The 72,089-nt window shown below is 39.1% G+C and overlaps 3 protein-coding genes across 7 annotated transcripts; 2 read left to right on the plus strand and 1 right to left on the minus strand.

The window, feature by feature from the left end:
- Positions 1-1,649: 1,649 nt before the first annotated feature.
- LOC122770614 lies at positions 1,650-7,399 on the minus strand. The gene is made up of 11 exons (XM_044027570.1): positions 7,330-7,399; positions 7,087-7,241; positions 6,831-6,987; positions 5,758-6,144; positions 5,046-5,327; positions 4,936-4,959; positions 4,319-4,420; positions 4,161-4,191; positions 3,711-3,760; positions 3,496-3,530; positions 1,650-2,268 (listed from the first exon to the last, which is right to left on the minus strand). The coding sequence occupies exons 1-11, from the start codon at positions 7,397-7,399 to the stop codon at positions 2,185-2,187; spliced, it is 1,377 nt and encodes a 458-aa protein (XP_043883505.1). The 3' UTR covers positions 1,650-2,184.
- A 1,032-nt stretch (positions 7,400-8,431) lies between these two features.
- On the plus strand, positions 8,432-52,618 carry rab11fip4b (RAB11 family interacting protein 4 (class II) b). 5 transcript variants are annotated; one of them, XM_044028236.1, is made up of 16 exons: positions 8,432-8,676; positions 11,420-11,507; positions 12,200-12,285; positions 38,394-38,644; positions 38,995-39,180; positions 40,610-40,744; positions 43,146-43,181; positions 44,269-44,368; positions 44,827-44,930; positions 45,198-45,338; positions 46,289-46,370; positions 47,137-47,274; positions 47,481-47,639; positions 49,531-49,611; positions 50,071-50,214; positions 50,504-52,618. In XM_044028236.1, the coding sequence occupies exons 1-16, from the start codon at positions 8,524-8,526 to the stop codon at positions 50,618-50,620; spliced, it is 2,001 nt and encodes a 666-aa protein (XP_043884171.1). In that variant the 5' UTR covers positions 8,432-8,523; the 3' UTR covers positions 50,621-52,618. The 5 variants fall into 5 exon arrangements, with proteins under 5 accessions (XP_043884171.1, XP_043884172.1, XP_043884175.1 ...); XM_044028237.1 differs by lacking the exon at positions 49,531-49,611 and having other exon boundaries at positions 8,434-8,676; XM_044028240.1 differs by lacking the exons at positions 8,432-8,676; positions 11,420-11,507; positions 12,200-12,285 and adding an exon at positions 23,774-23,782.
- Positions 52,619-53,497: 879 nt separating this feature from the next.
- On the plus strand, positions 53,498-56,341 carry LOC122771573. The gene is made up of 4 exons (XM_044029218.1): positions 53,498-53,548; positions 54,530-55,025; positions 55,203-55,309; positions 55,458-56,341. The coding sequence occupies exons 2-4, from the start codon at positions 54,538-54,540 to the stop codon at positions 55,631-55,633; spliced, it is 771 nt and encodes a 256-aa protein (XP_043885153.1). The 5' UTR covers positions 53,498-53,548; positions 54,530-54,537; the 3' UTR covers positions 55,634-56,341.
- Positions 56,342-72,089: the final 15,748 nt, after the last annotated feature.

A 72,089-nucleotide genomic window follows, 5' to 3' on the forward strand; every position in this document is an offset into this window, starting at 1 on the left:
CTTTACACTCTTGTTGTGATCAGGGTTTCCCCTAGGCCTGGTCTTAACAGGTTGCACCAAGGAAAAAGGTACATTTTAAGAACTTTTTACTTCCCATTTACTCTTGTTTAGTTTATTACTATCACTCTGATTTGCCACAGGTTCACATGAAGACACTGGCACACAGAGGTGTGTCAAATTAATATCTTAAATTATCTGAAATGTTATCAACAGCCTACTGGGGATAATTGCATGAAATTACCCTGAATCTCAAGATGGCACCAGCTCTCACTACTTTTCAAGCACTTTCTTTCAAAATGTATTTTTTAAATTTCTTTTTCTACTGTGTTTTTCGTGCACTATTGGCAGCTGGTTGTGGATGTTTTATTTTATTTTTGTCTGTATATGTCCTTGTAGTGGGAATAACAAATTAATATCTGATTTTGTCTTTTGCTCTAATCTGGACTTTCTAAATTTAAAAAGTTCATTGTATCAAATGGCATTTACCAAAAACCCTCAAAAACCCTCAGAGTCACAGCAGGAGGTGGCATTCAAAGGGCAATTATCAGGTGTCATTTACTATGAACCTGACTCATAATTCAGTGTATTCACACACAGAAACACACGGGTGAGTCTGTCACGGTCGGCCTTTGTGCTGAGAGGACAAACTGCGGTGCCACCTCCTTTCAACAGTATCATTGTGCTCCCTCTCATTTCAGCAGATCTGACTAATGCCATTATCTGACCTGCATATCTCCACTCCATGTCCATGTGCAATCACATGGGAAGAGTAAACTATGACTCACATGGAAATATGAGTTTTATTGTCATTGAATTGTGCAGTCTGCAACCCCGAAACTCATCCAAAAGCCTTTCCCTTGTTCCATCCATGAACAAGGAAGTAAAACCAAGTGTGTGCCACTGACAGAAAGCCCTGTGCTGCTGTAGTATCGAGGCCATTAAAATGTAATAAAAACCCTGTGCTGATACGGAGTTAGCTATCTGCTGGATGACCCGCCTCCACTGAATTATTGTCCACTATAAAAAAAATACACAGGGTGTGTATTGCCCATGTGAGTCCACTCACTTTAATTTTACACAGCACTGAAGTCTGAGAAAAATGAAATCAAATGAATAAATACAGACGTAACCTCAGCTGTGGTTCTTTGTAGCTTCTGTTACTTTTCTTCATGTGCAGGAGTAACTTTGTGCCACTGAGCAAACTGTACTGTCATTTGAAAAGTAGGCGATCTTTGGACTTGACACTCTCTAAACTGGGCTGTTCAGCAGGTGAGGTTTTGACTCTTAGATCAAATTCGGATTTGCCCTCACGATAATATTTAGGAGAAATTCAGTCGATTTTCCTGTTGCCTTGGCCCAAAATAATTTGTCCAAACTAATGTACCTTAACAAGAGAAGCAGCTCAGCTCTTGAGTGTATACAAGAATTATTTTGTTCTTTTTAATGTCTAGCAAATTATTATTTTTGCCAAAAAAAGTGGCCCTCATAGTGGAGTACAAAGCAAAAAATTACAACTTATAATTCTAAAGAATATACAAGTTAGTTGCATGTTTTTAATGAATGTTGTCGCTTGTAAGGGCAGTGTAAAGAACTTTGTCAGCACAACAAATGTTATATAAATAAACTTTAATAAAGAAAACAGTGCAACATTGAACATAAATTCACTTTTCAAATAAAATTTTAGCTCACATTAAAACACCCTGATGTCTGGTCAGACCCCACCTGCTGGTGAATATCATGCATTGTAGCTTTCATTAAGCTGCACACAGATTCTCCACAGACCCTGAAGTGAGAAATGCTTTGTCATCGTTTTTTTCCTGGGTCAGCCACTTAAAAGCTTAATGTAAGTTATCCACACAGCACAAACCCCCCCAAACAAACCTATTATTAATAACAGTGTTGTCACTAGTGCTGCTGCTGCTGTTATTATAATAATAATAATATGGATTTTTTTTTTTCCCACTTGCTTATTTACAAGTGACATCAAACAAATGTGATATCCTGTCACATGTGAAACAGGAACTTGGGAAATAGCTCTTCCTGTCCTGCTGTGTAACTCCAAGTGGTGTCACAGTCACCTGATGAGCTACTATAAAACAAACACACACACATATGCACAGAGAGAAATGGATGTGGGGAAAGAAGGAGGGGGAGGAAAAGAGAGAACAAACATAACACATGTCTTCAATGGATTGGTGTTGTGAAGGTGGAGTGTGTGTTCCATAGTGGACTTCTGGAGGCCATCTCAGTTTCCCCCCTGGGCCATTCCTGCAGATAAATAAACACAAACCCACACGGATAACCTATATTTAAAAATGACAGCATGTCATTTCCTGCAACACAGTAGCCAACTTGCATTTTAAAAAAGAAAGGACAACATGCATGTTACTGTTGTGTATTCTGTTGTCCTGCATCATGTTTCCATCAGACCCTTCTCTTACATTTACATCTACAGGTACAGGAGTGTTTTATTTCTCTGCCTCCTTTTCAGTTTCATTTCTCAGTTCTGCTTTCTAATGCTACCATATTCTTGCGCTCTATTTCCTGTCAGCACATCTTCCAAAGCCAATCAGTCCTGGGATGTAATGAATTACATTTACTCATGTTACTGTAGTTAAGTAGTTTTTTGTGTACTTAAAATGTGTAAATTTACTTTTACTTAAGTGTGTTTTTGGAAGTACTGTACTTCCAAAATCACATCCGCTACTGAGTAAAAAAATGTTGGCCTGAACTTAAAAAATAAATAAATTCACACACGAGTGACCTTTGACCCATTTTGACGGATACAATACGTGTTAACATTTCATTTTGTCACCACTTTAACTTGTCCTTTTTGTACGACACAAGAAAGAACCAAGCTACTTTTTTACCTTCCTTTTTTACTAACTTGAGAGCATTTTCAGACCAGTATTTTTACTTGTACTTAAGTAAAATCTTATCATAATAGTGGTACTTTTACTTGAGGAGAATATTTCCACCTCTGACTGTATGTTATCCTGTATCCTATGTCTTTTAGTGGTGATTCACATTGAGTTCTTTCTGTTGGAGGACATTTACGTCCAAAAACAGATGCATGTCTTGATTAAAGTACCTTTCCGTGAGTGGGGCACATCTGAACCTGGTCAGTTTACAGTACAGAGAGAGCGAGACTTCAAAACTAACAAAAGCAATCACAATTAAAGAGAGAAACCTTCACAACAGCACTAATGAGGAAGATGTGTGAGTTTGAGTTGTCTGGCAATGCGGGTGTGCATGCATGTGTGTTTACAGCAGAGAGCTCAAGAGAGTGTTCAGTTGTTTGTCAGAAAGAATCCAAAGGAAAAACATTTAGGCAGCAAAAATGCAAGAAATGCGAGAAATACAAGAAAGGAAAGAGACGGACGAATGTCAGAGAGCTGCAGCTTCGAAAAAGCGGGAGGTTAAAATCAAACAACGATAGTTAATAATTTATCAAAGAATTGCGGAGTGGAGGTCTAGGCTTTGATTAATATTTACCTGAGAGTTGAAGTTTGAACGCCGGAGTGTAAGGTCTGCAACAACAAGAAGGCACAGCAACAGTCAGGCAACTGTTTCGTCTTTCATTACTCATAAAGCAAACGTTTGCAGACATTTCCCCAGAAGAAATTAGAGAAATGTGAATAAAAGGAACCAAAATGGTTTAATTTTGGAGGAAGGAATTGAAAGCGCGACTCTGAAAATAAAAACCTCACCAACGACATGATCCTTAGCGTGGACCTGAGTCCAGAACTGTGCATCCTGTCTGAAACATTTGGAAAACATCACATTTTAATATCACAACAACGGCACTACTGTATTCATTTCATGTACCATATTATAGGAAAATCAGCAACTTAACAAACAAGGTCAATTCATCATGTAAGCTATATTATTAGTTTATTTATTATTATTACTATTTATTATGTTCGCAGTGGAATTAATGGAGAGATACAAATGTTATCTCTGAGCTATAGTACATTCAAAACTCAAGGAGTTAGGAATAAATGCCTGTAAAGGTTCCTCACATACTGTATAATAATTACTCAGTGCCTTTTGATTCATTTAAAAAAATAATAATAATAATAATCTGTATAGAACAAATGTAGTAATAATGTCATGGTCTAATATGAATCCAAGACTAATGAGGAGTTATAACAGAATACCTGTTCTTCTTTTTTTCAGCTGCTGCTTTTACTGCACAGGGAGGGAGAGAGAGAGAGAGAGAGTGAGAGAGAGTGGAAATGATGAGTCTCACACAGGACGACATCGGTGAGACTGTGAAATGTACCAGTGAGAAAGTGGATATTCATTTTTGAAATACCTTTCCTGTGTGTCACTATAACTGCCAGTGCCACAGAGCAGAGGACTAACACCACAGCAGAGAAACACCCAAGAACGAGAGGCCAGTCCACACCTGGCAAACCTGCACACACCACACAGCCATTAATCTAAAATGCTTTTATTCTCGGCCAGTAAAGTACTGGCTGTACTTAACTTACATAACTTACAATTAACAAAGGTCAAATGTTAACCCTTACATATTCAGGCTTTAAAAAAACTGTTTTTTTCTGTCTTGTTATGTGTGATTTTTTTGGATGATTCTTTTTATATCGCATTTTTAGTAGTGATATAAAGTAGCAATAATTGTGCAGATGAAGTGAACTTTGAACAGTGGCGTATTTCCAAAATTCACTAATTCAATCTGATTTTAAACATTTTAAGTACTTTTTGCTCAGGTGTGTTTATACAGCGGGTGAATATGAAAGAAACATTTTATCAGATTGCCTAGGTTGTGCTGAAAAAACGGATATCAGACACATTTTTTTGTAACCTCTGTATAAACTATACTTTTTAACATAGTAATGGGAAAAAAGCAGCCGGAATGCTCTGTGTCCTATAAGGATTAAGTGAAACAATGACATGCTGCTGTTCCCCTACCTGATGATGGAGGAGGAGAACGTTCTGAAAAAGTAAGGAAGCAGCCAGTCACATGTTTGCATCACATTACACTGAAACACGTCTTACACTGTACATGCATACATCTGTACCTCTGGTTACAGCGAGAGGTTGGCTGGGCTCTGATCGGCTCCACTTCTTTCCCAGGAGCACGCTGTACTGACACTGGTACAAAACCTCTGCAGGGTCTTGGACAGGCACTGGGAAAGAGGCCTGATGGTGGATTATTTTGGCGTGGACAGTGTCGATGGGATGCTCACTGTCTGCCAGGCAGAGGGAGAACACGGCACCCGGGTATGAAGGAGAACCCACGCAGAGCAAATGCCAAACGTCCGTCTGCTGGTGGAGAACAAGAGTGGGCGGTGGAAGCATGTCTGGGTACAGAGGAAACCAGAGAACAGAACAACAGCTGCAGTTAAAAAAGTACTCCCAAGTATGTACAAGAAGTAGCTAACACTATAGCTGAAGGAATCGTGTCATTAATTGATAAGGAACAGAAAGCTGTTCTGCAAAAAGTCATTTGTTTGATTTGGTAACTATTTTGACAGTCGACTGTTCTCAGCAGAAATTGTTCACTTTAAGAACTAACATCAAATGTTTTCCTGACATAATACTCACATATACATTTTATATGCATAATGGTAATGAATCCATCATGGGTTGATTATATAATTCCAAAACTATATAGATCCTTTCAATCCTTATATGAGGCTTAAAAACAATAATCATCATCATCAGCTGTAAATTCAGTTTATGGATTTCAATTTGGTGAAAAAGGGAAATCTTAATACTAAACACCCTCACCTTTGACAGTCACTTGAATCACATTGCTGACCGTTGAATTAACCAACTGCCTTTTGTTGGTGATCTGGTACATGCAGGTGTACTCTCCGTCATCTCCTCCTCGCACGGGCCCCACAGTAAAAACTCCAGACGGACGCTCGGGACCTGACACCAGACTGGCCTGAGGCTGCAGGAGAACAGAGGCCGCCCCTGTTTGCTCAGCAGTCCTCAGCAGATGGAAGGTCACTGGTGTGTTTGTAACGCCCGACTGGGACTGAGACTGAGGTATAGGAGTGGGGACGGAGCAGGTGAAGGACAACATGTCCCCACATTTTACCACACCAGTTGACGGCACCACAGATAAGACTGGAGGTGGGAAAAGGGGTGGAGACTGAGTGGGGACAGCTTCTGGGGAAAAAGGAGAACATTTTCTTTAAACTTTTGTTTCCATGTTTCTTTTACAGAACATCCATCTTCTACCGATTTATCCTCCACATGAGGGTCACAGGAAGTTTGCATAAATGATGCAAACCTCCTGTGAGATCATAATGTTACCTTGAATAGAAATACAGATTTAAACAGTGTTGGAAATGTTTATCTAGTTAACAAAATATAAGTCCTCTCATATGTCTTATATGTTATTTATGCAGAAATGTTGCATATCATATCTTGATTATGATGTTCTCATATATTCATTCAAATGTAAAAAAAAAAGCCACTGCGACTAACTGTCAGCATACATTGTGTTTGATGTGTGTGTGTGTGTGTGGTTTCTATATGAAGTGCAGGATGTAACGACTTCTACACACACACACACACACACACCCACAGAGCTGAGGACAATAAGAGACCATAGAGAGCACCTGCGTGCAGCAGTCGGCTTTGGGGGTTAGCCAGGGGCGGATGGGAGTTGTTTATTATACTAAACCACATGTTGAATCACGAGTGAGTACAGATTGAACAGCTCTACACAAACTCACAAAATAATTTTTGTGCTGTGGTTAAAAAGCACAATTTTAGTCATGGTAGCAGTATTATATTATATCTATCATATATTCTATCACTATGGAGGAAAAAAAACAGAAAACACAAACCTTTTTGGTGTTCCAGCCGCAAATATGGACTAAATGCACTGAAGAGACCGTCGTTGTCCTTGTAGAGGCAGCAGTACAGTTCTACGAAATGATCTTCTTTCACCTCGACAGTGAAGTGAACTTCCTCAGCACCAGACTGCAGCTCATGAGAGTCAACCTAAATCCATGAAGCGGGTAAAAAAAAATCTATAACATCACATGATCCCAGTGATAACCCAACACGTATCCTCAAATACATAAATAATGACATAAATACCTTATCTGTGACCCTGTATAACATGAACAGAACCCCATTGTAGCCCTGTGGGACCTTACAAGTCAAGACCACCGAGGCCTCTGACCTGAAGTAGATGCCCAGGGAAGGTGCTGGAAGAGTGGGAGAGGAAGTGGAAGAAGAAGAAGAAAGTCTTCCTGGACAGAAGAAGAAATACTCTGAATAAAGCTGATAACATAATATAGAAATTCTGTGAGTGATACAATTCTATCATTGGATACTTACCCCAGAGTTGTAAAAAGGTGAGCAGAAGAAAGTAAATCCAAAGTAATCTTTGTCGACTTATAACCTGCATCTTTGACAAAAGGAGAAGAAGAGGAAAACTGGCTGAAGTATGAAAGCACCAAAGCATGCACTGCTCTCTCTCTCTCTCTTCCTCTCTCTCTGTTTTCTTAATATGACATCCTCTTAAAGACAGAACGATGGAGGAAGTCAAACCTGTAAAGACATTTCCTTTTTTGGGGCCAGTGGACTGGATGTAGGCTAAAGTATGATGAAAATAAATAGCAGCGCTGCGTCTTCCTAAACCATGTATACAAACACTTAAATCAGGGCCAAGAATGTGAACGAAATCATGTCTTATTGCCATTAAAAGCTCAACTAAAGGGAGCTTTCTCCCCCTTTCTCTAATGTGATTAGGGAAAGGGGGAGAGGCTGCGCATAGACTAACAGACACTGGTGATGGTGTGAGAGATGCTGAAGAGGTGAAAGATGATGATGACTATGCTGGCTTGACCTTTGCACTGGAGACTGGGGATGAAGGAAGGTCGCAGAGTGACCGGTGACTGCAGATGAAAAGGAAAAAATATCTTAAATTTGCAATGATGTGATTGGGATGATTGGGATTGGAAACAGAAATGTTATCCTATCATATTAATGAAATTCTAGGACTTTATTTTCAACAATACAAGCAAAAAAAGGGAGGCACTCACTCTATTATGATTTTGTAAGTCAAGTTTGCACATAATTATGTTAAAAATTACTGGTGAATATAACGGGAATTTATATTTAAGGAAATGGCGTGTGTTTTCTCTGAACACAGTGCATTGAGCAGAAAACTGTACGTCTATGTCTGTTTGTGCATTTTCTTTTTGTTTTGCTCTTTTGAAAGAAAAGCAGCCTTTGTTAGAGTCTGCACAACAGTTTAATTATGTGAAACCATGCATGTGTTATGCAACATGTACATATATATATATATATATATATACATATGTATATATGTATATATATATATACCTCTCTTAAAGTTCTGTCGCATATTTGTTGGGCTCAACATCGTTACCGTAAGTATCCCATCAAACGCGCACTAACAATACAGGTGTTAGCTGGTTCACGATCACGCAAACGCGAATAGACCCGGGCTTGACAGTCGGTTCGGGACAAAAACAGGTTTACGACTAATTCTAAATCTATATTGACATGGACGAAGGCAGGACAATCGAGTCGGAGCATCTGCTGACATCCGTGATGCAACTCAGAGAGGTGTTTGACGTCTGTGACACGGACTCGGACGGTTTTATTGTCCCTGAACACCTGATGCAGCTCGGCTCTCAGTTTGGGAAAGAGGAACAGGTGAGGGCGTGTTAGCTTATTAACGGCTCGATGTTTAACAAGTTATGCTTCGTATCTGACTTCTTTTTTTAAAAACTTCTCAGTTTTGATGAGTAAAAGTGCAAATTACCGTCCTCATTAGGCTTTACAGAGGCTTACGTACTGTGTGTGTGTGTGTGTGTGTGTATGTATAACAGGCTCCATATTGTGTTATACTTCACCATTTGGCCTTGACAGATCAAATTAAATCTTTTAGCACTTAAGTATTTTAGTCTTTGTGCTCGTTTTTATCACTCTGGGATGGAGACTATTTAGCTGGTGGGATATTGAGTGGTTTTCATGTTGCATGTGTTAATAGTAGTGGATTGGGGTTTAATCAGTGACCTTTTGTTGAATATTGGAAGCTATTTATTGTATTGGTGTAAATTGACCTTGTAGTGTGGTCCATTCAGTGGTCCTAATGAAAGTTTTTCAGGTTTTAGCAAAAAGCAAAAACAGGTTTTTGTTCCCGAGCAACACATTCAAGTCCCCCCCAAAAAAATGTATGATGCTCCCTGACCTGTGTGACCCAAGAGCTCACTGTTGAAAAAATTAGAGTAGTAGCAGGTGTCGTATTGTGGCGATATGACATTTTAATCTAATGTGGTTAAGCCGGTCGCAAACAATTACCCAAAACAACAACAAACAGAATCCAGTGTAAGGAGATGACGCTGACATAAAGTGACATTAAACACATGAGTTGTGATTTGGCGCCACAGAGAGCTGTAACTCAACACAAAGAGGATTAGAACTAGACTGATAAATCGTCTTGTGTCGTCTCTGACAAATCATCAGCTGATATATTGGCCTACTGTCAAAACATTTGAAAAAGATAAATATTGATTAATAAGTCATAAAACCACCAAAACTTGAGATGGAGCAAGCTAAGATTAAGTTGCACCGAATTTCTCGATACTTGGTGGGAACTTGCAATAGCCCAAGAGAAGAAAAAGGTCAATTGGGACCACGGCCTCAACTCAACACAATGTAGGCCATTTTGAATTTCTCCCAGCATATTTTTGTATGTTAGATGGTTTTTTTTTCCATCTGTTCACGTGTCACATAGGACGTCCCTGTGGCCTCCGTGTCCCGCTGCATGTCAGCGTGTAGATGAACGCTGTCTCTGACTGGCTCCCCTGTGTTGTGTTGTTCACCAGCAGAAACACTGATGAGCTCCCGAGGGACAGTTTTTTTTACTGACCTTGGAAATCGGTTCAGTTTAATTTATAACTCGACTGCTAAACATTTCACCGTGTATTGCCGCTCTATTTGTTCTTTTGCTCTTAATATGCTTGGTTTGTTGTGACAAAATGAATGGAGCATCTATCGACATCTAGAACATCTAAGTTAGATAAACAGCATTGTTTCCAAAAGGTTTGTATTTGTTTGTTGATGAATTACATGAAACAGTTTCTACTGCATGTGTCACCCACTAATGTCTTTGTCTTGAGAGCAAATTCCTACTGGCTGTTCAGTGTCAACCTGACCTACTAACGAACACACTTGCCACTGACACATTCCCTCTTGTACAGTCACATGCACGCACTCCCATAATCCTTCAGTTTTCTCATCCGACCTCTTTTCACACTGCCCTTCATTTCTTCTTCAAAAATATCTAGGACAAAACATCTAGTCGGTCTATGGCATAAAACCGAATGAACACGCTGAATTATACACATTTGCCAAATAAATGACCTTGAACAAAGTCATTTGGTGACCTAGTTTAAACTAAACTGTACATGTGACCCAGTTTTGTGGATAAAAAGTTTGTATTGCACACTTTTTTTCATGCATCTTAACTTGTTCTCTTTTTTTAAAACTATCCACCTCTGGAAGTGTAAGAGGCCAACTTTAAAATAAAAAAAATATTTGTTTTAACCTGTAAAAATCCTTTGATTGGTTCTACTTTAGTCACCAGCTTTTGCTAAAATGAGTGTTGTTAAAATTTAAATGGCTGTGAGTAGCTTGCAAAGAGAATAATGCATTATTCAGCCATAGTGCTCAGTGGCTGCAGCCCACTGCAGTGATGTGGATATGAGAGGATGGTGAGTGAGGGTGTTCATGTACTTTGCTGCTTTTATTATATACATAATGTGATGTATCCCACTGCTTTCAGTACTGTCTCATGTTGGATCATACAGCGTTTACATGCAGTGTAAATGTAATGGTTTTTTGTTTTGTTATTTTGAAGTAAAGTCCAGGTATTTAATTATCATCATGGTCTGCCAAGGATATTCTAGTGATATTTGATGACCCCCTGCATGTCATCTATCGATCTATAGATCCACACATCCACACATCCACCTTTTTACTTATAATAGAGATAATAAAAATAAGCAAATATTCTGTTCTTGTTGTAGATCAGTGGTAGGGTACTGCATGCATGTGTGAGTGAATGGATGAGTGAGTGGGTGAATCGATGGCAAAACTGTAGTGTAAAGCAGCTTTGAGTGGTCATCAAAACCAGAAAAGTGCTATAAAAATACAGACCATTCACATTCACACTTATCAAAGTTGTTTTTTTTTCTCCTGCAAGAAAACAATGTTTGCTGTTCCAGTATTACTACAGTGACATACTGGTTGTTCTGAATGATTACACTGCATGACATCTGACAGACACTGAGGCGAAAATAAATGACATCATTAATTGTTGTACCTTGCATTGACAAAAAATAAATGTCGTGTGCTCTGCTGGTCTTCATGGTTACTTCTTACTTTCCCACAGGTGAAGAGTTTGGCCAAATGTTTGGAACCCATCGCTCATCGAAGAATCAACTTCAATGACTTCTGCTGTGGTGTCCTCACGATGCAAGGTTAGACTGAGCACAAAAATCACATCTGAGTGACTGCATTTCATTTATACTTCATTGTTCCATTGTATCCCTTGTACCTTCAAGAGGTATTCACCATGTTGTCCTTGGTTTTATTATTAAAACAACAAATATATCAGAGACTAATGTAATATGTATCAAAGAATATTTTGGCTTAATTTCTATTTAACTACTAAGCGTTTATACTGATTAGCGACCCAACTGTCAATAGCCAATGAAAAAGAGTAAAAGAGTAGGTGGGACACAGGAAATGGAACGGGAGGTGGGAATGGCAAAACAACAATTGTGATGAAATTGTCACTCTTGTAGATATGGTTGCTCTCGCAATAATTTGATGCATTCAGTCGGTAAATCAAGATCTGTGACTTTCAGTCGCTTAGTGTGAACTCCGTCTTTTCAAAACTGGTGACGACTGTGAAAGTTGTGTAGTGTGTCCCCAGCTTAAGTGAGAGAGAAACAACCTGGCTTTCTAGTTCTGTATTGTTGAGTAGTCTTGAGTTGCCTGGCTTTAAAATTGGATTGTTTTATTTTGGTTGGTTGAGTTGGTTTGTGATCCATATTAATAATGATTAATATATATTGGAAGAAAAAAAAGGTAGAGTTCAGACCAGAACGTAGCAAACAGAATCTTAGACAGATGGAGATGAGTCATCATGATTTTTTTTCCTTTGCAGGTTATGTTGGGATGCCTGAAAAGGAAAGTGAGGCACAGATCATTATTATTAAATGGCTGCATGAAATGTCTAAGAGTTGCCACCAGGTAAGTGTTTGATGTAAAAACTGTTCAAATAAAAAAATATGGATGGATAATAAATAGTGATGACAGAAATGGCATTGCACTTAATATTTTACATATATAATATATATGTATAGATATATGTGTATATATATATATATGTGTGTGTGTGTATATATATGTATATATATATATATATATATATATATATAACTTTTATGTGTATATATATATATATTACAGTTTTCAAAATAAATATTATTAAAAATATTAATAATTAATTAAGAATAATACATTCTGCCTTAACAAATAAGTGTAAGACCAGTTTCATTGTGTCTTATTGGCAGTTAAACAGTTTACCATTTACTGCAGTAATGATTTTGCTGTAAATAGGAAATGCACACCACGTGTACTGCAGTATTGTGGCCACATGGTGGCAGTACTTAGCTGCAGAAACATATAGTTGAACTCTGTTTAGTTCCATATAAACTATTGGATTTGTGGATTTTTTTCAGTGTTTGATTTTATCTTTTTTAATGATTAAACGATGAAACATTCAAACATAATTTATGTTCCTGTCTCCTGACAGAGAGGCTTTGCCAACACTTGTAATGATTGCAACAGCTTTGAATGTTCTGCCTCATGTAATGATCCTGTGTTGTTTATAATGTTTACGTGACATCCAGGTTCATTGAGATCATTATTAATTACTATTATTATTATTATTATTGTTATTATTGTTCAACTTAGGGGTTGTCCACACAGGAACTAGTCCAGGTGAATCAAAGTTTTTCTTTATCATATTGGCATTTTATCCACACAGAAAATGCTTTTTTTTTTTCTTTGCAACAACCAATATGCTACTTTGAGAAATCTATGATGTCATAATCCCACCCTTCTCTTGTGATGGCATTCAATTTAACTCGATTCAGAAGAGTTTTATTGGCATGGAAAACATGCATTCACATCGCCAAAGCAAGTGTCAAAATCAAATAGCCGCTATCGCTGTCGCTATCTTCCTCTTGTTTTAGGTGATTTTTTGCTTTATGATAACTTTTATTGTCTTTCCTTGATTGGTTCATTCGGTCTCTGTTTCTCTGTGATTGTATACATTGCATTATGTTTTTGGTGTAGCAGCGTTACAGCGCCACATACAGGCCTGGCATGTGTACGACAGTGTTTAGAGTCGTTTTGCATGTTTCGTGCAGATGAAGACATTTCTTGAAACGATAGCATGTTTTACGGGAAACCTTTTAAAGAAAATGAAAAAGAATGGAGAGTGGATACGGCCTCAGTGGAAATGTCCACATGCAGATACACGGGACACAGATTTGATTAATTCTTGGCACGACACTGTCACTTCCTCCAGCCTTAATATGGCTGGTATCTATCTACAAAGCAAGGGAAACAATAATTAAATAATTACTGCAGGACAGAGCTACCTTTCCAGTTGTTTAGTAAAAGTATTTATTTGGCCTTTAACATTTGATGTTGTTTATTTGATGTCTAGCCTGGGATTGTTTGTTACCTTGATGCCACAGGTGTAGGAAAACTACGACTGTCGGCCCAGTGTAACATTTCATTGTATGGAGAAGTGCTTTTAAATATTCACACTCTGTGAAATGCAATACTTTGCTGCGTAATGACAGACCACATGGAACACGCTTCTCCTTTTTTGAAAATGCTGTTTCATTTGTGAAACTGCTGCTTGATGGTATGATTAGAGTCAGACCTGGCTTATAATCCAAGAAGAGGTTTTATCCCTTTAGCCAAGATTTCTTTTGACTTTGTATTATTTTCCACACAGAGTGGCAGGTAGGTTTGATTTGCAGTTGTCTGGTATGGGTTTGCTTGTGTGTTTTGAATAGAAATTTATTTCATCCATGTGGTTTTTTTTTTTGACATTGGAAAAGTTTCTACAACGATTGGGAATGAAAGCAACAAATAGACGGGATGGAAACATGTGTGAGTGTACTTTAGCAGTGTGCACATCACCTATTCTGTGGTTTTATATATAGTTATTCCTCTAAAACCTCTGTGTGTGTGTGGAACAGATACAAACAACACAATATATACTGATTTTGTAATACAATATGAAAGAATCCTTATATAAAACATGCAGGTTTAAGAATCGTACTGATTAGAATGAAGCTGCTGCCAGTGAGAATAACGTCTAAGACTTCTTTTCGAATATACAATGATAAAGATTAGGTAACTGTACATCTTTTATGTATAACACATAGACATATGCGTTATGTTTTAACACCCAAGGCTGTTTGAAGTGTTGGTAGTTGCTCTGTTTACTGCTCAGATATGAGAACAAGTTGGCCTGCCTTATACATAATTGATTTGTTGTAGGCTATGGTTGAGTCGATTGTGCTGATCTCTTCGTTTCGTATTTTTTGAATGTGGGTTAAAAAACAAACAAACTCCCTAGCTCTTCACTGTGGCTGGAGAAAGCAGTGACTGTTGTTTCTTCCAGCGTATCTAGATTTTCCTTAAGGGTGGTGTTTTCCCTCCTGTGGTGGTGGAGATTAAGTGAAAATAATAACAGCTATTTAACCTCCCCACTGATGGCAACCACCTTCCAAACATGTCTTTATCCCATTTTCACATTAGAGCCGCTTCTCTGTGGTTTTGTTGGCTGGAGATGTGAGTGATGCATTGTTTTAAATAATATTATAATATAATAAAATATATTTATGATCCATAGATGCCCAGTTATTTCTGGGCCGTGGTGTGCAGTTGGGGGAAGAAGTAAAGTTGTGTTGCCATAGCACCGTGAGAGGGAGGATTCCCAGAGCTCCCCAGGGAAGGGTGTGTGTGTGTGTGTGTGTGTGTGTGTGTGTGTGTGTGTGTGTGTGTGTGTGTGTGTGTGTGTGTGTGTGTGTGTGTGTGTGTGTGTGTGTGTGTGTGTGTGTGTGTGTGTGTGTGTGTGTGTGTGTGTGTGTGTGTGTGTGTGTGTGTGTGTGTGTGTGTGTGTGTGTGTGTGTGTGTGTGTGTGTGAGTGAGAGAGAGGGAAGTTGAGAAATGCCTCATTATTCCAAGAGATGTGGTTGAGGATTTATTAGCTTCCTTTCTCCTGCTGCTTGGGTTTATACACACACTCACACACACACAGGAAAGACTCGGCATGGCCGTGGCAGGTGCTGAAATGTGTTTTGGCATGTAGCAAAAATAGATTAAACAGGTGCACTAAGCACCTGGGATATTTTTGTGTGCGTGCTTGTGCTTGTACATGCATGTGTTCATTGATTTTTGGTGAGATTACATGCACCTTACCTGAAAATAGCATTTAACCACAAGGTAAATTTATTCATTAATTTATTGTAGAGACTTTTAACAAGTGCACTCCCTCGTAATCTACAACATGTGCAATTTTACAGTTGTGAATTTAATGCTGATCAATGCTCACTGGTCTTTTTCCACCTTTTTATGTCTCCCCTCATTCCCTGAGTGGGTACAGTGAGCACACATGAGCGGCAGGGAACCTCATAGAATCTGACCCTGAAAATATGTGGAAACTGCGGTGACCCAGATTTGCCTCACCACTGCAGCGATGTACTGTAATCAATAATTTAAACCTCATTTGTCCTCTCATGGAATAGACAATGTTGTTGTTCTCCTGAGGTTTTCCAGCAGGTCAGAGGACTCTCGGGAGTTCTCAGCCTCTCGGTCTGCTTTTCCAAACTCGTCTGCACTTTCCCCCGTGTGTTTTCTTCATCTCCATCACTTGTTTTGTTTGATCTCTGTGATCTCGCATCCATTTCTTTGTGCGTGTGTGTGTTACAGTTGGACTTGAAATGACTTCATCATCTGTTTTTTTCATGTTCCCTTCTATTTTTATTCATTTTATATGCTCTTTAAACTATGAGTGCATGTGAGTTTATAGTGCACCTTCGCTGTCTTCCTGCTTTGCATGCTTGTCTGTATCCACACATTAACTTTTCCACTTGCTTGTTGAAGAAAGAAAACCAAAAAAAGTAATGCAAAGGAAACCACAAAGAGGGTAAAAAGAATAGAAAGACGATGTTTTTTCTTTGTGCACAGTTGGCAGGTCAGCCAGTGTAGCTACAGTACAGACAGAGTGTGTAACAGAAACAACATCCCAGTCGGTGTCTGCAACATGAGCACTTCCCCTTGATCACTATACACAAGCCTTCCTCAGAGATGTGTTTCGGTTGTAAGTGAAGTGGCTCTTTTTTTTTTTTGTTTTTACAGCAGAAGTTTGTTTAAAGGTCAGCCACCGTTTGTCTGTATTGGGATTATATTCTTCATACATCATGCATTGAGTCTGTGTTGTCCTTCATAATTACTAGTGAGATAATGCAAACAGCCCTGGGGCTCATCTCATGCAGAACTAAGTAACCCACACCCAAAGACACACTGAATAAGTAATAATCCTAGCTGTATCTTTATGGTACAATGTGGCAATACACTTGATGGTACGTGAGAACGTTTTTCCTTATCAACACTCTCCTGTGTAGAATAACAACACACATTAATATTTGTACTGGTTTCTCTGTGAAGGAAAAGCAAAAATCATGCATTTGTTGTATCGACTGTAAAACGGCGTTTGGCTGTGTGTATAAGGATTTAGTGAGAGAGTGTAAGATACATCTCTATACATTATCATGTGTCTTACTAACAGTCAGGGTTATGTAGTGTTATGTAATCCCCATCATGTCTTAACCTTAACCAATAAATTGACATAGACTAGTGTCCTATTCACTGGGACACCAGGAATGGAAATGTTCACGCGTGCCCTTTTGGCAGGCAATAGATGTTGGGTAACTTGCTCAGGGGTACCCAAGCCTGTAGACCTTGCAGGGTTTCTGAACTGACAACCCTCCAGTTACAAGCTCAGTTCCCTCTCCTCTTGGCCATGGCCCATGACCTGCCCTTATTATTTTATCTTTGATTATTCAGTTTGGTTGGTATGTTTTGATTCTTTCTTTTTCTTTGCGTGGATCTGATCCGAAACTAACATGATGACCTCTCTGGCCACACAGTTGACTGATGGCCTCACTGACAGCCATGGAAACACTTTGATGTGATGTGATATCTCATGATGCGAGGTGATGGCACATTATAATAAGCTGTCTTTTTAGATTTCACAATTGGCTTGTGATTAGAGGACAGTGTGGCAACATGTGAGAAGCTAAAAAATCAAAAAACAGTCAAACCGATTCATTGATTATCAAAATAGGTGGCGATTCATATAGTAGTCGATTAATAAGCGATTAATCGAGTAATTGTTTCAGCCTTAATATTGTTTTTGCATTTTGTGGGGAAAAAAACAGCACTATAATGCTTTACTAAAAGTATCCTAGTATTGGGGTATGTTTCCTATCCCCAGATCCTTGTCATGCATAGCCTTTACTGCACAGCTTCAAAGTGTTTCTGAAGATCAATGGAAATATTTTCTTCTCACAGAATTACAGATCAGTGTATGGGCTTTAAAGTATTGATCTATGCAGAGATGCAGTGGAGCCTCGATACCATTTCCTGAGATTTTGAGATTTTAATGTTTGCATTTGTACGTGAAATACACCATGCCAAATGAAATCAATTAGTTTGCCATCTAATTGTAACCTAAATAGTAAATGAGTTTCATTTGGCTTGAGTTCTGGACAGATTGCTGGTTTAACTGCCAAAGTGTTGTGAAAGAGGCTGTGATAGGATCGTTACGGTTAATATTGGTATTTATTTATACAAGTGCATGTGAACACAATAAATCTGACAGTAATATAAGATGGATATTGTGTGCAACCAGACACAGACAGACATGCTATGACAGTAATGGCAAAGTCATACATAAAATATGACAAGGATCTTTGTGTTTAATAGATACAGTGCACAAAATATGCCATGGTCATAGGAAAATGATGATGTCAGGAATACAAAGGAGGACGCAAGGAAATAAATTGGGGAGAAGAAGAAGGCAGTTAGAGGGAAAGATGAAGTGTGATGGATTGAATGGATGTGAGGGAATGAGAGGTTGGAAAGCATGAAGAGCAGCAGATGGTATGCAGACACCGAGAGAAGTCTGAAGAGATGAAAGGGAAGCAGAACAGTGAAACACCAAAACAATACAGTACAAAGGAAAGATTTGTGGTTGACGAAGCAGAGAGCAGGAGAACAAAACTAAAGTTGCACCTTTTATCTAATTTGAGCCGTCCGTCCTGTCGGTGGATGTGAGTGACACGGTCCATTAGGGCAGGTGACGCTCATCAGGCCATGCTTCCAAATCTGATCAAATGGAAACAGGAGTGAATGATATGGTCAGAGTCTGAGTGTGTGTGTGTGTGGTCAGTGCTACAGTATAAACATGGTCTGTACAGATCTTAAAATAGTAAATCATGCTCTGCAAAATCCTAAAAATAAAAGGCTTCAATGCAGTTCATTTTAGATTACATTAGATTAGATTAGATTACAAAAGTCCTTATTTTCCCTAGAAATTTGTCATTTTCAAAGTTTGTTGTTTAATTCCAGGTGACATGAACCAGTTTGAAGTTCTACATTGTTATATTCATCCATCATTGGCTCCTATGAATGAGAGGTGGAAGGCCGGAAAAGCGAAGCAGCTGCAGGTGCAGCCTCATTGTTCCATACATCAGTAAATCTGCTTGTACGTCCATTGGTTACTCCATCATTCTCTCATGTGGCCCTCAGTACTGTTTTCTTTAGCAGCTCCCTGGTTCAGAACTGCTGTATGGACACATTGATGGTGGCTGTGTCACCTCATTGAACACTTTAATCTTTGCCTTCTCGCTCTTTCTTTTTTCTTTTTTAAGCTGTCTGCAAACAATACTCTGTCTGTACTTCTAGAGTGTGAAAAGAAAACTATCGTCAACACAGCTTTGTGTGTAAAAGAAATGCAGTCATTTTCACTCATCAATCGCAAAGCTGCAGACGTCTGGAAAACACCCTTGAGGAAATCAGTATTGTGGAGTTGCAAAATCTTTCTAACTCTATTCAATCAGAGGTCAATCAGGAGATTGTGTCAATAGAAAAATACAGCAGAGGTGTCCTGCTTAAAATAGATCAGTGCACATTTTGTTGTTGCAGAGTTGAAGTACCATTGTTATATTGTTTTCTCTAATTCTTTCACCAAAATCTTAAAAATACTGAGAGCAGAATGAGGGACTTTATTGTGGTCACTTTTGTCAGATTTTCAGCTATTGAAAAATCTTAAACAAGAGGCAAATTGTACTGAAAAGGATTGATGTTGATTTGGAAGAGCGCAAGCATTTTTGCCTCACCATTTTTGGCAGTGATGTGTGCGTGGGGTAAGTTAAGTTTTGAAAGACTGTCATACTTCAGCGTTATCCCTAACTTTACCCATAACCAGTTCACGCCGAACCTTAACTTCTCCACAATTCAATCTCAGCCCTAGATTTAACCAGTTTCTCAGAAATTAGGTCACTTTTTTAGTCTCCATGAGGACTACTGGTCCTGACAAAGTCAGTATTTATGCTCGAAAAGGTCAAACACAAAAACGCTCAGACTGGAATAGAGACAAGGCCCAGCAGAGACATACCAATGACAGTCAAGGACACACAGCCACCAAGCCAACATGATTATCCTGTAACTATCCAGCTATAGGGGAGGACTGCTAATGAAAATCACTCATCCATGCCAAGATTTTCCCTCTCTCCTTTTTTCCTCTATCTTTCTCTCATGGACACACATGGACATAAACAAACGATTTTCTCTTATAATCTGACTGTGGAGCAGTGGCTGTAACTCATAATATGCTCATTTGGCTCTCAGTAATTACTTATTCTTTAGACACATCATGTTTACTCTCATAGTGCGTTCACTATCCCATCATTATGCTTCTTCTTTTCTTTGGCTTCATTCTCAGATTCTCTTACTCTACTTTGTGAAGCATTAGCACATGCAAGTGGGCCAATTCTCTTTCCACTCTCTGAAAAATGATGCTGCTCAATGGCATTTGATTACTTCAGCCAATCCCATGATTATGTTTTTTTCCTGTGTCTCCCAGAGCTCTTTCTTCTGTGTTATGCAGAGAAAGAATGCTGTGTTAGAGAGTAAAAAAATAACAGTTTATTCCACAAAATGTGTTTTTTTGTTGGTACATTCATATTAATGATAGGAGAATATTGCCTAATTATACATTTCAAATTGTAGGCAGTGTTGTGAGATGAATTGAACAGATGAATGAGAAGTTTTCTGGAAGTTTACACGACCTTTGTGACTTTGAGCAGGTTTTTTAGATGGGAGTTTCAGAGTGTGGGTTGCCACAGGTTCCAACCATCTGTCAGAGGACAGCGGTCACCTCCTGCCAGGGGTCTGCATCTGGGTGCAGAGCATGAAGCATGAGCTTTTTGACACACACATTAAATGTGTGTAAAATGAGTGTGTATATACATATACCTGCACTGATTTCAGTTTGGCTGATGGTCTGTCATGACACACTGTGTAATGTGAAGATGTGGGTCTCTATTTTCACTTTGATTTGCAGAAGCCATCCGAGATGAATCATTTTTTTTCACCTTTATCTTGTCTCTGTGCAGAAACATTTTTTTGAAGCACCTGTACTTTCCACAGCTTTCTCTCTACACTCTTATCATTTTTTGCCAGGTGCATGGAGAGGATGTGGACAGCTCTCAAAAACAGCACAGCAGAATTCTCCCTTTTAAGCTTCTGGCTCGGGTAGTACGTTAGCTTTTTTTTGCAATCCACCTTCATGCTGCTGCTGTAATTTGATAAGGATAATTATGTGCTGAAAGTAACATTTAAACTTTGCACTGAGAAAATCAATCTGCTGCCATGTTTTTTTTTTAAAATATTTTTTAAGCCTTAGAGCAGGTGGATAGAGAGTTGAGCGTGTAGAGTAGAGTATGGCAAATTTGTGATTTTGGACAACAAAACAAAACGTGATTTGTCCACACTAAATGGATCGATGGTAGTCTTCACCAGCTTTCTACTCTTGAACACTGCCAGGTGTTTGATAAGGCCAAGTTGAAAGCACCACTTCAGAGGATTGAATTTTCATGTGTTTTCCCCCTTTGGCAATATAGGTGCTTCAGTGTGTGCTACTGAACTGAACTGTATCCGGCTCTTTAGTTGTGGATGCACTGGAACTTTTCCTTACAACTCGTACAATCTTCTTTAGATCTCATAGGGTTAAAAGGTTTTTCGTGTGTGTATTTGCATTTATGCAGCTACTCTGTCTTTTCTTATAATGATGACAACCACTTTCACACTTTACTTCTCATTCTGTCAGGGTGCTTGTGTCCTTGTCCCCTGAAAAACAGAACTAAGTGCAAAACAAACAACATGTATAGCTGTCGCTCCTCCACTGAATGTAGAAGGAAGAGTCACAGTGTTCAGCATAAGACCGATAAGTACTTGGGCATGCAGGTTGTTTATTACAGCAAATGTAAAACACAGATTTTCAAACGTATTCCCTCAAATAAACATTTATTAAATGGCAAACCACACACCTTGGTAATAATGCCCTGTTACGTTTCTTTATTAAGAATAAATTCCACTTCAAAATGACCCTCTCAGTCACAGCAGATTCACATGTTTCGTTCTCTGCCTTACATAGATAGTGTCACACATCTGAGTCAGAATATAATCTGGCATTGGAAACATGCACAGTTATGTCTCTTTTACTTCCCCAGTTTGTACTGAGAGTGTTGTCATGGCCTCAAAAAAGAAATGAACTCGTTATTGTTGACTATGGTCCATGGTTCAGACCTGGTATTCATGTCCGTCCTGAGAGATGCGATCACAAGTTAACAGCAAGAAATAAGACTGTTCACACGTGTGATCTCTTTTTAAATGATCGTTCTGCTTTTAAATGATCCTTATTTTTTCTGGGTTTGTTTGTTCTTTGTTTCTCTTGTGATTTTAAATGCACCCCCTGGGGTTGTCACAAAAGCACTTTCGTTGTGCTACACAATAACAGTAAAGAGGATGAATTCAGTTGATCTCACTTACTCATGCTGTATGCTAATGCACACTGACATCCTTGTTTTTAACAAGTCTGACTGTGACTCTACTTTTGTGTGTCTGTGTATTCTCATGAGTAGGAGAGCGAGAGAGATCAGTAATCCAGTTCATTCTTCATGAGTTTAGACGTAGGCCACTGGACTTTCTTATTGATGAAGAGAGGGAAGAGTTGGGGGTTAGCAAGTGAATCAATAATTTGCTCATGCAGGTGTAACATGAATTAAAATTTTAACATTTAGAGAACAAAAAATCATGTTGGCAGTCAATGTTAATATTGTGGTGGTGGCTTATAAATAGTTTCACTATAATGCTGATTCTCCTCATTGGACACATTGCACTCACACGTGTGAAAGAATGTAGCGACATGCATTCACTAACAACCTCTGAATGTAGTTTTGTCTGATCCGGTCTGAGGCAAAAAACCTTTTCTTATTTCTAAGCCTTAACCTCCCTCCCTCGTTAATTTGCTGTCTCTCTCCTCTCTGTCTCTGTCCATTGTTATCTCCCCTAACCAGTGCTTGATGTGTGGCCAGAGCGCCGCTGTTCATGTGTCTGTCTTGATTTCCACAGACATTATCTTCTGCTTTTCAAACGGATGAACTGAATTGCTTGCAACAGCACTACTGCCCCTAATATCCTTCTCTGTGCCCCCAAATCTGAGCCAGCATTTCCAAGCAGCATTGCTCAAGGCCGATGTGCAGAACACAGCACTGCCGCTCTTCACCATGCTTGTTACTATTCCTCCATTCCTTTCTTTCTCATCAGCAGTCAGTAGTTTATTTAGGCGGTGGCTGTTTTAATCATTGATTTTCTCCACTAACTCTAAACGTCATCTCATTCCCTCTCTCTCATTGCAGCTTTTTGTTTGTTTGAGGCCCAGTTTTCTCTTTTTCTTCTTCTTTTTGTCCCGACACTCAATCGGTTCATCCCTCTCTTTCTCCCCTCTATTTCTTCCCTCTTTCTTCCCCCCTTTCTCCCTCATTTTCTTTCTGTTTGTTTAATTAGGTCGCTGATTGTCCTGTGATGTGTGGCCTGCATATAAAAGCTGTCACAGGAGCTCAGTTCTGGTTCACTGCCTCCTCCTTTGCAACCTTTCTCGCTCTTGTGCCACTGAAGAGCCAGTGACGTCATTGATATTTAAAACATGATTTGACAACATCATGTAAATGAACACAATGCTTTGCAACTCAGGTATTTGTGTATTGTTGTATACATAAATAAGACAAAGCATAAATGTTACTGTCCTACACCACTATTAATGGTATAAAAAAAAAATCAAACTTGTGTGAGGTTATCAAGATTGTTGCACTGAAGAACTTACAGACGTATAACAGGTTGACAATTGGGGGTTTGTAGAAAGGTCAGAGTCACACATAATGTTGCTTCAGTTAGTGATCTAGAGGAAGACTTTGATTGTACAAACTGTTTCAACAGGTGTTTCAGTAAAATTGTGTCACAACACAATGACACAAAGAAGCGCACACAGTAACCACAGTTTGCTCATAAACCTTTTGACACGTAAACGAGAGCTGTGAGTAAAGGAGAGTCATTTCATTTCAAATGTTACCATGGTGAAGTGCTACTGCTGTGTAATATATTTTCTTTAAACCATTAACAAGTTAAGAAAGAGTATTGACAAAGAAAGAAAAACTATTATTGTCTTATTGCCATTCAGACACGGCAACACGGCTTCACTGCTTGTGAATAAGTGCACTTGTATTCTATGCTCCCGGTCACTAACTCCTTTCATGGTTGAGTGTTTTCTCACCTGTCTGTGAGGATAATTAGCTGCCCTTTTTAAGTCGCACCGTTTCATTTCAGCTCACACAAAGTAGCGCCACTTTACCCACTGTAACCTTTTAATAGAGGAAGATAAACATTGCCATTGAAATGTTGAACATCCTGCTGAAGCTGTGTAGTTCTTCTTCAGCTCCTGTCAAAAACATTGAGTGTTGGGTTTAACTTCTCTCAGACCTTTCTGTCACATCCTCTCCAATCTCAATTTCAATCAAGAGACACACTTGTCTTTATTCTCCTCTGCCTCACCTCCACATTGATTCTTCTGTCATCTGCTCTGCCATTGGTCTGGTGTAGTGATTTGATGGATGAATGGTGTAGTGACGCGTTGATCAATAGGCTTTGATCTGTTGTCAGTCAGAAGTTTGCCAGGCCTGCTCAGCTGCGAAGACAATGTGCTGCTCATGTCTCTTTTTACTAAAGGCCTCTTTTTTTAGAAGGGGAAGTTGGAACGAAATAAACATCAGCTTTCACACAGTGTTGCATTGAGAAGCATAAGTGACCCATAACCTGTGTTAGTTTGCACATAATGGAGATATTACCTCTTTGTATAAGCTGCTTTAAACTACACTACATGGTCTGACCTCGGATCTGTCCATTGAATGATTAGTGTGACCAACGTCCCTTAGTTATATTTGCTACAGCTATTTATCATTATCATTATCATTATCATCATTATTATTATTAGTATTATTATTATTATCATTATTATCATTATTATTATTATTGTTACCTGTACTTTAGAGCTCTCTCAATTTTCTCCTCACACGTGACACTGGCCTGACATTCATAACCATTGTGTCCTTCCATACGCCGATGCAATCTAACCATGGGAGCAGTAATCGAAACCTATAGAATTTTCCCCCTGCAGGCTCGACTAACCCACTGACCTGTTTTCACTCATATCATTGCCATACTGGCACCAACAGGTACATTTGTCACACTGCAGGAAGTGGCTCTTCCTGAACTTAGTTGACGTGAGGAACGTCCTACAAAATAGTCTTTGGTTACTTGGTGCGTTGCTACTTGTATTTACTGTGACTATGTAAGAGCTGATCAAACATTGCTATTCATCATGGACGATAGCAGAGCAGATCTCTTGTGGTCTGATGTGTCTGGCTGTCTGCATGAAGTGGTTTACATTGTTCGCATTGGATTAGGGACAATAATAAGTTAGAGGAAGTACATACAAGCTATTTGTAGCCCCATTTGTTTGCAGTTCACCAGCGAATCTGTGTGTTCTTAGTTCTGTGTCTGTCTGGATAGGGTATGTAGGGCAGCCTGTATTTTCCATTACATAGGTGTAGCACGACTTGGCTCGACTCTGCTCAGTTTGGCATCAGGCACGTTATTTTACTACATTACTATAGTAATAAAACTGGTGACGAGCAAAGCAGTTGTTTTTGGTCTACCGAATCATTAGAATCAGTTAATTAAAAAAAGATTAGTTCAGTACTTCCTGCAGTCACTGAATTAAATACGGCTGAACGGGTTTGTGATTCGGTTCACGATCGCCGGCTTTCAGCAGTGCTGTCGCTAAATACACCAGACTCCTCTGTTAAATACTGAGATTTTACAGATGTCCTTGCTAAATGTTGAATTATTTAGCAAAACAAAAAGAATTTCACCTAAATTTGACCCTCTGGGCCCTTAAGTGCAATGACAGTCTCAAATATTAGTCATTTAGATGCAGTAAGGCATGATGGTACTTTTTTTTTTACTCACGTCTCATAAAACTAAGATAGCAGTGAATATTCTGCAGATTCCGGGCTTTTCATTTCACTTGGCCTCATTCACTCGCTCTGAATTTGACCTTCTCTTTTACAATTTAAAGTTGTGCAGTTAATATATTCAGATATAGATTCTGTAACTTCAAAGGTACAACAGTCCTCCAATCCTTAGTGTTTGGTAATTTGTGTCAGAAGTCTTACACTCACTCATGATGACATGAGTTTTGGAAAAACTACCAGGGGTAGGAACTCCATCAACTGCATCATAAAGTATAAATATTAAATGCAAATGTGTGTTTGCACACATCTCAGTGTATCTAGAAACAGCAGTGTTCTTGGCATTTCCTTTGCTCTGTCCAAAAAAGCTGACTAACAACTCCTGTCCTCTGAAGAGTCTCCCTGCCTCACCTCATGTTAGCTTCCACTGCTCTCCTTTTTCTCGCTCTTCTCTGTCTCTACCCCCACCCTCCTTCTCTCTATCATTTGTTGTGCTGCAGTGCGAACTCCAGCAGCTGGTCGAGATTCCCCACAGAGCTACTTCAACTGAACTGTGCAACATACACATTGGTTAGATTTTTGTTTTTAAATACAGTGTGGACTGAATATTAGTGCATGTGTATGAAGGTGTGTATGTATTTGCCTAGAGCTGTAGAGCATAACATTTAAATATAAAGGAATGTCTGTTATGTTCAAACCGTTGCCAATATTAGTTCACACAATGCTGATTAAGCCTAGCAGCTCCACATGGCTTTCATCTGTATTTCTCAGTATAGCAGTTTTATGTTTTTTATTTCTGTGTCTGTGGCCACTGAGCAGGTAGAAGAAGCACACAGCACAAGTGAGTCAACTTCATTGCGTAGCATTATGGCTGAAAACTACACGAAGCAGCCATAAAAAATTTAAGAAGTGCATTCCACTGCTAACAATATTCCTGGATGTTCAGCAGGACTTTGCACTTGTATTTTAATCACAATCCCGATCACAATCAATCAAGCAATATCGAAAATGTTTTTATTCGCCAACAGCAACCGAGGGCTCCCTGAAGCTGCTGCTGTTTCCTTCACCACACAGCTCCAATTAAGTTTCCTGGATGCAGTAGCGATAAGGTAAAAGACAGATATACACGTACAGTAATCAGAGACAGCATCGCTTCCTTCTCTTCTCTTTCTAACTTTGTGTCTGGGTTTGTGTGTGAGAGAGAGTGTGGGCAGGAGCAGGGAAGAGAAAAGTAGGTCATGGACTGCAGGGTCTTAGACACAACAGAGTGTTTTGGTAATTACTCAAAAATCCACAGGGGGTTGTAGAGGTTCCATACTGAAGCTTCAAGTGTCCATTCGTCTTGTAGAGGGGTGTGTTGCTGATTTTCATCATCTCTTTGTCACTGACCCACATCACTTAAATACTGCACCTACCTTCTGTTATACATCACTATGGGAAGTGATACAACAGTGTCATCCCCCACTAAGAATAGCACCAATTTAACTGCATTGACACTTTGTGAAAGGCCATAACTCTGCCTTGCCATCTGAACGAGGCAGGTAGACATGAATAGAATTGTAAATGGCTTCTGTGAAAAGAAGGAGAGGGGCCAGCCCTCGAACAAATTGCACATAAACAAATAGCCACAGGCCATTGGTTGAGCCACTGCCAACATCTTTGAGAAGTGACGGAGAAAGAAAGCAAAAAGGATAGAGAGAGAGAGAGAGAGTACGGGGATGGTTTGAAGGGTACATTCCATTCCACATTATTAGGTTTTATTTGGCTTCCTGATCTTGGATCACATCTCTCGCCTCCTCTTCATCATTTACACCTCCTCTCTCTTTTTTCCCTTCATCATTATAAAATTCCATACAGCAGAGTTATCACATTAACACTGGAATAACACTCAAACTCAACCAAAAATGAATGGATGCATATAAAAAATAATATATTTCACATCATGCTTTGTCCATGTAGTTGTCATTTCGGTTATTGAGTCATGTGGCGTCAGAGTTGATACTGTACACTCAGAGGTTGACTCTAGGCTCACAGGATACTCTGTCATTGTGAGACCACTGGATTCAATGCAAAATGAAGGACTGTAGAGACTGATTCCAACCCCGAGGAGCTAAACAGCCAAGATCAGACCACTTCTGGAAGAGTTTGAGCCTCTTCAGTCCTTAATCCAAGTTCTGTATTAAGGAGATTGCACTGAGTAAGATGAGTGATGTCTTTATTGGATTAACCAGTGTTTCAGAATATATGTCCCCTGTTTGAGCGGTAACCCAGTTGTGGTGGTGTGACTTAAGAAGTAACCTCTCTCTTTTTTTTCTTTTTTTCTAAATTCAAAAAAGTTTATCCTCTTGACAATTCCAGCAGAATATAAATCTTCGCTGCTCTCTGCACTGTGTGTTTTCTTTTTGACCATTCTTGGGGAATCTGCTGCATCACTGAAGACAAACTGTTTCAGTTTCAGGGACAACAGTCACCTCCCTCCCTTGCTCCCTCTACCCGTCCACAAAAGCCCACACAACACACTGGCCTCTTCTACAGCAGAAGCAGACAGAGGCGGGGCGGAGCGTGATATGCAAATATAGCCTGAGTAGGCGGCAGCTGAGAGCAGAGAGTGCAGCAATGTGAGCACTCTTGCAAGCCCCACCCACAGAAGCCAGTTGCTAGGCGACCACAGAAAGGCAGAGGGAGGGGGGGGAGGCGGTGCCATGAATTCAACAACTGTTGCCTGATCTGGGCTCTGACTGTGTGAATGCGAGTCAGCCGGCAAAACCTGAGCAGTCAGAGACGGACAGTGTGCGGGTGTGAGGTGCAGGGTCTGTGCTTGAGTTTGTGTGTGTGTGTGTGCGTGTGTTTGTGTGGGACACAGAGCAAGTGAGAGAGAGAGGGAGGGACACGGAGAGAGAGAGAGAGAGAGAGAGAGAGAGAGGCACTGTAGGTGAAACCAGGCAGCTGGTGCAGTGTTGTGAAGTGGTGCTCCACTCCTCAGCCTCTCTTTGGACTATTCAACCAACAGAGACTCACCCTTTGGACTATCCTGACGCTTCCTCCTCCTCTACTTACCTTTTTAAAGAACACCTGTGTATGTGTGTGTGTGTGTGTGTGTGCACGCATGCATGCTTATGCGTGGGTGTAGGTGTGTGAGGACAACAGACTTGGCCCTTGGTGAGGTTTAGGCTGGTGGAACACGGGGGCTGCTGACCATGGACTCCCTCTCTAGTTAACGGGTAAGTAGTAACGGACTGCAGCCAGCCTGCTGTAATGGGGGGGATCATGAAAGATTACTTGACAGAAAGGGAACAAAACAGTGTGTTTTGAGCAGGCACTGACTATTTAACGGGAAGGGGGCGGGGGGGCATTCAATCCGGATTCAATGCTGAGTCCACTGACCAGTGTGGAGCTTATTGAATGTGTGGTTGCATCCAGTTGACCCTGCCTCACTCGCTTTAGTGTCCCTTCCTATCATTTTCCTCGTTACTTCTTTCTCATTCACTTTTTGTTTGCTCTGTTGCAGTTTTTTCTTTTTTTTTTAGGGTAATCAGATTAATTGGAAACCAGGGTCACTGCAGGAGAGAGAGAGAATGGAGAGTGTAATCAAAACAAGAGTGCAGGCAATAGGGAAGTCGTACATTGACCATAAAGGTACTGATTACGTGAGACAACATGTTTGCAGTCCAACAGGACACAGGGGCATGGCTTTGGTGTCTGCAAGTTACTTCTCTATTGTGGCCATATTTCTACATTTGTAGTGTTGCAGGAGAAGAAATAGGAGCGCTTTAATGTAACTCATAGACACAGATCAAATGATATATTTATGTAGTGGAGATTTTTTGTTACATTTTGCTGTTAAAAAAGACAAAGCGGCAGTCCCTTCAAATGTTTCCATTTAAATGTAACTGTATTTATTTCAAGTGAGTAATCTAGATTAAGTATTCGTTTCTCCAAAACTGAATTAGGCAACCTAAGTTATATTTGTATTGTGGGGATCTCAATAGCAACATGTGATGTCAGACTCTCTAGTGGTTTTGAATACTCCAGGTCTGTCACTGGACGTTATGTAATGAGATTTACTCTTCGTCTGCTGAGTCTAAATTCTCTGCTGATTGTTCAGGACGCAAAATGTTACTGGAAGACTTTTGTTTTCCTCTGTTATTCTTATTTAGAGTATTTGTGATTCAACTTTATTGCCATTGTACAGGTTACAATGCACAGAGACATTAAATGTTTTGTGTTTATTATCTTGTTTCACATTTGAACAATGTCACTTTATACGTCAAGTTAATTCATTTCAAGTTAATTTTGTTATTGTTAATTGTTTGCCTTACCAAAACTGGCGCTCAGTCAAGTGTCTTCAACAGGGCACAGGTTGTACACCGAGACTAGAATAACTAGATTAACGTGCGGTACTGTGCTGTACTGTGCTGTACTGGATGAATGAGGGATAATCTGCAGCAGTTAAAACAGTCGTTCCTCATAGTGACACAGAGAGAAAGAAAACTGTCGAAATAGAAACACAAAAAAACTAATCTTAACACTAACATAATTGCGTCTTCTGAGTCACTGAGGTAATGTATGATAGATTTGAAAGACAAATAAAACACTGGAATTTTTATCTACAGTTGCTCTTTTATTTCTTATTTGCCTTTTAGGATTAGTTTTTGTGAGAAAATAACAGAAAGGTAGCAAGAGATGGTGGATGGAATTTTTCTTAAATGACTGTACTAATATCTCAGTGGACTGTTTCACCCTGTCTGTGGTCGGACTAAACATGACTTTGACTGTGTTTTTGTGCCAACTTTCTACCTTTGATATGAAGCGGTGCTGTGTGTATGTCAAACATGCTAAGTGTTCAGAACAGCTCCAGGGCAAATGGACTAAAAAACACTCACTCACATGTCTACATTGTGTGACAGCTTCTCTCAATTGTTTTTCCATATGACACTAATTATTGGCTTATATTACTTCTCTCTTGAGGACAGGTACCACATGTACCGAGTCAAGATGAACAACAACCATTATACTGAAATGAAGTGATGACAGAAATATTAAACCTGGATTCAGTCATTTAAATATGGTGCCAACAGTTATATCAGTAGGTCATTTATGATGAGGGTTCCGATACAGGCCAGATTTAGCAGAGGCAGCAGATTGGATAAGAGCAGCGGTGGAAAAGCAGCTCTGTCACTTTCAGATATCGACTGACTGTGAATGAGGAACAGAGAGAAGCAGCTGATCAAAGTATGTGAAGAGTCTAGATGTAGAATTTGGAATGAGGAAAATTGGAGACATAAGATGGCACAAAAGCGTTCAGTAACTGAAAAATAAATCAAAGCATCTTACATTCAACTATACTTATTTAACCCTGAAGAGAATATGGTGGACTATGTATAAAATTGGTCTCTGCGTCTATGAGTCGAGCCCAACGTGGAACACTTCCACACTGTTAGTATTTAAATTTATGAGAAAAACTTGTTTTATAATCTCAGGCAAGATTTATCTAAGGAGTTTACGGTCAATAGTTTGAGGTCCTTGTTGATGTTTATTTAGTAAATGACAGTCTCATTAGATTAAAATAAACTATAAATTACGGAATGTGTCAAGGCATGAACACTGTAATTGACAGCGAGTACCATAGTTCAGGTTCCTGGGTACAGTATGTAGGTGGACGTGCAGTGGAGAAACTGGCTCACTCGTAATAAGTGTGCCCTGTGTACTGTTAACCTCGGTTTTGAATTCTCTGACTAAAATAATACATTAATATTAGAAACAGATAATTAAAATGGGAGTGCACAAACCAATGGGTGACTTCAATTGACATAAGTCAAGAGAGACAAGTAGATGAGAAACGTGGTAATCTGCAGGCGAGCAAGGGATTACCAACACACTTACAAGAGAGTTCAAATAGCCACGACATGCAGCCATTTAAACAAAAGGACATGACCGCTTCATGACCGCTGTAAATGAATACGAGCAATTCAGTCAATGAGCGAATCGGTAAATGATGTTTGTGTGTTTGAATTCTGGCTGCTGTGTTCTGCACGAGTTGGAGACAACCTAGAGATTGTTGGGAAAATCCTGTGTGAAGAGCATTACAATAATCTAACATAGTTAAAAAATGAATGTGTAGTACCAATACAAGAAACGTTTAACTAAAGTAAGAAATACACTGCATTCATATTTAACCCACTTGAATATATGGGCACATTTAGAGTGTTGATGAGTCAGCTGGTTGTGATGACTGTGAATGCAGCCGTTAATACAGTAGAGCTGACTTGGCCTGTCATCTTCCCATGTATTGTTTTTTTTAACCCCCAATTGTTGTAATTAAAGGTGTAGTTCACTCATTACCTCAAATGACACTCACACACAAAGGACATTGCATCACTAGTAATTTATAATGAAGGGAGGTTTTTCAAGTTTAGTGTGCACGTCTACTGTACATGCACACACATAGAAATGTCTGTATGGTTTTAACAATTTATTCTAAACACTTGTTTCATTCTATTTTTTGAGGGTACTGGCACATCATTCTGTCTCACACACACTCCCTGTCTCTCTTTTTGGGGTCTGGTGTGTCTCTAAGCTGCTTCCAGTGAAAATGCCTCCACACAGTGTCTCAGTTGTTACTCCAGTCCCTCCCTACTTTGTCCTTTGTCCAGTGCCACATTCCTGTAATCCAAGCAGCTACCTGTTTCCCTTGAGACTCAGGTGGAAACAAATATGTGTGTGTTTATGATTCATTGAACAGAGGCACTCTCCACCGCTTATTTTCCTTATACATGTGTAGTTCTTCTGTGCCAAGCTGTGCTTAAAGCCCCAGTTTTGACTTAAAGATGAACAAGGAGGATGTATTTTAAAGTCTTGGGTGTTTTCATACAGAACTAATTTCAGTCATTTGTCGAAACCCAAGTTTCTCACAGTGTTGACGTAACCAAATGGTAGTGAGAAATGAGTCATTACTTCCCTTTGTGTAATGTGTGGGGACACTGGTGCTCATCATGGGAGGATATGACATGCAGAGACATGTACAGACTGTTTTTGTTCATCCTCCCGTGTCGTTGTATTTTGCAAAAGTGTTATCCATTTCGATTACTCAGTTATTTATCAACAAACGGTTGTCAAGTACATTGACACACAGTTGCCAGTAATGATTATTTTCCTGACCAACTGAATTGCTCAATGACGTAATTTATATCATATATTTAGATTTTAATTGCCTTATATTATTGTTTCAAAATGTTTATTTTGTCCCTTGAAATAATGGAACATGCTGACAACAAGGTTGCAGTTTTTGATCAATAATAATAATCATTACATATTTAATTCAGTATGTGGAAAACGTTGGAATGGCCATATTGTTTGGCATTTATTTGTTTGAAAAATTGGAGAGATGATTGACAAATCACTGAACTGAGGCTACTCTGTTGTCAAGTGGTGCATAATAAGCTTCTCATGGCCTCCTGTCACCTACAAACTTTAAGGATGATCGAGGCACAGGCAGAAGATGTGTCAAAATGCTGAATATCAAGCAGAGGCTTTAAGGGGATTCACTTTATAGGAAAACATTGTAATGTCAGGCAGCACTTGAGAAGCTCAGAGCTTAGAGAAATCCAGCGATACACAAAGGATGAGGGGAACAGAGAGATGCAGAGAAACGCCTGTTGTCACTGGAGCTCAGTCTGATAAACACAAGCAGAGCGACTGCTGCTGCTCTCTGAAACGACTGCATTCTTTTTCTGCTGCCCATCTTGTTTTGCTCTCCTTAATTCCATTTCCCTCTTTTCTCAGAAGTCTTTCCACGTTTCAATCTGTCCTTTACTTCCAGTCCATTTACCGCTGACTCACTCTTGTGTCAAAGCTTCATCAGTGTCGATGTAGGCTCATGTCTCTTCTGGTCCCACCTTGTGGAGTACTACGCCATCTCTGTCATGTCATCTCATTTGTTTGACTCAATTGTTTAGCAACACGGTGACTGTCTGACTCGTTATACAACTATAAACACCATTTAAATCCTTTAATTCACTCTCAAATGACATTCCTCTAAAGGACACTCCTTAAAAATGATTTACAGTCTTACAAGACACATGTGACCCTTTTGAAAAAGGTGAAGAAACAATTTCATATGAAGAACAAAACATTTTCCTAAAACATCTAATGGAGATCAGCTTGCATCAAAAACCATGCTTATCGTTATACTAATATGTGTTCTGCAGATTTATGATGAACTGTTAGGAAAATTAAACAAAATTTGACACATGGAAATCCCATAGTGATGATTTCTATGTCCGCAAAAAGAGAAATTCATATTAAACCACTCTTGCACAGTCACAGTCTGGCAAGATCAAAGCCATCTCCTCCCCCTTCTTGCATTCAGATCAATAATCAACATAATTTCCCAAAAAGATTAGAGGAGAGGAGAGCTGCAACAATGTTGTTGTTTAAGACGCTGTATGGGTCACTTCTTACTGGGGTTAATGACCACGTTAACTTACACTGTATCTCTAACCTAAAGTTAGATAACTGAACAGACTATTCACTAAATAAATACATGCTAGTTATTACAGCTTCATTTTATTTCCATGGCTCTTTGATTCTGCACAGCGTTGACACGTTTACTCTCTTTTTAAATTCTATCACTGCAGCTCAAAATAACCCAGAGGAGATGCTGAGGTGATAATTGGAAATGTGACGTGTGTATGATAAAAAGGAGGAATCCCGATCATGAGTTTGAATGCCAGAGGGAAGAACATGGTTAGCAGGATTTATCTCTTCTTGCTTTTACCGTACACAACCTTCTTTGTGACCAGTAACTGCAATAAATAGACACGATTTGCATAGCACTTTCATTATTATAGTAGTTATTAATATAACTGTTGGAAGCCAACTATACTAGTCAGTATTTTAAATTGCAGTAATGTGTCAGTATGGCATTATTCATTTTCCATCTCTGTTTCTCTCCACTTGACATGTAGTGGTCTCTCTCCCTCCATCTTTCTCTTCAGCTGTCCAGAGAAAATTGATAAGTGTCCTCTGCTCTTCATTCCATGACTCTATTGCAGCTCCAGTAGAGAAAATAAAACTGGTGTTTCACAAAAGTCGAGCACACTTAGTCCCTTTGTCACGAAAGGCTAAATATAATAACTGTGCCGTTCCTTGGAATTTCTAGACAATATGCTTGACTGGTATTTTAAAGTGGACTGGGTAAACTTGTTTATTCAGTCACACATCAAGATCAAGATTAACTTTATTGTCCCACTAGTGGGAAATTTGTCAATAGTTTGCATACAGACACACTCACATTGTTAAACTCAAATTGACCACAGACACAACCTAAGTGTCCTGAGACTAAGACTCTCTTCACCATCTCTGCATCTATTCTTTCTCTGACTTTCTCTGGTTTCACCTGGGAGAAGAGCAGGAAATGATGATGGGATGTATCTGCGTTTTAACTAGGACAAAGCCTTTGGCAAAACACTTACAGAGAGATCAGATTTTCCTTTTTATCTCTCTTTTAGTCAATTTCAGTATGAAGAAAACAGTGACACATGAGTAACTATATGGCGCTTGGGTTTACGTCTTTAAATTCTTTGAAACTTTGTGAATCTTTTATTGGTTAGACATAAAATTATGATCATAAGACACTGGAATATAGCATGGGCTGTATGCATTTTTTAAAAATACTAGGCCTGCGATTATACTATATGATACAATTAGCTTATAATAACATTTTGAAAAGAACATTAACAGAGTGGGTTTGTCTCAGGCAAACATTTACGAGTGATAAGAAGACTCTTCCTTTCCCCTGAAGTGGATGTGAAGACCCATCAGGCTTCAGGCAACAGCACTGCAGTTAAAAGCACAGCACATCTTGGCATCCTCAGTTCAAAGCCACAGGCTGCTTGGACGATGTTTGGCAGGCTTTGCTGTTTGTGCACTTGCGCATCAAGAAACTCAAAACACTTTGTAGCCTCATGTTTTGGCAGTTACAGCCCTGAGGCTTTTTTGGAGCAGGCGAGTATAGTGAAAGGCAAATTATAAACACACTATACAAACACACACACACACACACACACACACACACACATATACATACCTGGACTCCTGCATGCTGATATTGACCTCTAGTCCAAACCCTAAACCTTAGACCCAAGTATCAACTCTTAAACAACCCTTTGAAGGCATGATGAGAAATGAAACGGGTTGTATAAACTGCACACTCACTGTTCATCAGTTTCGTCAAGTGCTAGTCAACAAATCTTTAATTGGCACCTTCAGTGATGGCACATGTTCCTCTGTTCTCCCGAAATGAGTTCTTTTGTGCTCAGTGTTTTTATCCAAGAGCACTTGAGCGAGTCAAAGGTCACACATTCACCTGAACACAAGCGCTCGACTTTGAAAAGAGGTGTGAAGTCAGGCTGCAATTAGACAACATATTCATTGTAGTGAGTTGCATAAACATAATGTAAGATATGAATAACTCAGCTGGGAGTTTATTTCCACATCTTCAGTTCAGATTGGGTATTGGCTCATTAGTTTAACAGTGTAACATGTTAATAACATGAGGTAATCTTTGCATAAACAAGATTGTTCACGTGTTCAATTCTTAATTACGGCCTTGGCACAGTATTGAAATAAACTGTGACATTTTATTGGTATAATCTATGTGCTAATGGACTCTATAGTAAAAAAAACGTGCTCCACTCACTTCCACAGAATCAGTGCATCATTTGTCAAACTCACTGTGTTAGCTGTTGTTTTTGGAGACATAAGGAGGAGCTGCCTTGCATTTGCTTACAACTCACTATATGTTAGGGAATAAAGAGACTGGCCCAAGAAAGAGCTAAAGAGACCTTAATCATTTTTTCCCCTTGTGAGTCAACCTCAGACCTCATGTTGGCTGTTTATAATAGTGCAGGCTCACTCAATGTGTTGAATTCCTAATGTTTAGTATTTTAGCTACTTAATAAACATCGGTGCAAGTCCAGTGTTCTTGAGTAATGTGCTAAAAACTGCTGAGGTTTTTTGGGGGCCGGGTTTGACCTCCTTTCAAAAGACCTGTCTTGATTTTGCTGCAAGTTGTTTTATATTATATATATCGTTTTTTTATTGTCATTATTTACATCTAATTTGATTTTAATGAGATTATTTTGGAACTTAAGTTCTGATAAGTATAGTTAATAAAGAAAGACTATCGAGGCAGACCTTAAAAGATAAACAAGGATTTTAATAATCTTTATAATGTGCGACACTGACTTGATTGTCTTTCTTTCTTTCGTCTTCACGTCTCTCATATCCACAGTTTGTACTGCTAACTCTTTTTCATTCTCTCTTGTTCCTCAGGCCCGTTATCGTCTCCTTACATGTTCACTGCAGTTCTCTTTTATATACCCTGAGCCTTTTTTGTTCCCTCTCCACTTTTTGCTACTCACACAAACTCACTGTCTCTCTTTACTCTCATCTTCACCTCCCCCCTTCTTTCCGTGTGATTTGTGTTTCAGTTGTTTGTCATGCTGAGATAAGTCGTTGTTCTCTGTTGCATTAGTCGAGGTTTGAGCTGCTAAAGAGTGAAACTAGATGGAACAAGACCCGTGACCTTTGGCCCGTTGCTCTTTCACTCCTGTAGCCCTCCAGACCCCCACTGTGAACTTAAGACCATTCCCACAATGAGAGGATTTAGTAAATTGGAAGTCCACACAACAAAAATTCCACAGGTTTCAGTCACATTACCTTAAGCAACGTTGATATGCGATGTGAACAGTTCTCATGTCTTAGCTTGTTTTCATATTTTCAGGAGAAGGCAAGCTCCTATGTGATGCCATGTTTTCTTTATTTTTATGAAATAAAACATTTAAACATTTAGAGTTTCCTTGGATTATTGGTTGGTATGTGTGGCGGTGGGTAAGGGTTATTTGCTAGATTTAAAGATTCTGCAAAAGAAAATGCACATTTGTGTTTGTTTCCATCCACTGCTGCAAAGTAATTATCAGGAGTTTGTTTGCAGAGATGAGCAGTAGGTGGCGCAAAAGTTGGGAACCACAGAAGGATAAGAAGGCGCAACTTGATGGCACAAATAAATAGTTCCAGTCGACACATGTTGGTGTTTTGCTGATGCTTCCTTCTATTATTTGTACTTACTTATACTTGTACTAAGAAGAGGAACACAAACCTTCTCTTCTCTGCCACATGTGCTGTCTCTAAATCTTTCCCAGTGTAGTAAAATGTGGAAGCTAGGTTTTAGTTACATGATTTCTCAATGTCATTCATTATTTGCTACCTCCATCAAAAGAAAACATTTTTTGTGTGATATTTCAAGGGTTTTTCAAATGTTCTGTGTTTCCATTCCTGTTTTTTTTTTTATGTGCAAATTGGAAATTCGCACAAAAACCCATCTAGTGACACATTTATTAAGATGAATTTAACTATAGTAATGAGAAAAGATCTAATAATGACTACTGTCATGCATGAGCTGAAGTAATAAATTGATTTGTTTTTTGTCTTATAATTTTAAAAGAGTAATTCCTGGTTGTAAGGATTAAACACAGAAAGATCATAACAAAGGTCTTTGTTTTCTACATTTCTTTGTAAAGTCACTCAACTCTTGTCGTTCTTGTCGTCATTCTTCAGGGTGTTAAGAAGGAGCGGGTTTGTCCGGTCATCATGTGCACGCGAGCCTATCCTGACCTCGTCCCTGAGTACCAGCTGTTCCCGGGAGAGGTGGAGGCGCCTGAGGAAGAGGTGGCAGACGAGGGCAGGGAGAGGGAATCAGACAGAGACAGTGCTGTGGAAAGTACCCAAGGTTCAGACTCCTCAGATGGTCTGAGCAGACCAGGGGACAAAGACGACGCACTGGGGGATCTTTTTCTCCCGGGGGATAAGTAAGCACTGCTTAATCCTACTGCTTTTTTTTCCTACTTTCCTGTCTGCCTCGCTGCCTCCACATCTGACTCCAGTCTCCTTTTAGATGATGCTCTGTTTCACAGTCTTAGCTCTGTGTATCTGCTGATCAGATTTATTGTAGCGCGTGCTGCTTTCAAGATGTATCAGGTTGATATTCTGAAGGAAGATTGTCTTCATAAGTAAATGTTAAAACATTTTGACCAATGAATGCAAATGTGTCAATAATTTCACATTATCATTCTGTTCTGCCTTTCAGAAATGTCTACAGATGTGAATACGTAAGTTATATATTACAAATTGATACCAACGTCTCTCTCTTTTTCCTTAGGTGTGGTCAGACTACCATCTCGGTCACCTCTGACCTGTCAACGCGTTCCTCAGCTTCTCTGAACGAGGAGCAGTTTGAGGACTACGGAGAGGGAGAAGAACCAGACTACACTCTCAGCAGCCCCTGTCCAGACGACGAGACTCGTACCAACGGATACTCTGACCTCGGTTCATCGGTTCCCTCTAGGTAAGAGGAAAAAAAATGTTTGAATTTTTGTCATGTTTGAATGCTGAATGAGATATCAAAAAAAAATACACTTTTGGTATCAATACTTAACCTTTACATGGTTAAGAAGGTTTAGTGTATTTAATTAGTAGTTAGATTGCTGCACATGATAATGAGTAGCTTGGTAAATAATAATTACGTATTAAAGATCAAGATAATTAGTTTACAAATCATCCTTATTAGCCCATAAATTGATGTAATTATACGCCTTGCTTAATCGTTTTATACTTCCCTGGACAAATGTTTCAGGTGGTACAAAGTGCATATATATATATATATATATATATATATATATATATATATATACATACACATGTCATTTGTGTTGACGCCTCTGTGCTTTAAGTCCAATCCAATCTAATTCATTTGTAAAGCACATTTAAAAACGACTTTGCTGACCAAAGTGCTGTACACGAACACAGCACAAACTCACAGTCGAATGCCAAAGCGAAGAGATTAGTTTTTAAGAGAGACTTAAAAACAGGAAGTGATGAGGCCTGCCTAATGGGAAGTGGCAAACCGGGCCATTCCATAATTTAGGAGCTGCTACAGCGAAGGCCCAATCGCCCCTGAGCTTCAGCCTTGTTTTGGGGACAACCAAGAGCAACTGATCAGCTGATGTTAGGGACGCGAAGGAGTGATAAGCTGAAGTAGGTCAGTGAGGTAAGATGCAGCACATCCATTAAGAAACAATAATAACTTAAAATTGATCCTGTGGTGTACTGGGAACCAGTGGAGCGGAGTCATGATGAAGCAGAATGTAAAATATGGACCAGATACTGGAACTTCATATCTTTTTAACACATGCTGCTGAATCATTACCTGTTTAATATTATTCAGAGCCTTAAATGTGTAGCTGTAGCCTTGGAGTTCTTCTCCTTGAGCACACATTAATATTTATCAAAGGCCTGTGCTTAATGGAATTGAAGTTCTTGGCTGATAGACCGGCAACACCAGCTTCCATGATCCTTCCACACATACCAAAGAGACAAAAATCTCTCAGTGGAGTGAGCGTGGAGATTTAAATTTTAAAATAGAATATGACCTGGATTTTGATCATCATGTGTTGACTTAAGTAATGTAATTAGGAATCTGGGAGAAAATAATGGCATTTTGGACAGTGAAGTGTGTTGACAGCTGATTTGATAATTAAACAAGATTTAAATGTAGGCTCTTTACCAGCATACTTACTCACAATAGCATACAAATTCCTAAATTTGCTTATTTTAATTAATACTCATTCAAGTTCCCAGCAAAGAATGGAGAAAGGTGAGAAAGGTGTCATGGCACCAGCTGCTTGGTTTTATCGTATATAGTGTGCATACTGTGTCTCTGAGCTTTCACAGTGTTTTCATTGGCAGATAAAAAAAAGGTTTGTCTGTGTTTACAGTGCGGGCCAGACTCCTCGTAAGGTGCGGCACCATTACACTGGTGAAATGATGGATGTCTATTGCTCTCAGTGCAGCAAAAAGGTCAACCTCCTAAATGACCTGGAGGCTCGCCTCAAAAACCTCAAGACTAACAGGTAGGACACCCTCTATCTCTCTCTCACACACACACACACAAATTCATAACACAGTTACAGGGCATCAAAATATAAATAAACAGAAATAAAAGGAGAAATATTGCATCTGCCCTAAAACACATAAAAAGTAAAGAATACATTAAAATGTAGGCAAAACAAAACAAAGTAACACAAGGCATTAAAAACTGTGAATGTGCAATTATTCACTTTCATTTGATTATTAAAAAACTTGGATCAGTTAATGTGTGTATTCCTAAATATGGTTTATATCTGTGGATATCCTCTGTGTGTACTTGTAGTTAGGTTTATGGCTGAGATTTGAGTTATGCTTAGGTTGTTAAGGGTTAGGCATTAGCCCGTTAGGGATTGATTCCGTTTCAAATAAGTGGAAGTTAATGCGATGCTTTAAAAAGATAGCTGCACAAACCTCTGTGTGTGTGTGTGCTTGCTGAGTAAGGTGATGGATGCTGGGATAAAAGAGAGCTTGAGATGTCTGGTTTTACATTTGCTCATCGTACAGCATCTACCAGGAGGTAACAATTTATATTCAGAAAACAAAATGTGTGGTCGGTCATTTAGAATCCCTTTTTGGCTTATACTGTACAGGCAGTCTTTCTATATATGAGTACCCTTCACGACATCCACCAAATGTTTGTCTTTTAACCAGTCAAATCAAATCAAGTAACCAGCAGCACATAACATTTGATGACAAGTGCACTTATTCCCATCTATTTTGTTCAGATTAAACCTGACAATTATTTCATGATATATGCTGAAAAATATTATTACATATTATTATAAAAACCTAAAAAAAAAATCTAAATCTAAAGTGCACTTTGCAGAGTGACTGGGGCCGTCCTCCTGTTTCATGCAAAACAAAACATCATAATCGTTCACATGGATCCAGATGGAAAGACTAATTAATTGTTATATAAGTCTGTCACTCTTTGTGCTGACCTCATCAGCTACTGTAATGGGAAACCTATTATTGGAAACAAAATCCATGGTGATCATTGATAGTGTACAGTCTTCCTAAGACAAAACAGTTCACACACACATGTGCACACACACACACACACACTTGTTTTTGTTTTCGTAGTGAGGACACATCATTGACTTCATGCATTCCCTTGCCCCTTACCCTAACCTTAACCATCACAACTAAGTGCCTTAACCATAAAACCAGGTCTTAACCCCAAAACTTAAAGGTTGTGGGGCCTAGACAAGATGTCCCCACATAGGTTTGTACATTTCTGGGACCTGACAAAGATATGAATACAAGTACACACGTTCACACATACATTTACGGACAATCGATCGTTTAGGATAATGTTTTTTTTGCATGAACTGTGTCCTGAGGAGTCACATTTTCTCTCTGTTGACTCATCACGATTCGTCCTCGGAGAGAAATTGATCTATAATCCAGCATTTTTCTCCTAATGAGGCCGATGCTTTCCCCTTATGAATAATGAAGCAGAGATAGGAATAAAGAATGAGTGAAGTAGAAGAGATATAAATTATACAAATGACAATATATCGACCACAGAAATTACTTTGTGAGCTTATCGGAAATGAATACAGAGAAGAAATGTCTGACGACTAAAACAGGACATCTCAAGGATAACAAGAATGGACAGAGGAAGGAGCATAGTGTATATTCGTTTATGTGTGTGTTCTGATAACTTTATACCATTTATTTAAATGTAGTCATCCTCACTGAAGCACTTGAAAAATTAAATTAGTTTGCTTTAGGCCACAAGGAAAATCTTTCATGTTCAGTGTGGTTCGCTAATGATATTCATATACTAAACGGAGACATTTAAATGTTTCTTCTCATGAATCCAAAACATTAGGTGACATAAATTTAAAGTTTGTTTTATGTATTGGAGCACTTCAAACCTGAGTACATTCACTTTCATACAAAAATGTGAGAACGTCTGCTATGATCCAGTGAAACAATGACATTATATGATCAACTACCAATGGAAAATTTTAAATTTGCTCACCATAGATTATTATCAAATTTGCTGAATGTATTATGCAGTCCTCTGGCTGCCTTATACTTTGAACTTCTCCCTTTTGTGGCAAGTGCTAATGAAGATGTTGTGATTTAGATCAACTTTCATTTAAATGACACATGAACAGTATGTTTTTTGTTTTTTTTTTCATTGTTGTCATTCCAATGTGAAACGCAGACAACTGAGAGACAGACAGTCGTTCACTGAGCCAGGAGATAGACTGTGTTGTCATTGTCATGTCCTTCAGTGTTTCACTCTCTTTCAAATCTCTCTGTCACACTGAAAAGCCTGAATCTTATTTGCCATCAGCAGTTATTTACAGTGTATTGTTGAGCTGATTCATTGCAAAATAAATGACTGCCATTTTGTTTCTGCTTTTCTAGCCCAAACAGGAAAATGTCCAGCACTGCTTTTGGAAGGTATGCTACTCAACTGTGTGTTTACTCCAAGTCACTTTTGTGTACTTGCTTTATTCAACCCTAGCAGCATGTGTGGGCTATATTCATTTGATAACAACATACACTCACACACACTGGTTTCCATGACTTCAGAGGACATTGCATTGACTTACATTCATTTCCTGGAGACTTACTCTAATCTTAACTATAATTAAAACTGATCCAAATCATAACCCTGACCTTAACCTAATTTCACCTTAAGATGTAGTATTTACATGGGGACTTTATTTTTGCCCCCATAAGGAAGACAAGACCCCATAATGTGACTGTGTAAACAGATTTAGGTCCCCACAACATGAGGAATGCCGCACAGTGTGAGTTTCCTAACAACTGCTTGACCATTGTGCAGCCAGTATAATTACTGACTAGTTGTACAGAAAAATCGCTAAACAAAAGTGCTTTAAAATGTTTCATTTTTGTTCTGGGTTGATTAAAAGCTGTTAAGGGACATTAGCGTTTCAGTAGCAGCCACTTCATGGCCTGTTGGCCTGTACTGGCTGAAATGTTTTGTATCAAGGCTTTTTGTCCCTATTTCCACCCACAGTAACTTAATTACAGTGACAGAGTGAAAATGGCCTGTCAGACCTGATCTATGTATTTAATATAAGGCTTGGCTCTCTCGTCTCTGTTCCCACTACTGTCCTCTCTGTCTGGTTTGATGATGTCTTTCACTTTATTGCTCCCTTTATCCGTTCTTCCTTTCTTCCTCTCTCCTCTCTAATGCCGCTCTAATGCAACTTGCTGTTGTCAAATTGTTTTATCGGTAAAACATAGGTCGGCTGCAGTTGTTCACTGACACGCTCAGATAGTGACACAGCGTCATGTGCATCTTTAAGACTAATTCCGGTTTGGTTTGCGCCTGCTTCTCTTCCGTCCTCTTTTTCCTCGATTATTTATCTCACAGGCAGATCACAGTCTCACACACACACACACACACACACACACACACACACCCACACACACAGACACACCAGATGGTCCTCACCTGGCTCTGTTTCTTCAGCTGGTTCTTCCTCTCAAATGTGTTAATCATTGTGTGTTTGAGCAGGCAGCTGCTTCACAACAGCAATCTCAGCAGCAGTAATGGCAGCACAGAAGACCTTTTCAGAGACAGCATCGACTCCTGTGATATCGACATCAACGAGAAGGTATATGAACATGTGTGTGACGCTTGTTCATGTGTATGTTGATCGACAAACATCTGTGTGATGACTGCAACTGAACAAAAAGAATAAATTGTGTGAATTTCACCTTCAGCTTGAGAATACAAATGCATTCTCAGAGTCCCTCTTAAATCTGCTCTGCAAAATGAATACATGTTGTTTTTTGCCCTTATTTATAGACCGACTTACGTTTCCATCTAATGTCATATGTGTTGTTTTACAGTCCACTGTCATTTATGTTATACATAATTGAGAATTGTTCATTTGGTCAATTTACATCTTTGTAGGATACAGAAGATAAAATGGACAAAACAAAATAAAGTTTCATAGTTATCAGTTCAGCCCGAGCCTTTATCATTCTAAATAGATGAATATATTTGTCAAAATGAATTATGTTTACAGTGTAAACTTGGCTCTTAGTAAGCGCTCTGTGTTTCTCTCAGGTGACTTTTCTGGAGAAGAAGGTGTTAGAGCTGGAGAATGAGATTCTGATAAATGGCGATATCAAGTCCAAGCTGAAGCAGGAGAACACACAGCTTGTGCACAGGTACAGTCACAGTGCAGAAATAAATATAATGTGTTATGTAACCTATAACATAAACAGGCTTGCCTCTAAACTTGAAGAATGATCTAATCTTTTGTAAGTCGCTTTGGATAAAAGCGTCTGCTAAATGACATGTAATGTAACATGTAATGTAATCATCAGAGTAAGGCTGTATCATTAGCGGCTTGAAAAAGTAACATTTGGCTCAGTCATGATGCAGTTAGACACTATATATTGATTGAATTTGATGTAATGTGTTCATCGTTGCAGGGTTAATGAGCTGGAGGAGCAGCTGAAAGACCAGGAGACACGAGCAGAGCAAAACATGCAGGAGAAGCTGAGACGACATCGAGAGAGCTACGGCAAGATGGAGAGAGACATGAATACACAGACAGAGCTGCTGAACAACCGGTGAGACACATCCACACAAGCAATCAATAAACACTTAATCTGAGAGAATTCGGTAAAGCATTTAAGTGCTTTAAATCCCCTTGGTATGGACACCAAGGTTTGTGTTTTTAGAGAAAAGATTCAGAATCTAAAACTTAACATGTAACAGCTGAGAAATGTATCCTGGTTCTCAGTCAGTTCTCTTTGGTGTGTGTGTGTGTGTGTGTGTGTGTGTGTGTGCCCGTATTTTGTTACCATTTAAGAACCTTTCCCGGCATAAACATTGACCTTGTCAGAACCAGTAGTCCTCAAAACCAAAGTAGTCCTTAAGACCAAAACCTTGGTTCTAATGAGGCAGAACCTCATATCTGAAGAACTGTAAGTCAAAGCAGTGTCCTATATACTATATATATGCATACAGTGTATATATATGTATATATGTTAGGAGTGGTTCAAAATATCGATTTGGTGATATATCATTGTCCTTTCTTGTGCAACAACTTATGTCACCAAATTAAGGCACCCTTCAATACATAGACTTTATGCACTTTGTTCTATGTTGTGAAAAATAGAGAAATCCTGCACTTCTAACATTTCATGGACATTTCTATCATGTTTCCTTCAGTTAGACAGATTTCACTATGTGATCGTCTTATTGATTCTCACAGAATCGTTGTTTCGTGATATTATTGGTATTGTGGACCATGTATCGTGTATTGTATCACATTGTTGAGATACCCTGTGATTCCCATCCCTAATATATGTATATATAATAATAATATATAAATAATATATATATATATATATATATATATATATATATATATATATATATATATATATATATATATATATATATAATGTATATATATATATATATATATGTATATATATATATATATATATATATATATATATACATATACACATATATATAGTGTTACACTGACTCACAATATGTGTGTTTTCAGAGTTAAGCAGTTGGAGGAGGAGAACAGTGAAATGGCTCTTAACATGGGCCGACTCAAGTCACAGACGGAGAAACTGGATGAAGTAAGCAACATTTACTCTTTTCTCTTTGTTTATTTGGTTTGTTGTTTCATGATTTTATCTGGGGTGATTATGTAGTTGACAAGATACTGGTAAGAGGAATAATATACCTATGTCAACACAGGTGAACTGTGTCAGTGAGATAAATTTAAATTTTTTAGTCGGATGTGTGTAATCGCACACATATACAAGACATTAGGAACTATCGGGATCTTGCACGGTGAACCACACCTTTATTTTGAGATGGTACACACTGTGCAGTATGTAAATAACACCAAGACCTGTGGTGTTCAGCTCTACACGTTTGTTTTGAAACGTTGATGTCCACGTGTTTTTCGTATGATGGCTAATCTAAATTAGCTGAAACACAACTTACTATAGAATATGTATCATAAATTAGGTTTGTTGTTATGCTGAAACAATTCCACTATAATGTGCAGAGCAAAATCAAGTCAGGAGAGCACTTGTAATTTCAGATATTTCTCTGAGTTTACTGTACAAAAGGACACAAAATAGAGGTTTCTATTGTTGGAGTTACATTGTGAAACAGTGTCAGTATGATTATGTGTTATTTGTCCATTTACAAAAGGCAGGGTAGCTTAACTTGGTGAATATATATACAGCATTTTGCTTCTGTATATGCCTTGTTCAGTCACTTCTGTGTCTTAACTGTTTGGCTCTATGCTGTATTTGTGTGAGTATATAAAAAAAATACTCCTACTAAATAAAAATAAAATAAAACTGTGTGTGTGTGTGTGTCAATTAACAGGAAAAACAAAGAATGACGGACAAGTTGGAGGACACAAGTCTGCGCCTGAGGGATGAGATGGATCTCTACAGGAAAATGATGGACAAACTGAAACAGAACAGACTCCAGTTCCAGAAAGAGAAGGAAGCCATGCAGGAGGTGGGTGGGAGGGGCTGTTTTGTGCAGTCAGACACACCCTTAATAAATAGTGTTAAAATTTGTTCTACTGCTCACTTTATTTCCCCTCTTTCACTCGTCTTGATCTCACAGCAGTTGCTGTAGGTCACGTTGTACGTACACCTACGAAAAAATAATCGCATTGACATGTTATGACGTGGTTCATCTCTCATGTGTCTTTTCTCCAGCTGATAGAGGACCTGCGTCGAGAACTGGAGCATTTGCAAATGTACAAGCTGGAGGCTGAACGGCCTGGCCGCGGCAGAACCTCCTCCACTAGCATGGCGGACTTTAACAGCAGGACCAGGGAGATGGAGCTGGAACACGAGGTCAAGAGACTCAAGCAGGTAACAAATACTTCATTTTATAAGTTCACCTCATGAAGAGTTCTTTAGCTAGTGATTTCAGAGACATCCCTATTCTGAGCCGTGTTGAAGATGCTGCAATGATTCGATGATCATAAAACACATTGACTTAGAATTGGGTTCCTGATTCCACGGTTGTGCTGAAAGTACTAGTTGCACAGACCATCTCGAAATGAGCTACATAAGTGTGTGTACGTGCTGTAATACATTACAAAATGTATGATGTTTTTATTCATATACAATGTTCGTCATGTTTTATTTCATCCAAATGTCTATTTCAAATACATTCAAAATGAGTTGTAGTCATTTTCTCATCCTTAAATTTTATTGTGGTTCATTATAATACTCGGAGTAGTCTGTATGATTTTTTACAGCCCCTCCATGTTCACATTTTGTGTTCCTACTAGCCACACAACACATTTACACCTGGACAGACACCACCCTCACTTTCCTTTGATCTGTGTGTGGGATACTGTGGCAACCATGGTGGTGGCCAAAAGTATGTTTGCAAGAATAGCATGCAGCAGTCTCCCACCCTGTCACTATTCATTTTCCTCTTCTTCTTAGGGCCAATCTGTCCTCAATAATAACCTGCCAAACCAGTCATTGTGCCACCTACTGGCAACAGGAAGTGCACCTGCAGTAACAAATACACTTTCATTCTTATTTGCTATACTCTGATATGCATAACAAATGAAAATGATTTGTGGCCTCTCTCTAGTGCCACGCAGGCCCATTCAGTGCTGCTTGCAGCCCTAGTTTTCACACTTAATAACCATAACAGAGTCTTAGTTTATGGATGTGGGTTTTGATTCATATGGAAGTTATAGTTTATAGAGGTATAGACAATTAGACTTTATTTATCTTAAAAGTGGGGAACTTGTGTTGCATGATCACAGTTTTTAGGCCATCTTACAACTCTTAAAATGGAAAAAGTGATAAGAGATGAACTTCAAAACTTACTTACTTTGACATTATTTTTAATATAACACAGTGAGCAGTTTCACAGGAACAAAATTCTAATAAATAACAAATACACTTTTGGTGTTATTTTTAGAAGTTTTACCTAGGATACTCTCTGCAAGTGATATCCTAGGTAAAGTATGGCAGCAACTTACAAGAAAACCAACTGCAGAGAAGATGTTCTATCTGTTTTTTTGTTTGTTTAAATATTCCAAAATACAGTATTGTTTGCCTCCAGGTATCTGCGGGCTCGAAGTCAGAGACTCAAATACTATGTTACAGTTTCAAGTCTCGGCAAAGTGCACAGACCTGGTGCACAGCAAACACAAGAGATAAGGGAGTAGGTGAGCGTGTTTTCCCTCTCAGATAATCCCAGTTAAAGTGCACATTAACACTCTTACTTGTTTGTAAGCTGTGACATGGGATGGTGTGCCTGGAGCCAAGAGACGGAGAAATGTAAAAGTAAACATTCACCAAAAAAAACCCACCAGATCTTGAGCTAAATGGTACACAACCAGCTGGAGAGAATTGCTGATTCATCTGGTGTGTGCATTTTATCAGTGACTGATCATTTATCAGGTACTGAAAAAGGAAGATAAGGCCCTCCTGTAGCCTTGAGCCAAACTTATCATGCTTACTGTAAGTACAGACAAGGAAGAAGTGTAATGATATTAATAGCGTAATACCAGCTTAGGCTGCAGGTATTTCTTTTTAATGATGTCTTTTAATATCACTTTCAGTCGGTTTCAGATGTACAACAATTTAATCCAAGTGTCTGTGGTTGCACAAATTATGGTGCTGTGTGTCGATGACGGATTTAATTTGACAGACACGCCAGATAAAAAGGTTATGGTCGCTCTTTTATTGCCTGTGCACTTCTGTAAATGTCTTTATGTGTGTGTGTGTTCAGCGATTTGCGCCGCAGGCCTTTCTTCCCTCTGAATTCCAGCACCTGATGTTGTCTCGGGCTTGGCTTCATCCTGGCCTGATGGTAAAATTGCTTCTCTGACTGCTCTGACCCAATTAACCACTAATAACGATGGAGTAGAGTGAATTTGCCCGCACTGAAGTGGGGTCAGTGTTGCAATCTCTCTTCCAAAAGAACAGGGGTAAAGCAAACTGACCTTTTGTCAGCACTCAAACTCAACTCATTCATGGAATTCACGTAACACCCAACAATGCTGCGGAGTCGTTTGTTCTGTAACACGCATAACCCATGTTATGTCCTGTAGGTGTTGACAAAATAGATTGTGCATTGCTGTGTTTGCTGCTGGATGAGGCACAAAATGCGGTGTTTAGGCATATTATGGGCTGCGTGAGGCTTGTGTAGTGGTCATTAAAATAACAACAACAACAAACAACATTTTTAGCCCTGATGTACTTGTGTGCTCAAAGAACTTATCGCTTTCTCCTCTCTCTCTCTCTCTCTCATCCTGATTCTGTTTTGTAGGAGAACCAGAAACTGAGGGAGCAAAATGATGAGCTCAACGGTCAGATCCTCAGTCTCAGCTTATATGAAGCGAAGAACCTGTTTGCCACACAGACCAAGGCCCAGTCTCTGGCCGCAGAGATAGAAAATGCCTCTAGAGACCAGGTAAACTTGGGATAATACACAGTATGATCATTCAGTAGAGTTAAATAGTTTTTTTTGCGTTCAGTATTTTCTATTCTGTACATTATTTGTCTGTATCAGGACATGCATCATCACAATGGTGTTGTCATCATCACCATGACTGTGGCATGCACATAACTGATGACCGGCACAATGGAAACAGATAATCTACATTATCTGTGCATAAAAATGAATAATGACCCCATACAAAGAGATACGTTTGTTTCTATTAATAGATTTGACCGTATTTGACAAACTTCTTTCCCTGTAGATAATGGAAGCCCTGAAGGAGCAGGAGGAAATCAACCTCCGCCTGCGACAGTACATGGACAAAATCATTCTCTCCATCTTGGACCACAACCCTTCCATCCTGGAGATAAAAAAGTAGCGATGACCCAACTGGAATGAGAATCGTTCTCCGTCCCAGGAGGACGAGGCTCACTCCAGTTGTTGGAACATTATAGCAGAGAGAAGCCGATGGTCTGACACCCGGGATACGTATGTAGCCATCCATCGCCCCCTGCTGTTTGTGGACGGGAAATAACTTCACCACTTCATTTAAGAGCCAGTGCCTGTGCTGACAGACTATAGATGACACTACTGTGACTCTTTAGTGTGATCTATCCTGCTTCTATTGTCTCTCTATGTCCTCTGGACTGTGACCTCTTCCACAGCTTTGATCTCACTGGACAAACCTGGAATATCTTTGAGGATCGACTTGGTGGTTCAATGTAGTACACTGGATATAATCTAACTGGAATAATTTAAGTTGATGTAGGTTCTACTGTTTTCTGGTGTAATATTAGCTGTCTTATGTGCGGACAGGCCACTCAGTACGATGTAGAGAGACACATTTAAGGAAGTAGAGTGAGACAGTTCTGTGAATGCATGTTGTGTTCTTGGACAAGCAAGTGTTAAAGGAAGACTGAGGATGGAGTCGGAAGTGGTTTGAGAAAGAAGAATTGAAGAATAAATTGATTATAAGTTGAAAACAATAAATTAAGTAAAAAAGATGTGGGAAGTCAGGTGGTGCTTGTAAAGGAGGTTTTTAGTGAAGTCAGCGAGGGTTAACTGAAGGATAAGTTTACTGTTTTTGTTTCTTTTCTTTAAACTGTGTCTTCCTGAAACTTTGAAATAGCACTTGCAGACTCAATCAGTCCCAATTCACCGAGAAGTGGCCCTTAGGTTGGTTCAGATAGTGTCACGTTGTGGCACAGATGCTGCAATCAAGGATCATCTTTCAAACTGTACTTGGCTGATGTTTGCCAGCAATGTATGAGATGGGAAGGATTCTCTGTTGCTGGCAATAGGCCCAACAATGTTGCACAGAAATGTAATGAAGTGAATGTACAGGGTGTTTAGTGGCTTTATATTGGAGTGTCTGGTAGCCTTGGCAACTTGGATTACAGAAGGTACCTATGTTTAGTGAAATCAAACCTACAGGTTGTAGATTGTAGCACTGAATGCCCAAATGTCTCTCTGAAACGGTCTTTTACTGTAAATATCATGAATGTACAATTTGGATATGTCACTTTCTGTGTGGCCAAAAAGGCCTGTTTGAATTTAAAATTTAAATCTGTAACTGGGTAACACATGTGTGCAGTATTCTGTACTGTAATGAAGAGGTCATTATTTTTGGGAGGGCAAAGAATTTCAATCTGCTGTGTTATGTAAAATAATTTTAAACTTGAGTTTTGCTTCCTTGCACAAAAACAAACATTTGTTTCCTTTTGCATGGTTCTGCCTGTGCCTTTTTTGAGGATGGTGTTGCCGTAGATTTACACAGTTTTTGAAAATACTTTCACCGTCAATGTCGGACTTAACTATTTTCTTGAATTGTAAATGTTGTAATTATATAGTGATAATTTGTATTCACGTGCCACTCACCACTCTTTTTCAGATTGATACGATGAGATTTTATACCATTTTATCAAGTTGTGAGCAGCTTGCGATCGCTACAAGGTGTCCTGGTGGAAAAGCAGCATAGCTCATTGCTTTGCATGGTACACAAGCCAGGATAGCATTTTGGGAATATTTTGTCAATGTAATATTTTTTTAAATGCAGTGGGGGACATTTTTGTTTAATTTCTCAGTTTGTCAGTCACGGTGAGTCCATTTCTTTTCAATTTGCTTCAAATTGGGTTGTTATGTGATTGTAAATTGTCTTCCTAACCTGAACTAAATGGTGAGTAATATGAGCAATATTAACTTATTTTCCTGCTTAGTACCTGCTTGTTTGTGTTTTGATTTGTTTCACAAATCTTTTCACTCTATAGCTGCTTGTGCCAACCTAGATTTTAAAAAGTACATTGGTTGAAATTTCATATTAGGGCTATCCAATGCAATGCAGTCACTATAACTGGCAATAAAATGGTTTCGGCAGTGACCGTGTCTCATGAATTTTCTAAGTTTTTGTCCTCATGGCCATTTATATAATAAACTTTAATTTCTAAAACATCAAACCACTTTGTGTTTATACCTTGTACGTCATTGATGTCTTAACTGCCATGATGAAATAAAAGGCTTCATTTTGAAAATAATCTTATCTAATTCATATGTACGTCATATCTAGGGTAGTAATGAAGGTGACTTGGCATTAGTTGGAGTCAGTGTGTTACAGAGATTTTGATTATCAGGTGAGATGACATGATAGAACCTCTGGAGTCAGTGATGAGTTAAGTTGAAAGATTTTATTATAGACAGCTCAGATCCGAACAGACATCATCACAGATTCTAGTTAGTAAGACTTGAGATAGTGTATCTGGTCCAGATGCCTGGCACCTTGGTATCCAGGGAGGGAATCTTAAAAAGCTCCTAGTTTGTGTCTTATTGTATGTTATGCAAATTGTGGACAACTAACTCATCTCAGTTTTCACATTGTTTTCTATGGCTTCTTCATTGTGTCTTAAAGCAGTAATCACGCATTTTGATCTTTGTTGAGAACAAGTGCTTTAATTTTTTCAGTTATGTGTTCAATGTTTATGTACAAAACATGTTTGTGCATCAATTGTAATTCTGGCCAAAAGTCTGAAGTTTGGAAACTTCTGTCCAGTTCAACCTGTAATGTATTGATGGCCCTCGAGAGAAAACAATAAAATAGCCAAATGGAGTTTGTGTTTGATTACAAACACAGAAAGCGTTTGCCAACACTGCCAAAAATCATCAGAAAAAGAACTTACTTGTACCATTTGTTTTGCACTCTAGCGCCCACTACCGGCGCCTCATTTCCCTTCGCCCTCCCAGACCCCGCAGTCTGTGTGGGTCACTGCTACCTTGGGGAGGAGGTGTGTGTGCACCAGGCTCCAGACCAGTTCAGGTAAGAGGTCACCGGACTAAACTGAAAAGAGTCACGGTTTTTAGTATCGAGTTGTTTTTTCTTCACATGATAACATAGTTATTTTTTCTTGGTAAACATATTATTTGCACTTAAACACACAAACCTTAACTGTCAATCACGACGTTAGCTACTGAGAGGTGTTAGCAGGGGGCTAAAAGCTAGTACAGACAGAGTTTTTCGAAGTTAAACTGCAATTTTCACCTCATTTTACTGTACACACATATATTAATACTTGGAGTGTATCGTTTTCCCAGAATATGAATAAAAACTACAATTAAAGAGTATATATAATACACAGTTTGATAAAAAATGGGGAAGAAGTTTAGATTTGACCGCTTTGTCCAAAAACGTAATTTACTGGTTTATACAGGTTGTTAACTTTAACTGTTTTACACGTGTCCACCTTTCATACGTATCATAACACAGACTCTTCTTATTGACAAAGCAGTAAAATTATTTAAAAGAATGAATATTTGATAGTTTTTTTTACAGATAACATGGCTCACTTCAAATATCAAATAAATACAGAAGAGAATGACCGAACTCTGCTCTTCAATGATAAAGCTAGTGAAGCTCTTATTATTGTACGCCAGCATTTTGTGCAGAGTTTCAACTGTTTTCAATGTTTTTTACTACTAAAGACATACATTTGTTTTTATTTCAAATTTCAAAATACAACATTGTATTTAGGACACTGCTAGTATTATCAGGTGAGGATTAAAACACCTTTAATTGTGTCATGGTAGTGTACAGTATGTTGGATTATTGTAAGACAAAAGTTTCATTGTTCACATCCATCCTGATGTAGGAACACAATGCTCACATAAATATTTTTGAACAACTATTGTAATCAAAGGCACAGGAAAAATCTACATTAGGGTTTAGCTACATGAATATTTGTATCAGTAAGCACTTAAGAAAACCTTTGTTCAGTGGCTTAACTTCTTTTGTTCATTACAGGTGACACGATGCCTCACAGTGGTATGAACTTCATCGGTAGAAGAAGAGGAACGCATCACACCATTAAATCAAATGATCAGGTCAGTTGTCAGGTCCCAGGCACAGGTTTGATTAATGGAGTCACTTCTCATGATGGCTGCCCACCTACTGCCACTGGAAACAGTAAGCACATGCCAGCTGACATCCCGAATGGTTCCAAACCACAGCACATGGTTAATGGTCATATTAACCACAGGCACAAAGGCAGTAGTACCAATGCAGCTCCTCTAAGGACATTCAAAGAACAAGGAGGTATGATTTCAGCTGTGACTGGTGCCTCAGCAGCTGGCAGGGTCAGCAATGGAGACATTTCACACAGTGCCTCGGTCAACGGGGCCACCAGTCCAGATACTGTTGCGTTGACCAGTAATTCTGACCAAATGGGTCCAGAGCCTTGCCTGTCAGCAACAGCAGTGAAGAGCAGGCCAAGAAGGAAGACATTTCGAAGGAAAAACAGGTGAGCTACCATGTCTACTTTGAACAATTTATTCATCATAATTATAAAGTTTGAAGTCCAATTTGCCCACAATAAGAAGCACATTGTCAGACTACAAATGTGTGAATGTTGTCTGTAGATTACCTTATCATAAAACAATCTGCTTGCAAGTGTATTTTTGTGTGTCAACTTTTTTAGAGCCACTGAAGTCATGATGCCACATCAAGAGGAGGACTGGGAGAATGAGGTCCAAGAGGTCATGCTCACTGACTGGGAAAAGATGTTTTTTGGTTTCAAACCCTATGGTAAATGAAACACACTTAATCAAAAGTCTTCCATCACACTGCTACATTCATATTTATATAAAAAAAAGTGATTTAGGTGGAATTTTCAGGACTCACATCAGGCCAAGTCCATACTGTATGTTTTACTGTTGTTTTTTGCTTTCTCCAGGTCCAGAAGATTTGCTTCATTTTTCTGTGCGGGATATGACAATTAAGCAATTGGACGTAGTTGACCTGCCGGTGACAGCCAACTACAGCCCAGCCATACACCATCCACATCCTGTCAAATGGTCCTGCTTCAGTTCCCCCACTGAGCCAGACCAGTTTGCTGATGCTGACGAGTAAGTCAGAAATATGATTTAATGTTGGAATGGCTGAAATCATTAGTCACTAAAATAATGTAACCACTGGCCCTTGAGTTAGCCCATAATCACGCTGTGCAGATTATCTTATCATTTGACTTATCTGAGGATCCTAGCATTTTTGCTTAGGCAGCAGCTTCCTTTTCCCCCTATTTTCCTGAAATGTAAGTGGAAGCAGTTAATTCAAAACTTACTCAGTATTTATGCAAAACCTTAAAATCAATTTGTTAACACTGTCATAGGTCAAAGATTGGATGGTAGAGTCTTGGTTGAAATCAGGTTGTTTTTTTTATCATTGTTTCTATTTGACATTTTATATTCAGATTTTATATTTATTTTATATTGCTAGGTATATGTTAGGCTTTTGTGATCTTATGGAACGGTTTTAGTTAACGTCATTCTCCTGTTGGTACTGACGATGCTCATGCATTTGTTGTTGGCTTTCGTGGCTCCATAATTTTGCCAGTCTTTCACGAGTTTAAATAATAGTTTTTATCTTGTTTTTTTCACTGATGTTGTTTTAAAACCCTTTAAATAGGAACACTGTTGTCTTAATAGGTTGTGCATACATCCAACTGCATTTATAAATTGCGCTTGCAAGTTGCAAGTGTACGAAGAGGCTATTTTGAGTTGGGACAGCTGAAGCAAACCTTTAATTATAGTTTGATTATGTCACAACAACAAGTCGTTACCTGCCTGTTCAGATCTTAATTTTCAAACAATAAATCAAATTTTCTTCTCATTTGTACTCAAACATTTGCATGTTTATCACCATCATTCACAGCTCTAGTCAAAGTGCAGTTTGCCCTGTAGGAGAGTGAATAGACACCCACTGCTGTTTTTAATATGTTAGTCCCATGTAACCACGTTGACTTATGAATTTGATTATAGTATCTGGTTTAAATCCTTTTTATTTAAGGAAGCATTTAACTGTAATGACTGTTTTTGGCCACCAGATGGGGGAGTTGGCGTAAGGTTGTTTCTCTGACTCAAATCCACACACACCTTTGTGAGTTCATGGGGTTCATACCCAAGGACTTGGGAGACACAAGCACTTACTTGCATGCTGCTCGGTTCTCATTTCTCTCAGGAGTTTTATTCAGAATGCAACAAAAGACTGGGTTTGCAGGCAACAATTTCAAAGCTGATTAGTGTCGTCTTGTAACATTAAATAAATTGTTCACAGACTCCATGTCAGTAATAAATGGAGGTCATAATCTCTGGTGAAATTCACTCAATACTCAAACAGGGCTTTGTAGTAGAATTTGAAGTTGAGCTCTGTTTTTTTCTATCAAGTAAAAGTTGCAACACATCCAGGTTATCAAAGTCACTTTTGATGTTTCATTGTTGATGAATGGCAAATGTGACTGGAGATGTAGTGATATTGGGAAAAGAAAATTACATGTCAAACGTTTCTGCTGTTTTGCAGACACAACATGAGAAATGAGAGATAATGGAGATTATCGAGCATAAATCTGGATCATTTTTTGAGGGTGAATGTTGTTTTTGCCCGCATTGTATGTATTTGACCCTGTGATAAAGTCACGTCACATCAATGGTATAACCCACGTCCTTTCCAGTGCATGCCAAGAGAGGCTTGAGGTTATTTGGCCCTGGACAGAATAAGTTAAAATGGGGGGGATTAATTTTCATCTGCATTTGTCTTTACCTGTTTGAAGTGTTAGTTTTACAGGAAGCTTACCCATACCAAATGTCATTATTAATTTACTCCTCTGAGGATCATTCTTTGCAAACTTGGCTTCCCCTAAAGTGAAAATCTACTCCAAAGCAGAATTAACATATGTTATTTGTTTGATCTTAGACAGTTTAATAAATATTTGTGAGCATGAATAACTTTCCCAAGTCCAGAAACCAGAAAACCCAGAACCAAACATGTCATGTCATCATGAGATTAAGTCTCATAGCTGCATCTTTGACAGGAATGTATACACTGTCACTCTTTTCATGTCCAAATTTTGTTTCAATGTATTTGCAAAAAAATTACGATTTACTAAAATATGCCAGATTTTGAAGTCGTCTTCAACCCCACGGGCCGCTTCAGGAAGCCCATCTGTTATTGATTGTCACTGGATTGGCTCACACACTGGTGCATTCTCACTTTCAGCTCTGGGAGAGGCAGCTTCACATTCACAAATCTTAACTAAAGCAGCCCTCAGAATCATACAAACTTGTATTTGCTTTAGCAGTCAAGGGATTTCCCTCTAATGCTTCAGCAGCTGTAATAGTCCTGCAATACCTATTTGAGGGGATCATATCAAAGTCACATTGTTGAGGAATAGAATGTTTCATACACATGTAATTTAGGTGATTGATTATGGCCTCTTATGACCAAGATCTGTCCTGTGAATAAATAATCAAATATAATGGAGCCCTAAGCTGACCAGTCCTGTTACGATATGGATATTTTTGTATAATGACACCTACATTATGTATATTGTTCGTACACTCATCCACCTTTGGAATATTATTAAAAGATTGTAATTGGTCCTCATGCTGTGATGGCTTTTCGAAAATCAGCTCCAGGCCTGTCGCACCACATTTCTCATACATGAATCATCACATTATTACATCTGGCTCCAGTGTGACCAGTCATTTACCATTCTGCCTCTTTATTGATCTGACAACATAATGGTTTGTTAACCTGGCACAAGAAGAAACCCTGGGGGAGACAGGAAGAAGTACTGTGGTCAGCACAACCTCCTGCAGCTAACCACAGCTAGCACACACCACGACAGTGGATACACATTTGTCAAGAAAACGGACATGTTTTAAGAACTTTTCCTGTTGACCGTGCAGCTGAATGTCTAGTTTAAATGTACGCACATGAAATATCCTTCTGAATCAGAAATGAATCTTAGATGTAAACACAATCCATGTAAATGCGATCATGTCTATTGTCAGTCCCTTTATATTGCGTCATAAAACATTTTGTATAAATGATCACGCTGTTTAGGCAGAATGCCAATGTGTCAGACTGGATCTTTTAATTTTCCACACAATAACAGTATATACTATAACAAGAATATTATGGCACTTAAAACAAGCCAGTACTTCTTCATGGAAGATTTATGTGTGTTATGTGTAGGAAGGAAGCTTTATTGGCAGAAATTGAATATACTATGCAGTCTAATCAATAGATGTCAGTATTACTTACACACAGAACCTGGTAACTCCAACTAGTATAAGTAACTAAAGAGGAGTTGTTGCAGAATTAACAAATCCATGATAAAAAAAATGTCCTAAATCTTGAAGCCTAAATTTCATTCTCTTCCCATAGCCAAAGTAAACCAGACTAAAGTACAACACACAACCTAATATGTAAGCACAGTAGAAGGTTGCTTATAGTAGATCATCGTTGTTGTGGATAACTGTCAGATGAATAGTTTTGTTCCCTCACATCCTTCCATATATACTATCAGCGTGTAATACAGTATGTGTGCTGTGTCAATAGGATCCTGTAAATGACCTCCCACAGTGAATGATAAACTGTACACTCTGTTTCCCCTCTGTGACTCACCTCCAGTCATGTCTTTCTCATCCTTCCGTTTGGTCACTCTGTGCCGAATTGATTTTTGTAACAGCCTGTTGGCAAGTACAAGAAGATGCCTGTGGGCGTCTAACCACTGCCAGAGTTAACCAGTACAAAACCATAAAGACATTGGCTGCTTTGGGGAAGTCAGGATTCCAGTAAGTTAAAACAATTAGTCCACTAGTGAAAATTGGTGAAAGATGGAAACGAAAAGGCCTTTGGAAAAATTGCCTCAGTCAGACTAGAGCCATGCCAGTGTTATTTAATTTGGGGATTTTTTTGGCAACATTAAATTTAATGACTCCTTGGCATTTTAAATTCTCTCAACTTCCTGGAAATGGTGAACAGTATTTAACGGCTCGTTGTAGGCAACAAGGATGTGAGCACATTGATTCCACTGAGGTTCTTTAGAGAAAAATTGTATCGCCCCCTTAGAAGAAGTTTCATGGTTTCCTGTCATTGTGACTTGACCCAGTAGGAAGACAGCCAGAGTGTCAAGATGTAGGTGACAGAACACTGAGTGAAAGAAAAAAATAATATTGCCTGTGGAAACAGTTGGCTGCTAGCCTCTGTAAAGGTTACAGTAGCCTGATGACTGAACACACAGTTTCTTAACTTTATGATGAAAGTAAAAGTGCTGCAGTGCCTCAACAGACTTTACATCTAGGTTAACTTATTGGCAAACTAAATACCAACTCTCTGCCTTAATACTGAGCCAGATTGTTGGTTTTTATATTTTAAAACTTCAAGCTCTGTAATTAAGTTTCAGCTTATTATATATGTTCGGGGTAGATTGTTCTGGAAGAAACCATTGCCACATCTGGTGAACAGAGGAAGGGCAACATATTTTGCTGAGTCAGAGTGATTGGAATTAGGAGGCGTTTTCCTGGAGTGAAATCTTCACCATATGGTGAAACTGGAGCAGTGCACCACTGCTACAACCATGGGTCTGGTAAATCTGCTTCCTGTGTGTCACTGCAAAGTTATTCTTGGACATTCCTCTTGTAACACAATGGTTTTATTAGTACAGTTAAGGAAAAACATACAGTATGTTTTCATAGAAAGCCCTCCTGATTTGAATTAATGCAACATATTTCTGCTTCCCTCAGTCATAGCTCAGCTTGTTTTAAAAAGTAGTCAGCAACTGTCTCCAATTTTAGCAAATGAATGATAAGAGATTCTTCCATTCGTGAATGTTTGATGTTACATTAGAGCAAGAGGAATAAAGATAAACATGTCACTACCAGGATATTTTTTTCCATATCACTGGTACATTTTAATGCTAAAACAATAACTTGTGTGGATAGTTAATCTCCCTTCACAAAGTGGGCTTGGTCTGCTCAGCCTGAGGTTAGTTTTGCTCTGCTTATTTTCACTGTCATTGCCTCCTTTGCAACATAGACAGCAACATAGACTTGCATCATATTCTCAGATGAGATTTCACCTGAGATGAACACACAGTAATTAAAAGGTTATTTTCACTTTGCAGACACCATTTACTGCCTGCAGTACAGTGCCAGGCCCAGACAGAGGCAGTGTTTATCAGCCATGCGACAACTGACCCTCTGGCCTGTTGAGATGCTGGACTCGTAGCTTGACTGGCTGCTCTGCAAAGCCCTGACGACCTGCGTGTCTGGCTGCGCTGCTTACCTGTCTGCCTCCTACTTGCCTGCCTCTGTCTCTTTTCCTTTCTGTGTGGTCGGCTTACATAGAGCCGTCGTCTTGTCAGACTACTCGCCTGGCTGCTTCCGGTTGCTTTTTTTTTATTTTTTGCCTCCTGCCTGTCAGTCTTGCAGTAGTAGCTAGCAGGCTGTCACTGTTTTTCCCCTCTCTGGTTGTCTGTTGTCTGTCTACCTGGTTGGCTGCCTGGCTTTCTATAGTCGAGGGATGTCTGGATGGGTGGTGGATAACAAGCACCCAACAGACCCACCACTCATGGAAAGTGAGAGAAGGGGGCAGGGGTGTTGTGACAGAAGAAAAAAGAGATAAATGCAGCACAAGACAGAATAGGTGGAAAGAGAGGGAGCGCTTACAGAAAGAGAAGGTAAGGTGAGAGTGAGAGGAAGAGGTGGCAGTAAGACGTGGAGGTCATCGTACATTAAAGAGGAAGAGAGAGAGAGAGAGGATGGATGGATGGGAAAGCAGAGTGGAGTGATTGAAAGTAGTGAGATGAGAGATGCGAGGCATACGGCTTATTAAGAGGCTTACACTCTCCCGCTGTATCTTTATTATATTAACATCCAGTTGTCATTCACGTTGTCTCAGGAACTGTACCGTTCCCCAGGCTCTGTAGAGAGCTAACATGAATTTAAAAAAAGAAAAAAACTAAACCTCCTGCAACAAAATCTACTCGCTCCGTCTCTTTCACACACATACACACCCACACAAGCAGTCGACTAGTGTCAGACTCCTGGGTTTATGCACACAATCACTGTGATGAGACCTGCATCTGAATTACAGATGAGACCGCGTAGTGTAAAGTGCTGCAGCTGGAGTTACAATTTTTACAACACACCTGTATAATGTAAGACTTTGGCTCTAGTTCATCTCACCAGGTAAAGTGTGCCTGGAGTATCTCTATGTCTCCATTTGAAGTGTCTATGATCTAATTAGCTGGTAGAAATTAAATCAATTTTGAGTTTTTTGAGTCTTGAATGCTGTGCAGGGCTGAAAAAAGATAATCAACCTGTAAAGTAAAGTGAGAAAAAAAATTTCAACTCTTTTTTTCTTTTTTTTTGTAATTTTTAAAGGAATTATATGGAAGAAATGCAACTAGAGTAAGAGAGGTACTGCAATCCAACTTGAGGTTGTCAAACTGAAAGATGGAGCTACACTCACACCCCTTTTCCACAACATAAACATAAACAGAATTTGGCTGTTAATAAAAACTGTCTGTAAAATGTTGTTTAGTGAAGCCAGTATTTAATTTTAACATGCTTCCTTGATCTCCGATCACATGTCATGATACTTTTATTACTTAGAGCTCCTTGAAGAAAATTTGCAGCTCCTTTTGTATTGTAAATTAAATATACCTTTCACAACAATTTAAACATTAATTTTGGAAAGTTAGTATGCATTTTTTTTCACATTTCAAAACCTATACCTCATATAGATCATATAGATGTACACTTAGATGAGCTCTAATCTAATGCAGATTATAGATGTGGTAAAAATGATTCTTTAATTTATGTACAATGCCCTCTCCATAATAGAAGGTGGCTATCTTCATTGAAATGTCAGTCTCATGCATTTCGTTAAGCTCTTGCCGGCTTCTATTTATTGTAAAATGATTGCTCATTGCATTAGCCAACATGCTATTTGCTGAGCTTGTAATTCTGTGTTTGCCTGTGTGTTTATGACAGAGCTGGAAAGGAAGAGAGCGGGGGGGGCTGGCGGTGAGGTTGTATCAGCCTCTGCGCATATCTTTGATCAGCAGGGTAGAACCCAGAATCCTCATTCTCCACATTGCTCTGTGGAGCGATAAGAGGAGTTATATCTAGCCAGCTTACACCTCCCACACCTATTTGTACAATTCACAAAAACACCTACACACAGTCGGAACACCATACATCAGTGTGGAATCTGCCCTTTCAAAGATGAATTACATTCACTTCCCGGTCTCTGTCTGCCTCTCCCTTTTTCTCCAGCCCATGTTGTCTTTTCATGCCTTTTGTTGCTGTGGTCAGTGGAGCCATCTTTGCAGCTGTATCCACAGCCATACCGAACTTTCCAAAGGGAAAGGCCCGTCCGACAGCACATAACAAAGGAATGTGACCCGACTGTCACAGCTGATAGAGATATCTGTAGCCTTGTGTCTTAATTTTGCACTTTAGCAGTAGCTGACTTCAGCTGTTTCCCTCTCCGTTATTTCGTTATCGGGTAATTGTCTTGTTTATATACAGTGCGTGTGATTTAGAAATAGGACGGTATTTAGTTTACCATCTAATGGAAAACGTTCCAAAGCAGAGCTGTGAGTACTGACACGCAGAAACCCACATCACAGTTTGGTTTTGGCTGTGTTGGTATGTTGACAGTCATGGTGACACTTTCTCTGAAAGCAAAGCTGTCATGTGATTCACTCAGAATAATATCAGTGACTGTGTGTGCATCACACTGGCTAGTTCCATCCACTACATTTTGAATTGGTACATTTCTTTATGCAAAAACACCAATTCGCTGGCTTAAATTTTTTAAAAGTTTTTGTGTCCCAAGCACTTAATGATAATTACCTGATCATGTAAGAAAATAAGAGTTTTATAAGTTTTATATTTAGCTAATTTACAGGTAAATATTGCTGCTTCTTCTTTAAGCAATGTTTTGTTTTGTTTTTCAAAGCAAACAAAAAAACAGAATAATTGAGAAATGACTTCCATGACAATAATAGCTGTTTGAAACAACACATAATTAAGTACTCTGGACTAGAACCGACAGACTAATCGGTAGTGAAAGTACTTGTTATTAATGAAATAACGTTTTTTATATATTTATATTTTATATTTACAGCACTAATTCTAATGAGTGCTTGGATATTGTGTATGAGTGATGTCAGTTCATGGTTACAGCAGTTTGCTGTTGTTGCTTTGGTTTGATTCTTATTAGTGGTCAATCATCAAATGTGACCGCATGAGTTACTGACAGGATTTTGTGGGTTTTGTTTAACATCCATGTTAAACTGTTCTCACCTTTTCTGAAAATTGCTGGATAAAGAGCTAAAAGACCCCCTCATTAACCCCGGCATGTCTTGTCTTTTTCCCTGTCAAAGCCTCTCTTAGTGTGAAGCATTGGCGTGAAATAGAGCTGTCTACCTATAGAGCTTGTTTGTAGGCAGAAAAGTGGGCATCTGGTGGAATGGCACCTCTGTGCCCGTGGTGGTGAAACCTGGCACAGGCTGCAGAGAGATGGCAGCATTGCAGGCAGACAAACAGAGGGAGCGGACACTTTATCCAGGATGAGCAAGGTCGCCGGCAGGTTGATTGAGTGCTCGTAGGTGTGGGTGACCTCCTTCTCTCCCCCTCAGTGGCAAAACAGAGAGGAGACGGGAGGAGAGCAAAGAGGTTGTATCGCTGCTGTCTGCTCCACTTTCTCTCTCTCTCTCTCTCTCTCTCTCTCTCTCTCTCTCTCTCATCTCTCTGTCTTTCATTCTCCACTTTAGTCACACACATTTTCTGTTCTTATACACTTCACACAGTATTTTGACGAGGTGTGCTTACACATTCAGGACACATTTACATTCCCTACGTCTTTTTTATCACATTCAGTGAGTGTACTTTGGTGTGCCTTCACACCACAAATAAACACCTTGGACCTTGACCATGTCCATTAAAGCATCAATGCTACGCCCTAACATGTAGCCTATGTTATCTCTGTCTCTACAGCCTTTTGTTGATTTTTAATCAAATAAAAAAACAGACAGAGACCTTGCAATATTATAGAGAGAACCTCGCAGGTCACACAAGAAGCAAGTGCAATGGATATTATCGCATATTAACACCGCCGTGATTTTCACGTCACGTTTATCACTTTTAATCAGTGTGACAGAGAAGCAAGTTGAGTCAGCTGACGTACATGAGATGTATCTTGTGCAAATGTGAAAAGCACAGCAGGGCAGATCTGTGGAGTTACAGAGAGCAAGAGGCAGGTGAGAATGTGAAGGAATAGTGTGGGAATTGACTTATTTACTGCTTTCTTGCTGAGAGTTACATGACAAGATTGATACCAATCTCATGTCTGCATATTAAATATCAATCTCCAGCTTTGCTTAGCTGAGGGATTCTGTAACTGCAAGTGTGTGATTCTTTAATGGAGGGTGTTATGGATGAGAATACTTTTTGGTCCAACGGCTCTACTTCAAGGAGTCTCTGCTCATTGCCTGGCAACCTCACAGTATCAAGACTAGATTAGGGATTTGGAGGTGGGTACAGCTTTTGGGTTGAGCCAGACTGTCTCCACCTGTTTCTAGTCTTGATGCTAAGTCATATTTCTTTACAGATGTGAGAGTCATATCAATTGTTTCATTAAAAATTTAATAAAACGTGATTTAACACTACAGCCAGTTAGCTGCTGTTTTGCTGTGTATTTTGGCCAGTATCTCAGATTTAACTTTGTCATTGCTTTCTCTGCTTCAGGAGTTAGCTGTAGGTAACTGGACTTGCTTGAGTAAGCAAAGCCTGTTGCCTACAGCTAACTCCTGAAGATGTCTATGACCTGGATGACTGAGAACCTTTACAAACATGTCGTCTTTCTCTCCTCTCGCAAATCTTTCCCATCATCTCTCCAGTGTTCAGCTCCAGGCCCTGGAAGATGCCTTTAAACCTCCCACACTCGCACCTTTTTGGCCTCCTTTGCTGTTTGAGTTTGTCCACAACCTCACAAAGCAATTTAGTTGCAAGTCTGTGTGTGTGTTGGGGGGGGCTCCATTGCCAGCTGGGGTTTGCAGAACATTTCTCGCTCTATCTTCCATGTCACACACCTACTGACAACCTACCTCCATGCTGAGATACATGCTTTGGAATGTAGCTTTCCGGTTGTTTGGAACAGGTGATGTTTGACACCGTGTATCCATGTCTGCTGAGATGTGGATGTGTGTCCATGTGGATGTGTATTTGTGTGCATGTTGGCAGTGAGCACTGCATCCTCTGGGGGGTCATCAGGGGCACTCACTGTAAACAGATCTTCGTGGGCATCAGCAAATCCTACTTGCTGGAGCATGTGCTTGTTACCATTCTGTCAATTTCTCTTTCTCGCGGGCACATTATACATTGACACACATTCCTTATCTGTTGACCAGAGGTTTTACCCTCCCCGTCTCGCTGCACACTCATGCACAGTCTCTCTCTCTACCCCTTCCCTGACAGTGGGGCCTCCCGCTTGCTTTACTGTTTCCAGGAAGTGGGTAAAACCAGTCTTGAGTTTCCCTCCCATCTGCTGCAAGCTTCCAGGTGGAGAAAATAGACTCCGCTGTCACCCTTGTCCAAATCTGTCCCCACGTTGCAGTGGAAAACAAACAGTGGAGCAGCCTGACAGGTCCAGGGGGACATGAGAACCTGCGGAATGAAAGTTTGTTCTTCAAAACCAGCTCTGCCTCATTTCACCTGCCTCTCTCCTGCCATGTCAGTCATTTGTCATTCGGTCCACCAATAAGTCTACCACCACTCCCCTTTATAGCCTGCAGCCTGCTGTCATGAATGGTTTTCTAGGTTATGCATTTGAGATTTTAAAAATGATGCTCTAGTGGAGTTGATAAGGTAGTCACAGTCTGCCTCGTTTGTATACATGATATCTGGATCTATGTCTATTTTCTGTGCTGTAATATCTTGGTACAAAGCCCAACTGTCACCTGCTCGCCACAGAGCTTAAAAGTAGTTACGCAGCCGCACTTTTTTATTTATTTATTTTTTTTATTGCACGGCACGATTAATGTATAAAAGCCATGCTAACTAGATGCTATTCAGCGTGCAGGACTGCTGAGAAAGTGGAGCAGTGATTGCATCCGCAGAATAATAAATCACAAATATTTATCCCCTGCAATGATTCAGTTGAGTTTTCATGGAGTCCAATCATATTTTCTGCACTTTATATAAGCCTTCATGGTAAACCATTCCAAATTTAGAAGAGATGGAGAGAGCTGTTCTGTTGCTTCTCAGAAATTATCATCCTTCATGGTCCAACCTTTTTCTACGTCAAGCTACAACTTGTGTTACCACTTCGGAGTGAGACTGGGCTGCTGCCAAGAACTGCAGGCAGCACTTAAATTATATTTTAGCAATATTATTCATCTCTTTAAGGAGTCATATGTTTACATGTACCGATTTTGAAGATTGATCATTTTAAGTTGTCACACACTGCCCCGTTATCAGTGTCACAACGCAGAGCATGTCTTTCTTTAAGCCTTAATCCAGCCAAACATCTCAGCCTGGTGCATATGATTTTATTTTGTCTCACTACACTGCAGCAGAATATTTTTGACTAATCGCTGCTAAGACCTTGAAAAAAACACTCTTATTTTGCATTAAATTGTTGAAAAATAACCTTTGTATGACCTTTTCTGTGTGGACCTGTAGTTCTGAAGCATTCAGACTAGATTATTTTTTAACAGCGGTTTTGTGACTGTTTGCAGTTTCTTTTTGAAAAATTCCTGACAAAAAAAGAGAGCTGTGGATTAATTGTAATGCATCGGATGATGTGCAGTTAAAATATCAAGAAGCTTATAGGAATTGAGTCCGTAGGTCTGAAGTGTTGGAACAGTTCAGCGAGCGTCGAGGAGAAAATGTGCCAACTAAACTCAAGACGTCATATATGATGAGATTTTGTGGATGGTTTTATCCTTAAATTGTTATAAGTGTTAAGGACGGACTGATTCTGTCAGTATCATGATCAGACAGCTGACGATTTCTAGAAGTAATTGGGGTCTAAAACATGTCCCTAGTTGTATGTTGAACATGAGATTTTTGACTGATTTTGTGTCTCTTGTTTGTTTGTTTTTTTTCTTCCTTTTTTAAAATGTTATTGAACATATTTTTGTCAGGTTGCCACGGAACAAAAACAACAGAATATACGAAAGTCCTTTTCAACTTCTCACACAACAGCTTTCTCCCATTTTGGCAGGTCTTTCAGTGAGCAGTGTTTTGGCACGTCTCCCTCATTTGTGTGTGATAGTTGTTTGCTGAGTTTCAGGAAGGCTCACATTGCCAGCAGGCCTGAAACAATAGAGCGTGGTTTTCTCAGCCTGTTGCTGCTCAGTGTAGGCCTTTGCTTGCAAGAGCAAGAGGAAAACTCTGGACTTGCCACCTCCTGCTCCTCCTCCTCCCCCTACTTTTCCCCCTCCTCACCCCCTCTCTCTCTCTCTGTCTCCCTCCCTCTCTCTCTCTCTCTCTCTCTCCTCTCTGATGACTCAGAGAAATGTGCTTGGCCAGACTCCCGCTCCCAAAGCCCAAACCAAGGTCTGATGAAAACGGAACGAAATCAACTGAAGATTTCCTAAAATAATTTGGCTGGGTTGGGGCTTTGAGCTTTTACGGATGCATATGGGTTTAAATAGATGAGTAAAAGTAAAAAAAAAAAAAAAAAAGATTTAGCAAATGGGTTGGTAACTTTTTGTCACATGTATTTATTTGTGCCGCGTGTCGGAGCAGGATGAAGGCAGCCAGCTGCAAACACTGAAGCACAAAATTTCCTGGTCAGATTTAACTGAGGTTAATGCCGGATTCATCAAGTCTGTTTTTAATTTAAAAAAATGGAGATCAATATAATGCATTTAAGACTGTATGATATCAAAAGACTGTCTGAGTGCAGCTTTAGAAATGATATGAAGTGACTTTCCCAATAAAACACATTTCTTCCCTATCAGTAAAAAAGGTTGCATGTTAAAATAACTCACAGATTATTTTCCTTCAATGAGAATGCCTTTTTTATTCTTTATCCGTAATTGTTATACTTTTTAATGTTAACGTGAACGACCTTTGGAGGTAATAGTATTTGTGTAAAATGGCTGAAATTCAGCTTACAATCAATCTTCATTTTATTTGGTTTAATACTTTCATTTATTGGTATTTATAAAAAACAATTTCTAGTCATTTGAAATGAAGGCAGCACAATTATATATATTAATACATATAATATATTTTTTCCTATCAATTAAAAGAAGTATTATATTTATGATTATTATAAAATATAAAAACAGTATGAAAAGAAGATAAAGTAAATAAGATTTGGATCAACATTTCCAGTGTCTTTACGCTCATTTGTTTTTTATTGATTGAAAAAAAAAGTATAATTGATTTTCACAGATTACTTGAGCTTTGTTGTCTATGCCTGTGCTTTGTTGTTACCACAAGCTCGACGTGTAAAGACTTGCAAACCAAAGCTGGAAAAAGGCGACTGTCTCCAACGGAGAATCTTTCATCACAGAGTTAAAGAATTGTTCTTTTCTCTTTCTTCTTTTACATATTATATGATGGTATTTTTTATTTTATGATACTTTAAATAGAATTAAAGTAAAGTCAATTAGCTGTTAAACTTTAAACTAAAAAAAACAATTGTTTTTTTTATGTACAAGCAAATTTGTTTTTAGTTTAAAGTTTAAATGTATAATGTATATTGGTTTTTTTTAATGAATGAAAAATAACAAACAGCAATTCCAGTGCTGTGTTGGCAAACATTCTATACTGGAGATATTGACATAGTGTTTTTAAAATGATCTTGCTGGATGACTCACAGATGGTTTTTCTGTATGACTTATTCTCCGTGTTGTTTCTTGTTTGACCATTTGACTTTTTCATTTAGGTTTTATGTGTCACCACAGCGAACCAGCCGCTCCACAATACTAAAATGGTAGCTTTGGCATGTCCGTCCAGTTGATCTTCCAAACTTAGCTTCCCCTGGCCAAGTAGCTCCGGGACTATGTGTCATGAGAGTGTGTGAAGGGATTCTGTTTGTGGTACATCAATCGGTGCATAATGTAGTTTATATTATTTTGGCATCAGATCAGCACTGAATGAAAGGTCTTTATTCACCTTTGTTCATTTCAGGCCTCAGAAATCCTTTTCCAAAGATCTTTCTAATCTCTCCCAATTCTTGCTCGTCTTTAAAATCCAGTGCACAAATGACTTTTGTCTCAGTACAGTACTTTGTAACAGAGCTTGCATGATCTTGCAGTCGTTGTCTTTCATTTAACTTACTTTCAACTTCATTCCTTTTCTTCCCTCATTCAGCAACCACCACTGTATGACAGATATTTCACACAATGAAACCAAAAAGCCCCCCCATAGTTTCTGTCAGAAACACTGACTGCTTGTCATATTGCACTTCCTCAGTAGACCATCAAATGTGCATATTTATGAATAAAGAATTTTTGGAAAAATATTTTATTATATTAGAACGTTCTTACACAGATGGGCGCATGTGTCCATAATAGCACAGCAGATTTTCTTGGCAGTGTATTTAGCTTTAACAGTTGCTTGAAATGTGTAGTTGATGGGGGCCCCCCAGGGCTTGAATCGGAGCCTTGCATAGTTTTCTTGCCTTGAAGAGCACCTGCTTTGTCCTGTGATGTGAAGTATAATCCATCAGATCTCATAGTCTGACCACTATATTGATCGTAATAGCTTGAGCCTACAGCAATCTGATACAACATCTGCAGAGACGCTATCATGAGCACATTCTACACAGAGTTAAGGAGACACCTCGTTAATGCTGCCTTTGCTTGTTGACACCAAACCAAACTCAGCTGGCGTATCTCGGCACCGGTGTGCAGTTTTAGATATCATCCATGTATTCAGGCGACAGATGCATTACTTTAGACACAACAGCACTGTTGACTTGTCCCATTGTTCTTGCTCTCAATTTTAACACATTTATCCGCCCAGCTCTGTCAAAAGAGTGAAGGCGGCACAACAACTGTTCAGTATGAGTACAATTTATACAGACTACTGTAGTAAGGTGGAATAAAAGCCCCACAGACATGCATTCTCTCTCTCTCTCTTACAAAGGACACACACAGACACTGCACACACAGACTCAGAGTCACAGAGCTAATCAAATAGCTTGTGCAACACTGGTGATGAATCTGTTTGAGAAAATGACCAACTGTAAAGGACAGAGCATGATTGCCAAGTTACTTTGTGTGCTGTATAAATGTATGCGCATGAGATGGTGAATACACTGACTTTATCTGCTCACTTCTGTATGCATGCTACATATATATATGTAGACACACGTATGTGTGTGTGAGTGACTGTACTTGTCCGTGCTTGTTCGACAGAAAATGTTTTATGCAAAGTCCATTGTGAACCAGTTTTATATCAGATACTCTCCCTTGCCACTTCTTTAGGTACACCTTTTCCATGGCTCGTTAATACATATCTCTAATTAACCGGTCACATGGCAGCAACTTAATGCATTTAGTTATACAGACATGGTCAAGACGACCTGCTGGAGTTCAAACTGGCCATCGAAAGGAGAAAGAAACATGTTTTGAATTACTTTGAACATGATATGGTTTGTCGATGCCAGATGGGCTGGCCCGAGTGTTTCAGAAACTGCTGATCCACTGGGATTTACATGTACTGTCATCTCAAGGGTTCATAGGGTTTATGATAGTGGTTTTATGGAAATATTTAGTGGGACACTTTATCAGGTACTCATAATACCTAAAGAAGTGTATGTGCGTTGATGGAGTTGTTTTATACCAAGCTGCATGGGTCTGTACCACTGGACGTTACAGTAGAATAACATTGTAATAGTAAGGTAATGATTTTGTGAGGGGGTGAAATATTATCGTAATACATTCTTACGTCTAATGCAGTTTTGCTTGCTTGGTAAAAACAGCATAATAAAATGTTACAGTAATACCATGTTATTTCCACCATAATATCGGCTTGGTAATGAAAACCACTTTTTTTATATAGACGTTTTGGAACCACAATTGATAATTGCATATTATAAAGTTGTAATTAGGTGCCACGCACATTTGATTTGTTACTACTAAGCCGTTACTTCTTAATTACTTTATATAGAGGGTACTCCCGTAATGTTTTTTTCCCTATTACACAATGATTACCATATAGTTGTGGGGAAATTCACCACCACAAGCAGAGTGGGACCCATAAAACCGTGTTTTGAGAAACATGTACAGTAACACTGACGGCACTTTCTATATGTCACCCAGGCACAATTAGAGCAGAGTGGAGAGGCCAACTCCAGCAATAACAGACAGTGTCGGGTGTTTGAACGATGCTCTAACCATCCAAACAAACTGGATTAACAGCGTAATTCACCCTAAAGAAATGACATAAAGACACATAGAAACTGGAATTACTGCCTCCCTGTTGTATGTTTCTCACCACGTGAGTGCTGTCTCTGCAAGCTCATGAGTGTAGCAGATGCAGAAACC

The sequence above is a fragment of the Solea senegalensis genome, linkage group LG6, assembly GCF_019176455.1.
Source record: "Solea senegalensis isolate Sse05_10M linkage group LG6, IFAPA_SoseM_1, whole genome shotgun sequence".
NCBI classification, from domain to species: domain Eukaryota; kingdom Metazoa; phylum Chordata; class Actinopteri; order Pleuronectiformes; family Soleidae; genus Solea; species Solea senegalensis.

What these genes read in the sequence shown, in the direction of transcription:
- LOC122770614 (XM_044027570.1), bottom strand. Translation starts at nt 7,399, where the DNA reads ATGCAGGTTATAAGTCGACAAAGATTACTTTGGATTTACTTTCTTCTG. An exon ending in TATACAGGGTCACAGATAAG is followed by an intron (nt 6,988 to 7,086) that starts GTATTTATGTCA and finishes TCATGGATTTAG; the next exon opens with GTTGACTCTCATGAGCTGCA. An exon ending in TATAGTGACACACAGGAAAG is followed by an intron (nt 4,192 to 4,318) that starts GTATTTCAAAAA and finishes CTCCCTGTGCAG; the next exon opens with TAAAAGCAGCAGCTGAAAAA.
- rab11fip4b (XM_044028236.1), top strand. Translation starts at nt 8,524, where the DNA reads ATGGACGAAGGCAGGACAATCGAGTCGGAGCATCTGCTGACATCCGTG. An exon ending in AGTTTGGGAAAGAGGAACAG is followed by an intron (nt 8,677 to 11,419) that starts GTGAGGGCGTGT and finishes ACTTTCCCACAG; the next exon opens with GTGAAGAGTTTGGCCAAATG. An exon ending in AGAAGGAAGCCATGCAGGAG is followed by an intron (nt 47,275 to 47,480) that starts GTGGGTGGGAGG and finishes TCTTTTCTCCAG; the next exon opens with CTGATAGAGGACCTGCGTCG.
- LOC122771573 (XM_044029218.1), top strand. Translation starts at nt 54,538, where the DNA reads ATGCCTCACAGTGGTATGAACTTCATCGGTAGAAGAAGAGGAACGCAT. An exon ending in ACATTTCGAAGGAAAAACAG is followed by an intron (nt 55,026 to 55,202) that starts GTGAGCTACCAT and finishes CAACTTTTTTAG; the next exon opens with AGCCACTGAAGTCATGATGC. An exon ending in TTTTGGTTTCAAACCCTATG is followed by an intron (nt 55,310 to 55,457) that starts GTAAATGAAACA and finishes TGCTTTCTCCAG; the next exon opens with GTCCAGAAGATTTGCTTCAT.